Below are 72089 nucleotides of genomic sequence, written 5' to 3'. Positions count from 1 at the left end.
GCCTTGTGGTATCCAGGCACCGTTTCTTTCTGTTCAGATCTGGGAACCATCTTTTCCTGTTTTTTATTGACAAATGTGAAGTTTCTGGACAATTTCATATCTCTTACCACAAGCAAATGGTAGCAATGCTGTTGTAATGCTGGTTCTTTATATGTGGGAAACAAAAGGTCTTCTTGCCTCTGCAGTTGTTCAATACCATTTATTTAATGCTGGTTATATCATTACTTTAAATACTGTGTTATCTATTGTGCTGCCCGTGAATGTTGGCTTCCAGTGACTTAGAAAGTGTTTCTGTGCTTTGTTGGAGAAGCCCACAAATGTAAGTCTTATCCCATCTATGCAGGAAAATTAGAACAATTATTTATTCACGATGATGTTAAATTTACCATCCAGAGCTTTATAGCTTAAATATAGAACAAAACGTTTTCCAACCATATCTTCTCTTGAACTCTTTTGTCCTTAATGTATTCTTAGAATGTTCTCTCTTTCAGTGTCACCTGTACCCTTGCCTTCCACACAGTGTCGCCAGTGAGAAGGACGGGCAAGAGGCCAGTGATTGAAATGAGAAGAGTGGTCCCATTGTGCAAGGATTGTCACCCTTACCTGGCATAGTCTCAGACAGACCTGAGAGCACATCACAGTTCCAATCAGAGATAAGAGCAGACATGGACCCATTGGCTTGTAGTGCATTGGTCTTGAAGTCTATCAGCCAGACAGGTGTGGCCTGGTCTGGGGCACTGACCAATATATGGCATGGAGCCTTCAGAGGGGGTGGGAGACTGCTCTGGGTACCAGAGGTGTGGGATACACAAGCCAAAGGATGCCTTCTGCCATGCCCACCACTCATGAGTTCTAGAGATGAAGGTGGCACCCTGATTGGAACCTTGACAAGTGAGAGGCCACACATGCTGCTTGAGTCAAGGGTCAGCAGTAAAATAGAGTCCTGAACTCATCCTGTGTCTAACCTGAGTGAGAGTCACATCAAGTCAGTCTGTCACCACCATGCTGGTGGCCCAATTTCACGTGATCCCGTAAAAGAACTACACTAGTCAGCAGAGTGAGCCACTTGTCTGGCCCCCACCCTGGAACTGGGGTCTGGCCAGGATCACTAGCGACAATCCCACAGCACAAGTCCCAGAGCTACTCCGAGCTTCTGATGCCCGTTTGTGTGTGGAATAGAACATCAAAAAGTGCTCTGATGGAGAGAAACAAAGACCAGGCCCACACAGGTCTCGATCTGCTCTCAGAGCACCCTTCCTGGGGGGCTCTGCTGGTCCCAGCTGGTCCCAAGCACTGGAAGGGTCTCAGATATTGTGGAGGAAGTCACTCCAACCTGCGCAGGGGCCCTGTTTGCTCAGGTATTAGAGTGTTCTGGTCCCTCCATCCACTACTTATTCTGCTTAGCAAGACAATCAAAAGATCCAAAATATATGATAAAAAGACTCACTTGCTATACCAAATCTCATCCATTTGCCCCTACAAATGCATTTACACCCCTTTTCATACGCTCTGTCTTGACTGGTAAGTATTACATCTTCAGGGTTTCTGTGCCTTCTCACCTCCAGCTAGGTTTGACCAATGGGGAACCCTGGCCAGAGATGGAGGAAAATAGGTGGAAGATATGGAATTTTTCTCCCCGTTCCTTCCTTCTGAGGTCACTTTGAATGTGTCCATCCACCAAAGGCCACTCTCAGGCAGCCATCTCCACACTCATCTCTCTCCTAGACTCTGGTCACCACCCTCTCAGTGATACCATTTTAGCTGCTTCTAGCCCCAGGATACTGCACTATTCTTAGGGGTGGCCTCCAGCCTCTTTGTAATTAGCCCTTTTAGAATTCACCTATGCTGATACAAATACAATGCTTTGTTAAAAGATACATAAGTTAGAGAGAGAGGGTTGGCAATTGGAGAGGGCTCCTGGTTAGGGCCCTGCTGCCCATGTGAGCTGCCTGCGAGCCTGAGGAATAAGCTAACCTCACACAATTGGCTATCGCGACCCATGCTTTCAGTCTAAGATGAGTGAACTGTTTGCAAGAGAGGACCTGGCAGTCCTCCAGCTGAGCGCAAGGGACATGCCACTCTGCCTGCCTCAGGGGCCTCTATTTCCTGGTCTATGCAGACAACGTGATGGTTTGGCTTAGGCTTGAAGCCAACCATCTGGGTTCCTCCATCTGTAAAATACAGGGGTCTGATTAGGGGATCTCTAAGTCCAGCACTAAGGGCAGGGACCTGGAGAATGTTACAGGAGTGGAAGTGCCTCTCCCCAAGCCCACCCTTAACATTTGTAGGGCCCTGGGCAAGAATACAAATGAAGGTCAATTCAATAGAGCCCTAAATATTTAGAAGTTACAAATAACAGAAACAAACAAATAAAATGAGTCCTATATGTCTACCCTGACAAATATGCCTCATCACAACCAAAGTTTTAAAATATTCATCAAACTATAGTTTAGTGGCAAAATGTCAAAGACGTATGAATTTAATCATGATTGCTCATGTATGAGTGTTGCTTTAACAATATTTGGATGAGTATATATAAATAAAAGCACATATAAATCATAAATAATTTTATATTAATTCCAATTTTTTTGGCCTTTAATTCTGTAAGTACTAGCTGTGTTGTCATCAACACTTCCTCATAATTTGTGTTCTACTTATGAGATCTAAAAGATTTAAAAATAAATATAATCATATTCAAAATGTACAAAATGTTAATGTATTTTATACAAATATAAATTACAGTAAATGCAAAAAATGAAAAAATAAAAATCATTTTCATAAATATTTCAAGTTGTCTTCTAAATATTCATAACTATGAGAATTCAAATGCAAAGTAAAAGTAGTGATATCCAACATTCGAATCAAAAGTATTTAAATCAGGCTGAACTTTTTATTTGGTTGTTTGAAAATAAAATTAAATTTCCTAATATTAAAAGAACACAATTCTAGAGTTCAATATTCAGCTAGTTGCTGATGTAAGATATCAGTAATTGAATTTCACACATGAATATGAATTGTTTAATATTGCAAAATGTTAATCACCAGTTATGTGCCACTATCGAAAAAAACATCAGGCTAATTTGTAAATACCTCCAGAAGCACAAATTAGAACACAAAGAGTAGAAAAAAAAAGACACAGCACTGCTGAGAAACAGTGCTTCATTACACATGGTGTCTGATACATGGTCGGGCATAATAAATTGTAATTATTAGTAGTAAAAATAGTAGTAGTTGTTACTAGTAGTGATTGTTTATTTTTTATTTTGTGGTTCTCTCGTCTGTATCACAGAATTATTTGGGAGCTAATTTTAATAAAGTGAACCTATTCAATTCCTCCTTTATTTGACCAAATTAAGATCTTAAAAATCCAGTTATGAGAGAGTTAATTACTGTTGTCTCAAGAACTGTCTCGATTTTACTTAGAAAGAAGAGTTTTTTGTTGTTAGAATCTAACTGATTCTACTTAGCAAAAAGTTATCTTTGATTCTAGTATGTTTTCAGCCAGATTACCCTCATAACCTGAACACAGAATTTTGGCTTCTAATTTCAAGGAGAGAAATGTAACTGCAAAGCAAAGATATATGCAAAGCCTGATACTTAATTTATCTTGTTCAAGCCAAACAAGGCTAAGAGTATCATGTACAGAACCTTAAGAAATAATCTTTGCATTCAGTTAATCTATATTAGTTTTCACTTCATTGTCATTTGCTCTTTTAACTTTCTTCACTGGCTTATCAAACAGAAATTGGCAGTGATAACATTTTCTATTTCTTTGATTTTCAAAATGTATCCTTAAAAAAATGGATTGGCTAATAGAGCAAAAGGGATGGAGTTGATCAGAATTCTTTTTCAAGACAGCTCTTCATACCAACAATTGGCCAGAAGACACCCCAGTGCCTCTTGTAATACGGGAAGATGGGTTCTTTCTCTTCCAGGAAAAAAAGTAGGATTATTAAAGTCCTATTAAAGTAGTAATGAAACCTGGAAATATTACCTTTTAGTACTACTTCAAAGATCATCTCCAACAAAATAACTTATCTTGAAACTGCCAGAAATATCACCTAACTTCTGCATGTAGGGGCACCTATTAGAATTAAGAGGGCACAATGTATAGATATAGTGATGACTGTAAGAGTGTTGGGATGAGATCCTGCTTTTTCCAGCTGTTTGCCTGTTCCTCTTTGCTTCCAAAGATGGAAAGAGGGGGCTAGAGGCCCCAAAGAGAAGGCTCTGTTCTCACTAGTGGAATTGGTTTATCAAGCAGAATTCCCTAAAATTTTCCCAAGACATCTGGCCTGAAGGCCCACAGTCAGATAAAGAAAACCTATATTGATTCCCAGCTGAGCACAGATTATATGAGGCTTCTCTGTTTGCAAAACTATTTCTAAACGTCCAAACAAATGGACAAGTCTCTGAAAAATGGGGCAGTAATCAATGTCTCAATAATGGCAGATCTAGTAGTCCCAAGCATGGTTTATGTGTATTATTCAGCATTTTTGTTATGAATGGCCAGACCCTAAAAGCCCCTGATGGAAAACAAAATGAAGTTAAATAGTGTTGGAACTGGACTGGCTTTCAGCGTTAAATATGTCATTTTTCAGAAGAAACAATTATACAGAGAAGTAGTGACCTGGCACAGCATTGAACCTTGGCAAAGGCCATGATTACAAAGAATTAGAGAGAGTATGTTGTGGTGGGAAGATCACGGGTTATGTGAACAGGAAATCCCTGACTTCACTTCCAGCCTGCCACATCCTAGTTCATGTTGGAGAAGTCTCTTAGCATAACTAAGCCCCTGTTGCCATTTTCACAGTTTTCAGAACGAAGTATTATGCCTGTTTATGGATTAAATAAAATAGTGTATAAAGTTCCAAGTACATAGCAGATGTATTGTGAATATAGATTAACTTTTCTTTCCTCATTCAAGAAGTCTCTGAACTACATACACTTATACAAAATCCCACCGAGGGGAGTGAATTAAGGAGAATGTTAAAAAAAAATCTCTGACCTAGAAAGTCCTTAGTTTCAAAGCAATAGGCAGTAGTGACTCATTACTACGGTCTTCAAAAAGCTGAGGAAGGATGGGGATGAGGGGTTCCTATCAAAGCAAAACATAGAACACAGATGAATAAAAATACACACATACATGTTTTACACACACATATTAAGGTATCTGCGAATATGTGTAACTACATAAGAGTTCAGTCATCACGGATCCAACTCTCTTCTGACTCATAAGCAACATTAAGTAGCTTCCTGTGCTCTCCTGAAATGAGTTCTCTCTCTGCTAACCCCAGCACCCTGCAGCCTGAGAACCTGGTTCTACTTCAGAAGTTGAGTCACTGTTACCTTTATCTTAAAGGCTGTTTCTGCCAACAGATCTCTCCACCCAATTTCAGACGAGAAAGATTCACAAACTCAGAGTGCCCCATTGAAGAAGCAGGACTTTGTTTTCCCTGGTGCAGGTAAATGTCTTCCTATGTTTAAGATTGACCTCCAAAAAAATAGAAAGGTGGTTTTGAGAAGCCATATGATCAAAGAAATTTCATACAAAATTCAAACTAACAGAAAAATATCAACATTTCAACATCTCTCACAGTTGAATTGAACTGCAATTTCTGATGTGTTAAAGGAAGTGGTGATTCATCTCAGTTCATAATGGGCACCCAAAGTGCAAAATTTCTCTTGCTTTAGTTAGTCACAGACTCCAAAGGGATTTCAGAGAAGTGGATTAACAATGTGAGGCTTGAAATTCTTTTGATTCATTTTAGTCCTATCCATTAGAATACATGACCCTTTATTAATTTAATGGATTGCAAATTGAAGGGAAAAATAGTTACTTTATAAATTCATATAGAGTTAAGCATAGACACATTAACAATAAAACCTTGACTTTTCACATGAAGGAAAAAGTGTGGCAAATGTATTCAGTTTCAGTATTTTTTTAAAAAAACACCAAAAAAGAATGTTCTGTTAAAAATGAGACATGTAGCATAGATTGCAGAAAGAAAGGGGAGGGGAAGTATCTTTGATGTGTATGGTTATAAGTGTGTAGTTGTATCTTGTCCACTCTAGCTGTGAAGCCTGCAGTTTGGAGCAGGTTTCAAGCATGTTTGTACAGGTTTAACCTGCCAGTCTTGCTTTGAGCCACGTCATGTGTCTCACAAGGTGGCATGGGAAGCCCGTAAGAACCCACTTGGCACTCATACATGTGTATCCTGGAAATGCTGGAGAGTCAACACCCATGGAGCACACTTGACCAGTGAAGGATGGGGCTGATGGAATGCTTGACATGCAGTTCATAAGGCTCCTCAGAAAGTCCTGCTGAATGGAGAATCCATTGACCATAGCAGCAATGAACATATCCTTACATTGACTTTCCCTCCCTCTCTGGTTGACTTCCTGTATTAGTTATCTACTGCTGTGTTAAAAGTTACCTCAAAACTTAGTGACTTAAAATAACAAAGTTTTGAGCTGGACCTTGAAGATGGCGGAAGAGTAAGACGCGGAGATCGCCTTCCTCCCCACGGATTGCCCCCAAATTTAAAAAAAAAAAAAAAAAACAAAGTTTTGTTCTCACAGTTTCCACAGTCAACAAATCAGAATCCGCTTCAGCTGGCTGTTTCCAGCTCAGGATCTCTCATGAGGATTTAGTTCAAATGTCAGCCAGAGCCGTATCCATCAGAAGGCTCGACTGGGGCTGGAGGATCCACCTCTGAACTTACTCATGTGGTTGTGAGCAGGAGTTTTTCCCAGTGTGGACTGCGGCTCACCTTATGGCAGCTGGCTTTCCCCAGAGCGAGTGATCCAAGAGAGAGGACAAGGGAGAGTGCAAGCAGGAAGCTACAGTGTGTTTTATCACTTAGCTTTAGAAGGGACATATCATCACGTCTGCTGTACGCTGTCAGCAACATAGATCAACTCTGGTGCAATATGGGAGGAGACTCCACAGGAGTGTGAATACCAAGGGGTGGGGAACATTGGGCAGTCTTGGGAGTTGGCTACCATACTTCCTCTACCACTCATTCATGATCCTGGAGTCACTACCAATAAACTACTTGTACAAAAAGCTTTATCTCAAGCTCTGCTCTTGGGTGGAAACTAGGCAGCGAATGATTTTCTCTATGTAGTTTTCTTCAGCGAGGTGGATCTGTATGTACCTGTGTTGATACAGAAAGATTTCCAAAATATATTATTAAGTGCAAAAAGTAAAATGCAGAACTCTTCAGGTATGTGTATATAACTGCAAGAGTATAAAAGAAGCTTGGTAATAGCTGACAGTGGTTATTTGAGGGAGAAGGTGAAAAGAAAAAGGCTGATTAATTTTCATCTTATTATTCTTAGCACTATTTGAATTTTTGAAACACATTTATGTATTCTTTTAAAGAATCACTTTTTGGAGGGTGGTGAGATTGGGAATTTTAAAAATTCTCTGTAAAATTTTATGTATTAAAAGTATAATAGTGCCTTTAAAAAACAATAACTCTAACAGTCAGAAAAGTTAGGTACTATAGAAGGTGTTCAAAATAAGGGTCAATTCAAACAATACAAGGGACCCTGTGCTCAGTCTTTCCAGGCACTGAGTTGTGGTGTTAACCCAATTATTTCACACCAAAAGAGAAATGGGGACGCATTCCCCTTCTGTGAGGAATCCATGCCCAAGGACACAGTACACTTCTTATCCTGCTGGCTTCCCATTCCCTTACCATTATATCAAACCTGGGAATACATGGAAGAATCATCTGGAACCATGCCTCAGGATTTTGTTCTTGTCCTCTGCTATTTTTCATACCTTTAAATTAAAGTAAAATCCTTTCACACAATGGCGCCAAGATTGTGCAATGGTTACTTGGTTCCTATCATTTTCTCAAAGAACAGGTAAAAATTCTTCCCTTGGAAATGACAGGCAACATTGTCTGGCAAAGTAGGTGATAAGGTGAAGAGTGGCTCCCTGCATAGTCAGTATCTTCCTAGCCCAGTCTCTCCAAGTTAAAGCCAGTGAAAAAGGAGCCAAACAACCAGAAGATTCCTGGAAATCATTGACCCTCTCCTGGAATGCCCACCACTCCATATTTAAGCTGTGGTGGATAAGTGCCACCAGATGGTGCCAAACCGCGGTTGGGACCAGGATAGATTTGCATTATGACTTCAGATCTCTATTGCCAACTGGATGCATAAGTCCATCAGGAAGCAAACCACGAAGAACCTCAAATAATGCCACTCTGCATTTTAATCTTGACTTTTAAAAAACCCCACCTATCTAGTTAAAGCAAGACTTTATTATATAACTAAAAGACGTCTCTTAACAGCCCAGATGATCTCTTAATAATAGTCACTTTTGTTACAACCAGGTAAAGAATTTATATTAATTTATTGAAGAATTCAAACAGTCTACTTCATTTGACTACAGATGTAAGGAATGGAGGAGACAGACCAAAAAGCCCACAACATCCAAAATCTCTTTTCTTCAAAGAAAGAAAAAAGCTAATTTTAGAAAATCAACATGTTTCCTGATTACAGGAACATTTATCAGGAAGCAAGTTAATTTCCTAAAATTTAATTGCAAATCTAAGCATCCTTGCCAAGTTTTCCATGTTATCAGTAAGGAACAGGGACATCTGTGGCTAAGGCATCATGTCTTCTGGGTGCTCTGAGCCACGACCACAGTGCTATTTCCCTTCTGACACATATGGACACTAGCAAGCCTCCTTATCCTAGTCAGTATTGGAGCCTGCTAATATCTGGAGTGCTAACTTCGGTCAGTAGATTGGTCGATACCTATTATATGGCACCACCTTCTACTCCTTCAATGTCAATCTCATTAAAGTGATAAAGTTCAACATAAGATGTAAATACAGACAAAAATGTTGAAAGTTCTTTTCACACACTACCTAACTTCCCCTACAAGTTCTTTCCCCTAAAAAATTATGGGTTTCGGGGGGTGGGGGGTAGGAAAATTGGATGAAGATGGTCAAAGGTATAAGATAAGTAAGTTTGGGGATGTAACGTACAGCAGGGTGACTATAGTTAACAATACTGTATTGTGTATTTGAAAGTTGCTAAGAGAGTTGATCTTAAAGTTCTCATCACAAGAAAAAAGTTTGTAACTATATGAAGTGACAGATGTTAACTAACCTTATGGTGGTAATCATTTCACAGTATACACATATATCAAATCATATGTTGTATATCATAGACTTATACAATATTATATGTCAATTATATCTCAATAAAATTGAAAAAAATCAAGAGTCCACCATATTCCACTGAATGGCCCTCTGAGTGAAGCTATGTATCCTCAGGCTGTTGTATATTGCTTGGATTTTCATTTTTTCCTTCTTATGGCAATTCTGAACATATAGTGGATTTAAGAAAGCATAGAATGCAGTGGATAGGCATGAATAAGGCTAAGTAAGTGTCACTAAAAATAGCATTGCCAGCAACCAGTAACTATAAATTTAAATTCTATGCAAATCCAATTCCTTTTGCTATTTCCCCTTAACTCCTGTTAATCAAATTGGACTGAGGTAAATATTAATATTAAAAATATATGTAAATTTATATAAAAATTTTTCTCAGTTTTGTCTTTTGCAGTAAAAAGTCTCAAATCACAGAGAAAGCGATTCTTCCTCTTTTTCTGTCCCCAATCACTCTTTTGGCTGGGAGAGACATTGCATTTTTCATGCCAAACCATGTATATTCCACTCTTGACTCAATTAATTATTTTCATAATCATCATAAAATATAACCATGAAACCCCTGTCCACCACTTCAAGTTTTTCTGTTCTGGAAATAAAAGTAGAAAGAGATTGTTTATGTGAGTTCCCTGTTTGCTCATGATTTAGATTTGCTCTTCGGAAAACCTTCCCAAAGATTCTGTGGTAGCCCAATAAACTGTAGATACCAGCCTCTTAACTGAAAGTTCTTTTAGACATGGAGAATAATTAAAATATTTACATGCAAGTTTTATCTAGAGAAATAAAAAAACTACTATCTGGAGACTGATTTGAGGGCATCAATATAAATATAACTAACAGGAAAAAATAGTTTTTTAGCCACATTCCAAAAGTTTCCCCTTGGGGGAGAATCAGTTTTGGGGTTAATGCTCTGACAGCCTCTTTGGAGTTTCCAAGGCAGTAAGAAGGCGGACACAGGAGATGAATTGAGAGGGATGACAGAGAGCTCTAGAATCTGAAAAAAAAAGATACAAAAGAACTTGTTTACAAAATAGAAATAGACCCACAGACATAGAAGACAAACGTGTGCTTACTAAAGGGGAAGGCGGGAGAGGAGTAAATTAGGAGGATGGGCTTAACAGAGACACACCACTATATATAAAATAGATAACCAACAAGGACCTAGTGTATAGCACAGGGAACTCTACTCAGTATTTTGTAATAACCTATAAGGGAAAAGAGTATGAAAAAGAATATATAAATATTATGTATACATATAATATATACACATACATATATAACTGAATCACTGTGCTGTACGCCTGAAACTAAGATATTGTAAATCAGCTATACTTCACTATAAATAAATACATAAAAATAAAGTTCTACAAACAATAAAAAATTAATCCGATATAATCCCCCCAAAAATAAAAAGTTTGAAAGAAATAGGAAAGACTTTCGGGAGATATTATTTGAGACTTCACGGGGGAACGATGGACAGAGGGAGACCCAAAGGCCGATAATCAAGAGAGATGGAGAAAAATTCAATGTGATCTGTAGTGAAATACGATACTTTACCTGATGCAAGTTCTCCTGTCTTCTCCTCTACAAAATCATTAGTAGATTTACACTGCTCACTCACGCTTTCTAGAGAATTCCTGTAGCAGCAAACTAGACAGGTACTGAATTCAAGGCTGGTGTGAGATGAAAGCAGCTGTCCACAGAAGAGATCACATAGAGGTGAGAAGAGATTTCAATGATACGATTTTCAAGTTGGAGAATCATTTCCTTATCTAAGACTCTGCAACTCTCATAGTTTGTATGGATAGAGCAGAATCTTGGGTTTTCTAAAAACATAAATCTTTATAGTATTTGAAAAAGAATGTTTAGTATGTGCCGTCCTGGGTTTGTCGGGGATCAAGGACTTGAAGACCCGAATATATAAGCATGGTGCCTGAAGTGTCTTAAACCCACAGTATTGTAATGTACGTAAACCAGTTGATTTAAGTGGGTCCGGTTTGGATTTCTGTCCCTTGCAATGAAAAGTCTCCTGTTTTTGATGCAAAGGGCAACTGTGGTTATCATCAGAAGGACAGTCAGGACAAATAGGGCCATAGGGACGAGAGGGAGAACGGATATATTTAAAAGGAAAATATTTGGTAACTGAGGCAACTTGCCGTCCTATCGACTTGGGTCTGATCAGCATCTGAGCTCTAGTTTCAGCACTAGAGAATGGGAGAAACGTTCTATCAAATTTCACTCGTGCCTTGGGTATTGAGGAGCTAGCCAGCTGCCAACTTGCATATGGAGGATTAGCTGGGGAGAAATTTCTTTATGGCTGGGCTTAAGCTGGATGAGGAGGAAAGAAGTGAGTATTCCACATAAAGGTGCACAATGAATCGTTACTGTCACTCGTGGTCTAAACATCTGGGCCTTACTTCTGAGCTAACATTGGCCTTTCTCCCTTGGCCATGCTTCAGCCAGTTTTTGCCACTTAACTGTACGTACGTCCTATTCACGACCCTGGCTGAAACCACCACTTCATCCTTGACCCTGCTGGCCCAATTATTCCTCCCCCGCACCTCCCTGGTGATTGCCTGAAACTGTCATCTACTAGGCTGACCATGCCTCCCTCTTTAACTGTGTTTGTGATTGAAGGTGTAGACTCCTGCCATCTGCTTTCTTCTCCCGCAGGCCAACACAAAGAAGTTTAATCACGGCACTAACTATGGGTTTTCGGAGATTTTTATCCAATTTACTGCTGTGAAAGTCATCAGTGGAGGCTTGTGTGTGGCAATAACAAATGCTTCAGTTCAGGGGAAAGTATAAGGACAGAGAGAAGACACAGCTTGGCTGAGAATGGGAAAGCAGAATTACAGATGATTAATAATATTTATTTTCACACTCCATGAAAAAAAAAAAATCTCTGTTGTCCTTTAGTCTATCTCCTCAAATTAGTGGAAGAGTGCTACTCATGATTCATCAGTGATTCAGGATGAGCTGCCATGCTGATTTCTACTCTTTATCCTCTGGCTCATCAGGGCCCAAGTCAGAGGAGTTTGTTGACCTTAAAAATAAAACAGCCAGTTATTTTACCAGCAAAATGCATTTATTCAGGAAGAGTAGAGGAATTGCAAGTTGGAATGTGCAGGCTATGGCAAAACCATAGGCAAATAAAGGAGAGGAACATTACTTTATATAGAAAAAGGAGGAAGCTGGGAGGAGCTGCTTCCAACAAAAATCCATTGGAGGAAAGTGGGAGTTCAGGGTGACAGTTTCTCATTGGCTGGGCCTGTTGCTGATCTAGGAGACAATCTTCGTTCCTCCTGTTGGAGATGTAGGGTAGGTCTCTTCGTGTTTACCCTCTTCCTATGGCAACGAGGGGTAGTGCCTGAGAGCTCCCTCTTCGGGACTCCACCTTAAATGAGGTTTCCTTTTATGAATTTTCACAGGGTCAGTTAAATAGCAGAATGCTGTTAGTTATTAAAACTTGTTTTGACTCGCAAACTCTTCTCTTTTTTTTTTCTATAACTCCTTCCAATCTGGCCTTCACCTCAACCCTCCAACAAAACAGCTCTTGTCAAGGTCACCAAATGAACTCCACTTTTGAAAATCCAGTGGGAAATTTTCAGGCAGCTAACTTGACTTGTCAGATCCTTTTTCGTCCTGGATATGTTTTCTTCACTTGCCTTCCAGGACACCACACACTCTAATCCCCAGCCACCTCCCCCCTCCCCCTACTAAGTAGATGCTTCCTTCCAGCCTTTTTTCCCTGATTCCTCCTCTTTCCCATTCTTTCAACACTGGTGTACCCTGGGGCTCCGTCTCTGGACCTCTTCTCCTCTACACTCACTGTGTTGGTGATATTTCATCTAGTCTCAGAGCTTTCAGTTCTTTCTATATACAAATGCTTCTTTAATTAATATATCTGACCTGGACTTCCCTCCTTAACCCTCAGCTAATATATACAATCATTTACTTTTACTGGCTCTACTTGGATGCATATTAACTGAATATCACTATTCAACCTCCTCCTCACATAGGCCTCCTCATCTCAGCAAGTAACACAGTCTATCCAGTTGCACACACCAAAAACCTTGAGATCATCCTTGAATCCTCTTTGTCTAATACCTCATATCCAGTTTACCAGCAAATCCTACTGGGTCGACTTCAGATTATTCTCTGCCGATACTACCCTGGTCTCAGACATCAGAATCTTTTGTCCTAAATAGCCTCCTACCTGGTTCCTTGTTTGTACCTTTGCTCTTCTAGAGTTTATTCCAAACATAGCAACTAGAAATATTCTATTGAACACAAAATCAGATTATGTTATGTCCTTCCTCAAAACTCTCCAATATTGGGCTTCCCTGGTGGCACAGTGGTTGAGAGTCCGCCTGCCAATGCAGGGGACACGGGTTCGTGCCCCGGTCTGGGAGGATCCCACATGTAGAGACTGACTGAGTGAATGAATCAATGACAAAAATAAATTGCTATTTCTATTATATAACCTTACCCCTTCCTCCAAAGAGAAAAATTTAGTTAATAATGTTACCCTCTGTAGGCAGTTTTGAATTTAGACACATTTTTCCCCCACTCATTTGTACGCATCATGGTTTTATTGTATATGTTTCAAGACATTTAAGTATTTAAAATAAGCAAAGTTGATGAGGACAAAAAGCTGATGAGAGCTAAGGTCTCCAGGATACTAAATGTAAACAAAAATTTAAATATATAATGATTATAAAAGATTTAGGGGGAAAATCACATTGGGGGGATATAAAATCAAAGCAAACATTTAAAAAATTAAACAGGTAGATATAGATATATTTTTTAAAATCAAAGCCAGATGACAAATTTTCATTCTTGTTATTGATTTGCTATGAAATCTTTAGATTAAATAGTAACTTGGAGCCAAAAAAGGGTTTGTTTAAGCCAAGAAATGCTTTACCTCATCCACATAATGCCAATTGGAAGCGTTCTGAGACTATTACATTCAACAGCCTATGACCAACTTTAACAAAGTGTGATGATATGTCTGAGACATCATTATTCTGCTAAAACATTAATGATATCTAAGCCAAGGCATTGAGCAAAGGAAAAGTTCAGTGTTAAATGGGGAAATTCCACTTAAGTATCACTTAATCAATGGAGACAAGAAACCTTTCTTGGTTATATTAAAATCAGTTTAGGGAATGTATTTTATCAATAATTTACCTGTAAGCAAATTAAATCAATTTGAGATTTTCAAACAGAATTTTGTAAAATATATCCTAGGGATTTTTTTCTTTCATAAAAGGAGTATTTAAGATTATCCTCAAAGGACAAGTTTTCAATAATTTGAGCTTAATCCTGGGAATCCCAGAGGCTGAGATGGTGGAATGTAGGTTTACGCTTGCTAAAAATGAGGAGGAACACTGAGAAGATACCAGATAAACCCGAGGGTAAACCTGCAAATGTCTGGTTTCTTATTTACTGCCAAATCCATCACTTGCTATCTGTGTCTGCCAAACCCAGAGACTTCCAAGAACTAAAAGTATCTGGGAATATGTGAGGCAGTACCCTTCTTCCCCCTATTTACTTCCTTTCTCTCAACCTTGGTCTACCCTCCTGTTAGCTTCTCCTATCTAGCTTGACTCAATCCTTCCAGAAGTACTCTTAGTTAAACAGACACAAGCATTTTATGCAGACACAACACTTCCCCCACACTCACGTGCATACACGCACACACACGCACACCTTATCCTATGCTTATATTAATACATTTCGTACTACAGTATACAGTGCTTCTATAGACAAGAGTACCAATAAACTAGTTTATAGACCCTAAGACCAACATTGGCGGAAGCTGAAAAATGAAATATTACATCCACATCTATTACAATCTTTTTAAGTAAATTTATTTATTTTATTTATCTATTTTTGGCTGCGTTGGGTCTTCGTTGCTGCACGTGGGCTTTCTCCAGTTGCGACAAGCAGGGGCTACTCTTCATTGTGGTGCGCGGGCTTCTCATTGTGGTGGCTTCTCTTGTTGTGGAGCATGGGCTCTAGGCGCGTGGGCTTCAGTAGTTGTGGCATGTGGTCTCAGTAGTTGTGGCTCACAGGTTCTAGAGCACAGGCTCAGTAGTTGTGGCGCACGGGCTTAGTTGCTCCGCGGCATGTAGGATCTTCCCGGACCAGGGCTCGAACCCGTGTCCCCTGCCTTGGCAGGCGGATTCTTAACTGCTGCACCACCAGGGAAGTCCCAATTACAATTTTATTTGTCAATTATACCTCAAAAAAGCTAAGAAAAATAAAATACATAATTTTCAGATTGAGAAATAAAGAAATAAGTTAACAGGATTTATTTTATTTTATTTTTAATTGGTGTACAGTTTCTTTACAATATTGTGTTAATTTCTACTGTACAGCAAAGTGAATCAGCTATACGTATACATATAACCCCTCTTTTTTGGATTTCCTCCTCATTTAGGTCACCACAGGGCACTGAGTAGAGTTCCCTGTGCTATACAGTAGGTTCTCATTAGTTATCTATTTTATACATAGTATCAGTAGTGTATATATGTCAATCCCAATCTCCCAATTCATCCCATCTCCCCCTTCCCCCTTGGTATCCGTATGTTTATTCTCTACATCTGTGTCTCTATTTCTGCTTTGTAAATAAGAACAGGATTTTTAATTACATGTAATTCATTGATGTTAAATATTGAAGAAATGTTATTATATGTTAGGCTATAAAGATAAGTGTTAGGCTATAATTTGCTTGAGAATATTATTTGTTGAAATTATTTTTTTCTGGAGGGCTTAAATTTCCTTTATCTTATTATCTTGGTTAACAGGATTTTTTTTCCTGCTTTCTCCTTTCCTTCTACAGTCTCCTGGAGACTGTAGAAATGGATGTTTTACTCAATCTATTTATACATATATTAGGAGCTTTTTAGCAAATAGTTTGTGAAAGAAAGGAGAGAATCACAGAGGGGAAGTTTACATGAGAGTTTTTGTTTCTCTAAGGCAAAGGGTAGGTTCTAAGCTCAGCACAGGTTGAGGTTCCCCAGGTCACAGGCGTTGCTGGGCTATGAGAACTGTACCCCAAATGAACATCCTCACCCTTCAAAGAAAGTGTAGACAGATATTTTCACATCTAACCACCAGGCTCATTTCTCATCTCAGGATTCTGTAAAATTCCCTGCATTTTAATTGCTCAAATTAAAGGGTTAGAAAACCAGTCATAATAATAATTTTTAAAAAGTTTCCCACAAAATCATCATCGATTCCTAATTTTTCATTCATCAGTATGTCTTGTCCAAGTCTCCTAAATTCTAGCACTGTTCTTGATACATGAATTAATTAATGTACAGCCAAAGTGGATTGTGTATGTCAATTTCTTTCATCTAAATGGCTTCTGTTCTTTTGAAACTCTTTACAAAAACTCTTTGGAGTGTTTTACACACAGTGGCCAGTTTTGAAAGACCTTTTCTAAAAAACAAAACTACTCTTTAGAGGAAGCATAAATGAAATAGCCATCAAAATTCGCTATGCCCCTGCGAAAGGTTGAATTCAGAGAGTTAAGTGAAGTACTTCATCCAGAGCGCCGCTATGATGTGGATGAAATGAAATGAAAGCAATCTTTATGCGAGAAAAATATCTAGCCCCCAAGAAATCTTATAAATGCTTACTAGTTCAGTCTTTAAACTATGAGTCATGAGCCACGATTAGTGAAGTATTCCTCTTTAGCTTTCAGTAACCATGAAGGTAGTTTTTATAAAAGTGGTTTTTACCCTGCCCATAGTGATAACTAGAAAAGATAAACTCCTACACAAGGTAATGGCGAGGGCAGCGTGAGAGGAGGTTCCGATCTGTGTGGGAAGCTGTAGGTGGTCAGGGACGACTCAAGAGTCCAAGATCAGCCTCCTAGTCATCTAGCTTTAGCAGTTCCCAGCTACTTTTTAGTTGCTTGGTTGGTCTGTTTTCTCTCTCTCTCTCTCTCCCTCACATTCAACACATATGTTCGAAAAACAGCTTACAGTTCTCATTAAAACACTTGAGTTTGCATGAACTTGCATCAGCGAATGGAATAAATTATTAAGAGCTTATTCACACATTTTATCATTCAAGCCATGTGTTCCTGTAAATATCTTATTGAGTTGTTCCATTTAAAAATAAAGATGCTGTGTCATTCAATGTATTAAATTCAGCTTTTCATCTGAAATTCTCCAAGGCCTTGAGTTATAGTGTCATAGTTTTTTGCCAAGGAAATAATTTCTATCTTTGCATCATTCAATTTAAGATATTGTGGCTCAAAATTACCTTAGCAGAGAATGCACCCTCCCACAGAAACACTTACTGGACAGGAACTGATATTCGGAACGTTTTTCTTTTTCTTCTTCTTCTTAAAAGAATTAGCACATAGCACAGGGAGATCAGCTCAGTGCTTTGTGACCAGATAGAAGGGTGGGATTGGGAGGGTGGGAGGGAGGGAGATGCAAGAGGGAAGAGATATGGCGATATAAGTATATGTATATTTGATTCACTTCGTTATAAAGCAGATACTAACACACTATTGTAAAGCAATTATACTCCAATAAAAACGTTAAAAAAAAGAATTAGCTTTGAAATCTTTATTTAAAATGTTAATTAACTTTTATTCTATCAAAAACCGAACGATCTCAAACTTGCGTATTTTGTGTGTTTTGTGTAAATGTATTTATATGTGTAAGTATCTGTGGCTTTATATATATTTTGTGTATGTGTACACACACATAGAAAGGTAAATGAAATAAAAAATAAAACAGAAGTCATAGTAGAACATTACATTTTCACAACTCTTCTGTTATTTTTACAATCCTACCACCACCAGAAAAGGTCTCTGGTGGGCACTGAAAATCTAGCAGATGGAGATGACTACATGCACCCGTAGTTTCCCTAGGGCTTTGAAATGATCGTGAGGCCAGGCCTGTCTGTCATTCAAGGAGCCCTTCTGCTCTGCATTAATACGGGGCAGTTAAACTGAGTGCAATGCTTACTTCCCGGGTCTCAACGCCTATCACCACAACCTGAGGAGGTAAGAAGGTACTTCCTCTTTATCCACAATTTTGGCACAAGTTTCTTTGACCAAATTTCCAGAAATTAGCTCAAATCATCCACCCAGTTATATCTGAGAGCCCAAGGGAACCATATCACATACCCTCCAGGATAAAGATCTCAGGCTTTCAGATTCCAGAAGACTTGACTTACAGTCACTCAGCTGCCATGGCTGAGAGACCCTCACAGGCTTACGGTCCTTTGAGACAGCCCTCCAGCATGACTCTGCTGGTGTTCCCTAGGTGGCCTCGGAAGGGTGCTGCCGTCCCTAATTATCATCGCGCAACTAAGACCAGGATGTGATTTTTACCAGAATTTCCTGAAGAGTTAAAGATAACAGACACAAACTCCAAAAGCAGTTTACAACTGTTACTAGAGACCCAAACATGACCCTTTATAACACTGGGTAGCCTGTGGTTGAGGATAGCATAACCCCGGACTGATAGGAAGCTTCAGACATCCACACTCAGGATCCAGGCTCTGTTGAAGGGAAATGTTCTCTTCTGCCCAAGCTGATTGACAGAGTGCTTGCTATGTTCTCATTACTTTATATGCACCACCTTCAATCCTCACAACACCATGGTGATATAACCGCCACCATAACAATCTTCTTTACAGCCGACGAAAATAAGGCCCAAAGAGGTTAAAAGTCATGCTGCTGAAGGTCACAAAGCCACGATTTGAAAAACCAGAAGTGTCTGACTCCCTCACTTCAGAGATCAAGAGGCAACTAAAACTCCGGTAGTGTTCAGACAGCTGACCTCAAATATGATTTAGTAAAATTCTGACAGGTTACTGGGTGAAGGCGATGGCGGGCACTTGGCTATGAGGAGGGATCCAGGAGAGGGAGAGAAACACCCCACACTCTGGATGGGCTTGGAGGAAGCACTGACTCTGAAAGAGAACCTACTACTTCGGCCCTCAGATCTTTGCAGGGTTAAGGTTTATGACTCTGAATCCAGAGAAAAAGACCTTCCTCCAAACAGCTGAGCCGCACCTGCCTCACATTGTGGCAGGAATCCCAACACATCCTAACACTGCACCCCCGATGTCGTGAGCAGCAGTAGGGAGCAGAGAGAGAGAGAGAATATTATTTCTATTGTCCTTAAGAACACTTCCTATTCTAAAGAATAGGAATATGCTTACGGGTAAGCATCAGGTAAGCCATAGTCCATCTGCTGGCTGGGACTATAAAGGTGAATATGTCAGAAGTTAGAAGTTACACTGCTATCTTGCAGAGACGTAGAAAGTGATGTGTATGCTGTAGAGCCTAAAGCTAGACCCTGGGGACCCAAAAACCAAGGCTGAGGATATGGTGCGTGAACTCCATGAGAAGATGGTCACCACTGGAGAGAACAGAGGCCAGAGGTGAACAAGAAATAGTGGGTCTCCACCAGGTGGGCCGTCGGGAGTCAAGCAGTAAGACCCAGGCAATTTACTCATCAGTGAGACAGGCGAGAATGCACATCCTCACCTCCTCAAAAATATGCGTGACAATTTGTAGTTATGCTCACTTGGTATAATTAAACTCACTGCAGATGGTATAATTCTCTGCATTGTCATGTGGATTATACGACTACTCTGAATATACAGCCATCTTAGTGGCCCATTACTTCGTTTCCTCTGCTCTCTCAAATTTTTCATGCAACAGCTTCATCTTCAAGTCTTAGCACTGTTACCGTCAAGATTCTGCAAGCACAAGCAGCAATTATAGTGACAACAATTCTTGTAGAATTTATGAAGTGTGTGCTCAAGTTAAAGCCTGAGCTGAGAAAATGGAATGCCTTTACAAGATTTTATTGCAGAAATCTCTATCCTAACAACATGATACTATCTTCAAGGTGATTAATGTAAGGCCAAGATAGCACACTTCCTCCCCAGTCAGGGTATAAAGATGATTACTGACGATGTCCAAATATTCCTAAACAACGTATTTTGTCTCTACCCTCTAAGTATAACTGAACTTGACTTCATAATCCCAAACTCTCAGACTAAGAGTAGAAGAGCATCTTTCAAACAGAGCTTCCAGAGTTGTACAGGCATCACCAGCCAACCAGCAATCCTGTCTAAAGAAGAGTGTCCATACGCTGACACTATAATCTGCCTTACTTAAAATGACCTTCCCCTGGAAGTTATGTTTTACTAAATTTTCCAGACTCTGACCCAATACAATTTAGTGCTTTTGTTCAACCACACTCATGCATGATCTCAAGTCATCGTTTCATTTGTCAAGATTACTAACAAATGGCAAATGGATGAAATCATACTGAGAGAATTTCTCCAGGTCAGAGATAGACTGTGATTCTCGTTTCATTCACATATAATTTCTTATAAGTAAACAGTTATGTCATTGATCCCTTCCAAATATTTTCAACTCTATTGTAACTGCTACATTCATGTTTACCTTGATTCCTCTTCTTTTTGGCCAGCTTAATTTTGCTGTCTAGCTGTAACCATCAAAGTGAAGAGTCAAAAAGAATTTTCAGTCCAGGATAAAACCTTTAATCTCCAACACGTCTATTCCATGACTGTGATGACGTGGACCCAGAGAAAAGCGCTGGGAATTGGATGATTTCAGTTGGGGCCTTTGACCTTTTCCACCTCACACCAAGCAAGCTTAAAGCCTCACCTTACTCTCCCCCTGGGGTTTTCCTAACAGTGGGCAGTAGCATACTGTTTAGCTCTGTACAACTTTCCACTTATAGATACAGACCCTTTTTAGGAAGCAAAGAACCAAGTAAGAAATTTTAGTATCTCATCTCAAGGGGTTCTGGGTACAATAATTTTTCTTACTCCTGACCCTCATGGCTGATTCCAAGATGTGACAACTGACTCTGACCCAGCTCCTTATCTGAATGCTTTGGCTTGTTTATTTCTTGGTTCTCATTCCTGAATTTCTCCAATAACTTAATATCCTGATTCATTGGTTTGACTGAGTTTTTGTACTAATTGGCAAGTCAGACCTCCCAGCCTCCCACAGAAAGCCCCTGATGCCCACAACTTACCCATACAGCAGTCTAGCAGTACCAGTGCTGCCTGGTAGTACTAATACTGTCTAGCAGTGCTGTCAGCTGACGCTGAATCTATGCTGAGGCATTTCCATGAAAGTTCTAGCAACTACTAAAACAGTTGCTTTCTGATTGCCACTTGTTTTGGAGCTACTTGCCCATTTAAGGACATTATGTACATTTATTTTTAAAAAAGTTGTCTTCTACTTTTTTTTTTTTTTTTTTTTTTTTGCCCCATTCAAGCTCTTAGCCTGGGTACATTCTTGAGGGATGACTTTGGCAATACGTCCAGTAGAGAGTAGAGACAGCCCCCATCCGAAGATGTGAATGAGTCTCACACTCCCAGGCTACTTCTACTTATCATGCAACAAGTGGAGACGTGGGTTTTTTGGAAGATTTTTAGGAGGTACTTTGTAAGAAAAGCCATCAGGGTGAGAAAAGAGCCCAGCTTTTCCAAGAAGCACGGCCACAGATGTCTTTGTGAGCGAGCAAGGACAATACGGCAGGCAGCTGCTGGATCCTCTGGCTGCCTGTGAGCAGGCAGGGGCAGGTCCCCGGAATCACTCCCTCACAGGGGTAGCCAAGCGTGCCTTTTCGAGAGGCAGGAAGTGAGAAGCGTGGGTGGGCAGGGCGTTCGACAGAATTTTGAGGAGTGGTTTCAGAATGAGGCAAGAAGGGCTCCAGATCGGCTTGATGGATTATAGAGCGAAGGATAGGAGATTGTGCCGTTTTGTTTATTTTTCTCACAAGTGGTGCTGTGAGATACCCTTTAATGTTTTTCAAAAGACAAAAGTAGGGCTTCCCTGGTGGCCCAGTGGTTGGGAGTACGCCTGCCGATGCACGTGGGTTCGTGCCTCGGTCCGGGAGGACCCACCTGCCGGGGAGCGGCCGGGCCCGTGAGCCATGGCTGCTGAGCCTGCGTGTCCGGAGCCTGTGCTCCGCAGCCGGAGAGGTCACAACAGTGAGAGGCCCGTGTGAAAAAAAAGAAGACAAAAATAAAACCAGAATTAAATTTTACTGTTTGATGGTTATTGTACATTTTTTAGTGTCTCATAGGGCAGTCTATCACTTAGTATTTGCCGTGTAGCAAATCACTCTAAAACTGAGTGATGTAATAACACAACTAATTATTTAGCTTGCAATTCTGTGGACTGCCAGTTTGGCCTGGGCTCAGACAGCCAGTTCTTGTCTCAATGGGACTCATATATGTTTGCAGGCAGCAGCTGGTCAAGAAAGGCGATTACACTTTGGCGGGTTGCTGGCAACTAACTAGGCAGGAGGTGGGGGGCATCTGGGATACACGTCTCTCCTCTTGTTGGGAGAAACTGAAAAGTCGCATTGCTTCTGCCAGCACTAGGGTAGAGTCTGTTTCTTTGCTGCCTGAATCTGGGCTGGCCTTGTAGCTTGCTTTGCTGATTGAATGTGTAGGAAGCCAAGTTGTATCATTTCTGAGCCGTGTTTGCTTCTGCTCTCTTTTTTTAGAAGCCTACCAGGTTACCAGTGAAACAATGATGAAATGTCATTCAACTCTGAATTGCAATATGGGGGTGAACACACGGTTCGAACCTGGCTACTTCAGGTAGAGAATCAAACTTACCTGATATTGTGTTGCTTCAATAACTTAAGGAAAACTCAATATCTCTCACATGAAGTTGCGAAGCTGTCATCAGTTTTCACCCAACATCCACGAAGCACTAAGTTTCCTGAGAAATGACAAACAGCTAAGTGGGTAACCTTCTTGCTTGGAGTATTGCAGACTTAACTGCTCTCCTTCACTAATTGATCCCAGATTCTTTATGGAGGTGGCGATTACTGTGTGACTTGTAATCAAGCAAGCTTTGAATTATGGGCATAAGGTCTTTCACCATTAACTGGACAAATTCACAGAGAGCGTGCATCTCTGAGACCCTAAGGAGAAGACGGCATCTTGTAAACTATACCAGTGACACAAGAAGGGATGGAAGTCTCAGAGGCTGAAAAAAACCAGCAGGCAGAACAGAGGTTTCTGGAGGTGGTTCATGATCTCAGAGACACACAGTCCACGTAGAATGACCTCACTTCCCAAGAACAAGTGATTCAGAGCACAGTGAAAGGATTCTCATGGCTTCGGTTCCCATTCCAATTGGAAGGCAACCTGTGGTCAAAGAATGTCGCCTGCCATGTCAGTAAACAAAGGATGTTGGGGCCATCTAGCCCTCAGCCACTGCAGCTGCCCTGACTGCACCCTGAGGGGAGCAACATAGAGGATGGAGAGTCAATCCCAGAAAATGCAGTGGACCTTGAGAGCTGCAAATAACGCCACAGCTTCTAAAGTCAGGCCCAACAAACAAGAACCTGGTGGTGGAAATAATCAGGTTCCCCTATACTAATCAGCAAACATCCCAACCGCAACTTACTGTCCAAGTCCACACCTTCCTGTCAGCCTGGACCTCAGACTGTGGCTACATTTACAAAGTTGACTTCATCAGCCTGAGATGGGTCACAAACAGGAGGGCTGCTTACCCCCGGTAATTCACAAACCCTGCCATGAATGGGCAGCTGAAAGGCTGCCTCCTTGGTAATGTTCTGTTTCTTGAACTGGGTGTTGGTTACACAGGTATATTCAGGTTTTAAAAATTCATCAAGCTGTATACTCATATTAATATTTCTATATATTAATACATCAATAAAAAATTTAAAAGAAAAAAATGACTACTCCCTAGATGCTTCCAACACTGGGATTTGGACATATCTCTGACTTTGCTTGTAACTGTGAGATGATATTTTCCAGAGAAACAAATATTCCTTTTTCCCATTATCTTGGTCACAACCCTAGGAATAAAAAAAGAAATCATGCAGACACTTCCCCAGCAAAGCCTGGCGAAGGCAGGGGAAGTGCAGTGACACTGACCAGGGAAGAAATAGATAAGTTTTCCTGCTGGACTGTGAATAGAAGCCCTACGAGGAACAAAAGGAGTCTGGACTTCCTTGAAACAGAGGGTGACATAGATTTCATTTGGGTGTCACCAGAAAAACTCCATGATCGCTTATTGTGAGAAGAGCAGTCACAGAGACAAAACTTTTACATTTTGGAGGATGGGTTATAAAACACCCCAGTTCTCCACCTGTGAGTCTTTCAGCTGTTGTGTCTCTTTCTGCTTTTAAACTATTACCGCCCTCACATAGGACACTTCACATTTGACCCTGTGTTCACAGTACATGTGGAAGGTTTCCCCCGGAGCAAGTAATTCTCTGCCACATCAGCTGGGTGTCCATGAATTCAGCTCAATTCTGGTAGGGCGGAGGGATTGAAATGGAGAAGTAAACGGGTAGAGAAAAACCAGAAACAGCGAAGGCTTTTAAGTTTAGCTTTGAATCTACTTCTCACCCCAACTGACCTCAGAAATTCTTGATTTATTTGTGTAACAGTCATAAAATCACTCTGTGGGGTAGTGTGAAAAATATGTCTCTGCCACTCATAAACCAGTGTCTGAATCTTAGCTATGCTAATTACCGGCTGAGAAAAGGTGGCTCAGATGGGTCCTTCAGTTCTCGGCAGGGTTGAATTGGACACCTGCACCTACTCTTGTTCCGTTCTCCTCTCTTGTTGGCTGACGCCTGTGTTGAATCAGGTGTCAAATATTTTGAATATTACCTCTGCTTCTCTGAGCTTCCTTTTCCTCATGGATAACAGGGGGCGAGTGACACCTTATTTGCTAGTTACTGAAAAGAAAAAAATGAGACAATGCAGTGCTTCTCAGACTTTAGTGTTCATTAATGAGATCCCCTCTTATAGCTACCTGGAGATCTTGTTAAAATGCAGAATTTGATTCAGTAAGTTTGGGTTGGGGCCTGAGATTCTGCCTTTATTACACCTTCTTACAAGTTTTTTGCTGGTCCAAAGACCTCACTTCAAGTAGCAAGGAGATAATGTTTGTAAAGCAACTGGTACATAATAGACGATCAGAAATTACGGCTAGTCATTATTTTCAATTATTATCATCAAACTCATAAATGTAAATCGCTTCCATTTATATTTAATTACCATGCAACACAATAATCACTAGTTATTAAGTTATGTGCTAACTTTTCTTATAAACTTGGCTTAATTTCAGCAATGGTCTCTGTCCATATGTGTTTATTCTTTATATTACATGGTTCATTTATACACGATTTTAAAAACCACAGAGAGAATGACACGAAAGTCACTTCAACTTATAATGTTTTTATTCTCTCTCTCTCCATTTTAGTATATAAAGAAGAAACTATAATTTATTAAACTGCAAGAGATATTCCTAGTTTCACCCAATCAGAAAATATTATTGTCACTAGTAATACTTGTGAGCTTCATCCAGTAACAAAATATTATGCTCAATAATGATACCAATTATTATGTGTATGGAGAAGAAATAAACCAAATAATAATAATAATTTGGTGCACCGAGTTATCTGAAAATGGTGTTGCCTTTTGAAATCACAGCCTTATATCAGAAGTTCTTTCTCCATTTTTCCTCTTTCCTTAATATAGTTGCATACTCTTAAACTTTGCCTAAGTCCTATGTTTGACTTTTGTAATTAAAAAATTAAAGGAAAAATATTTATTATTTTGGGCCCTTGTTTACTCTTAACTTTCCACAACGCTAACATCTTTGTAAAATAGAGAAAATTTCCTTCAGAGTGAAGTACTTTCCCTTACTGTCAAACATTTTTACAGAACAACGAAGGACATGATGAGAACAGTTTTTCCTAAGGCCTAGTTACTCCTTGGCAGTAAATTCGGCATTCAAGTGTACAACTGTTAATTGTGCCGGGAGTCCAACTCTTCTCAGTCTTTAATACTTTGGTTTAAGAGCTGAACGAGTTAATATAATTCCGTGAGTAGAATCCACTCAGAGCAGACACGTGGTGGAACAATGTGAACGTTAAATTTTTGTGAATTTTTTTTTCTCAACTGTACAAGGGAACTTAAAAAGCATAAAGCCAGTCAAAATGGAAATGTGTTGTTTGCTATTTAGGGTGTTACCAAATTATAGAATCTTTGACCTGGATGGGATTTTCAGGCATCATCTGTCCCAGTCTCATTTTTAGGAAAAGGAACTGAAATCTCCAAGGGTTAAATGAGTCTGATTTGTAGTGAGGTTGTTAGAATGAATGCCATGGGAGAATAATGCATTGGTTTAAATTAAACTTCTATAAACAGATCTCAGCATTTTGCTCCTTGGTGTACAAAATTATTTCCAATACAAGCTTCAAAATTATCTTGTGAGTTTCAGAGTGCTGGAGGGAAAGTTTTACATTTGTTATGTAACCTTCTGTGTCCTTTGCGATAAAACACTGAGGGCCCCTCCCAAACTTTAGCACAGTAAATGGCTTTTCCTTAAAATATCCATAAAGCTAATCATTTTAGTAACTGTTCCTACAGTTTTAAAGTTCCTGTCTATTCCCAAGTGTGCAAACCCCGCAATGCTGTAGATTTGGAGTTAAGATCTGAAGATCACATGAAGACCATTGGCTGTAAATGAAGGTCATAGAAGGTAGAAATCACAGCTTAAGATCAGAAGTGATTTTTCTGTTTTAGATTTTCAACTGAAAACAAGAAAATGCTGTAAGAAATAGGTCTCTTCAAGTAGGATGTGTAGGCCTTCTAATACCCAAACTCAGTTTGGGCACAGATGGAGAATGTATAAATGATTCAGTGTTGGTCTTATAAAATTTGGTCCAAGATGCCTGACTTCTAAGTTAATGCTCTTTGGGTGGTAATTCCTGTAAAGATAGGAATGATCAAAAGCAAATTTAATGTTGAAAACAGATATGGTTCCTGAATTTGGATGAGAAAGTATATTCATGCATATTGAAAACAGGAAGGAATACAGTTGTGGTGAGGGTAAAAGTCTAAGAGGTTGAGTGTCAGAGTTCTCCTGGGATGTCTCTACACTGTCAACACCTGGGGTTGCCTTTTAAAGATCACCATGTCTCTGGGCCTGGCATATAGTGATAACTAGACTTTGCTGTCAAACAGCTGCATTTCTGATTTATCTACAGACATGATTCATATCCATTCTCTCATTCTCTTTAGAAATAAGATTTTTGCCCCTTCTCCCTCCCTACTGTTTGCCTGATATATCGTTTTTTGTTTTTTGTTTTTTTGCCATATGCGGGCCTCTCACTGCTGTGGCCTCTCCCGCTCCGGACGCACAGGCCCAGCAGCCATGGCCCACGGGCCCAGCCACTCCGCGGCATGCGGGATCCTCCCGGACCGGGGCACAAACCCACGTCCCCTGCATCGGCAGGCAGACTCCCCACCACTGTGCCACCAGGGAAGCCCTGATATATCCTCTTTTATGGTAGAATTTTTCAGAAAAAAAAATCAGATCTAGTCAGGAAAAGGTGATATTGCAATGGTTTACATTATATGCTATTTAGCCCTTTGTTATATACACTGGAGTTTTTTTTAAAAAAGCATGCACACACGTGCACACACACACACACACACACACACACACAGTAATGAGGAAGAACTCAGTGAAAATGTGTAGAACTACTTAATTCCTTAACATTTTTTCCCATTGGGAAAAAAAAGAATGGACAAAAAAATCAAATTTAACCATTATACCTTGAGTACAACTGTTCCCAGATTTTTATGAAGGGGTAGTCAGTTTTGCAAAATGATGACAAAAATGATCTGTTCTCTATGTTGATTTTCATCCAGGTGAAATTTTATCACATAGTGAAGTCAGTTCTACTCCTGGTTGTTATGGGAGTTTGAGAGAAAAAAATGCCATTTTTTTTTATGAAGTAGAAAACCCAAATTAATACTAAGGTTTATTCTTCATAAACTAGGCTAGGAGACAGTAGAGCAGAAGTCACAATATTACTGTCCCGGTTGGATAGCCATCCAGCTGAGGCTCCTGGCACAACTCTCTCCGTCCTTTAAGTAATATTACAGGTGATGTCCTGAAGTTTTAATGGAAATACACTCTCTAGTTTGAATCTCTCACGGAAACAATGAGGACCAAAATTTGGCAAGAGGTCATGGCCTCCCTCTTGAAGGACTCTGGAGGATTATCAAATATGTCTTATCTGCAGGAAGCTGTCACCCAACAGACGGAATCTAGTTTGAACAACTCCTGAGGACCCTGTGTTTTAATGGGACAAACATTGCTAGGTTCGTTTTACCACATTTCTTTTAAAACCTTATGATGATGAAGACTTTGAAAGTGAATTTCTCAACTGTAGTACCTACATGATTGTCTCCATTCAACCTCCACTCTTACTCATGATTCGGAATCTGGGATGTTGAGAGACTGGGAGGAAAAGGAGCCTGAGTTAGGGGTAGAGAGGGAGAGGAGAGGGCCTGGAATCATGCCAGAAAGGAAGCCTGTGGAAGCACTTTGCCTGTCTTCCTCAGAATGCCTGCGGACTGCCTGCTCATGGGGCACAGCTGAGGTCCATGGGAGCCTGATTACCAAGCGACACGTTCAGCTCATCTTTAGAGACAGGTTGGATTTGCCCTATCCCAAGCCTAAAGCTGGGAAACTTCCTTACCTTAGCCTCTTTAATACTCTTAATATTACTTCCAGACAAAGGAAGAAATACCGAATATGACTCTCTTTTTCCCAAACTCTTCACCAGTTTTGTTTTCTCTGTTTTCCCCCTTTTCCCTCAGACACTTGCACCCTCAAGCCATGTGAAATTAATTTTGGAGCAGTCACTTTAGGTACTAGTCTTCACGTTTCATTAAATTTTTTTCAACTCATTTCCTTATTTTCCCCTGAAGGTAAATCACTAAACAAAATGCTCTTTTGTGAACAGTAAAAATCATCTGGTCGGCAGATAGTCAGCTTTTGCTTGCCATTGATGTTACGTGGCTTAGATGTGTACTAGAAGCAATGCAGTGCTTTACGGACCAGTAATGCCTTTATTTCATGACGGTGTTCTAGAGAGAGTCCAGCTTCCCTTTTACAGTCAGAATGATGGGTGGTAGAGATAAGAAGATCTGTCCTTGAGTTTTAGAGACTCTCCCTTCTCCAACATTTCATGAGGTAAATGAAAATGATGTCTTGTTCCATTTTCCACTGACCATCCCCCCGTCCTTCCCATAGTTTTTAATGGAAATAATCTTCTTGCTTAATTGTCAATAAACTCTGAAAGAAATGTCTATGCTCTGTCCAGGTCAAATATGTTTACTTTAATAACTCAGATTAAAGACATTGTTTACTTCTAAGTTTCTGTTGAGATTTTTTTTAGGTTGATTGTATGTACAGACTACATTGCATTATAGGCTTTTCTTCTTGTGGAAAATTTTTGAAAACACAGAAATAAAGTGATAAAAATATAACAAACAGTCATGATTTCACCACTCAGTATTGATATTTATAACATTTTTGTCATAAAAAGATAATGTTGAAGTTCTCTTTGGAATCCACTGACTTTCCAAAATGTGTTTGTGGAAGTGGAATTGTAGAAGTGGGATCTTCTCATGGTGTCAGTCTATTTTTCTGAAGTACAATGCCTGTTGTGATAAGAGCTGAAATGTACCAAACAGTCAAACTCCAGTACAGTCTGTCTTCTCCAGCATATTGCCCACATGCTGTTGGCAGTTTACTCTCACCATGTCTACCAGAAAAATTAATACTCCAATATAATCAAATGGTGTAAATAACCCCTAATGATTACTATTGGGTTCTTCATCCACAACGATTTCATTTCTGAACTTGTAAAAAAATTTTTTATTACTTTGGAGAGGTTTGCCACTGCTAAAAATTCTATGGACTATGTTCTCGTATAATGAGAAAAACATACATGATTCCTATCCTATAATGCCAGTGAAGCAATATAGAGGCCATAAATACAATTTCCCCTCTAAGAAGACATTCAGCAACTCCTTTTTAAAAAGGGAGTGGGCTTATTTCTAAATTACTTTAAAGAATGAGTGTTTAAATGTTAACCTGGCTGCTAGCTCTCTCAGGGAAAGAAATAGGAAGATGAAACAGAGGAACATTCCTAGAAATGAGTGTGTGACCTATGTAGTCTTTACAGTAAATTATACTAATTCTACATTTATGTTTATGTGTTGTGGCCCTATTGAGCTGATATAACTTTTCCATTAAGTGGGCAGGTGGATTTCCTGTAGTACCCCCAAGTGCCTGAAGAGGTATATTGTTTTCTTGTTTCCATTACAGCATAGAGACTAAGAGGGAATCCTCTGTGGTATTTTCACATAGGTTGTGAATCTTTCATCTGTAGGTTGTATTTGTATCCAAGAGGTGAATATTAGTAGCCTCTTGGTGGCAGAGTGACTTTCTTAAAAAAAAAGGGGTTTCCCTGTGCATGGGGGGATTAACCTTTCAAAATATATGTTTCTACTTCAACCACTTACTTACTGTTTGATTCAAAGGCTGTCATAAAGACAACCTCTCCACGTCTTTATTAGACCTCATAGTACACTTACCTAGATCTGAGAGGAACTTTCAGTATAGAGCATGGTGAGTAACGTATTCTCCTGCCTTTACTTTCATTTCGCTTACTTACCAGAGTTTGCCGTAACTTAATTTCTTTTTAAAATGCCTAGAGTTTTCATATTAAAATGGCATGTGTGATTGGTTTTTGGATTTGGTAATATTAGCAATTAAGATCTGTTTTTTTGTATTCCAGGTGGGAAATGAGATAGAATGTATAAAATGTAATAATGTGTGATGTTCTCCTTTAAAATTTTCATAGCTTTCACCATTTAGCCCCTTTGTCCATGTCAGATAAGAGATTTTGAAATGACACATTTAACTATGTGATGTTATCCTATTTACTGTTTCTAACAATTCTCTAAATAATAACCAAATCGAAGCACTCATATGAATAATTTTACTATGATTGTCCTCTTAGGCAATATTGCAGGGCTCAACAATCTTGATAAAGCAACGAGCCATGCAAGGATCCAGGCAATGTGTGTCGCTGTAGTGGATAGCTATCATTGTATTATAGAATCATGTTGATGGGAAGCATAAAAAATTCTAAAAGAATGTATTTCTAAATATAAAGTCACTGGGTTGATTTATTTAAATTGTCAAATCTTCCAGAGGAGATTGGAAAATAAACTTCCCTGGGTGCAATTTAACTATAAGCAATCAGATTGACACCCAAGGAAGGTTCATTTTAAAAGCCAGCAGTGGACAAAGGGAGACGAGATGGCTGTGGGCACAGTGATGATTCTTTTCATTAATCTAGCAACATTAAGTTTCTGGCTTAGCCACAAAATTTTCTGTTGTAAAATACTACGGGGCTTCGTTATTCTTGGGAATCTCAGGCAATGCCCTGTTGCAGAAACTCTGAAAGCCCTTTTTTAAATGGCAAAGCATCCAAGGACCTGCTCCCACAGCACAAGGCCTTAACACGATGGGTGACAAGCAAGTATCTGTAGAATGGGTCAATGTTAACACAGACAATTTTCAGAAATGTTCTCCTCAAATTCTTGAGGCTAATTTTTTTGAATTGGAATTGTAATATATTTTTAAAATCCAGAAAATAACGGGAAACAAATTCTCTCATTTTCTCCTTTCCTTTTCACTCTGTATCTTTGTCTCTCTCTGTCTCTTTCCTGTCTTTCTGTCTCTCTCTCCCTCTCTCTGTCTCCCTCTCCGCTGGCTTCCCTCGTTCTCCACTAAGTCTACATTTTAATTAGTACATCATTGGCTTCCAGTATAATTATTCCATTGAAATTTGCAGTTACTGTACAATTTCCCAGTTTTAATGAGATAAATGAGGCATGAATGAGGAAGAAATAATCATTCTTAAACATGGGAAATGTAGTATTAAACTCAATTCCTCCAGTTAAAGGAACCTGAAACACAGGTGTGAGAGGGGCCTGTGGAACAACAGAAGAGACAGGCACCATCCTGTATGCTTCATCAATCAAGGTCCCTTACTCCTTGACCATCTTCTTCCACTGGGGTTAAGCATCTTTACCTAGATAGTGAGGGGGGAGGGGGAGGAGGGAATGAAGATGCTTACTAAGTTCTTTGTCAACCGAATACTTCCTGCAGAGAATAAAACCTTAGGCCTTGTTTTAACTGTTAACTTTAAAAAATTGCTCTCTAATGTTTTATGCTTAAGTGCTTTAGCTATCAATTTGTAAACTTCGTTTCCTCGTTAAGATTAGATAATGAAGAGGTCTCAGAGGAAAACCTGTTAGTCACGGTTGTTCTCCCATCTGTTTGGAGTTGTGACAGTTTAGATATTTCAAACATTGTTTTCATGAAGGAAGAAGGATTTAAAATAAAAGAAACATATTTTACACACATATGTCCTCAAGTCTTTAAGAAAGATGAGAGAATTTAAAAAATGTCTTTCTACTGAAATTGCACCGAGCATGAGTAAACAATCAATTTTATTTGAAAACACTGCCAAGATGAAATATCCCCAAGGTTTTAAAATAAAAACAACATATGGGTGAAAATTATTCTAGTGGCTGCAAAGCACAGTCCCAACAAATGGATCCCTTGATTGATCTAAGAATGTAAAAAACTCTGGATGACAGAGAAAGAGTCACAGTGGGGCAGTTAGTACACAGTTAATAGATTATTATGGTAAGTAATCAAAGTTAATTATTCTATACTTCTGCCAATCTGACACACAAATTCTGAGAGAAATATATTAAGTGGCGTAATTCATAAAATACATTCAAAAGTGAATTACTCCTTTCACAGTTTTAAAATACATCTTAAATTACAAAGATGGTGAAATGTTTCCTTTTGATGAGAATAAATATTGATAGATTATGTCCAGATGACAGATTGCATGCTTATGAGGTATATCAGTACATTCTTCAGTAGGTTGCCATATTCACCTTTTTTCCTTCAGTTTTGAAGAATATGTTATCACTTTTCACAAACTCTTTACTAGGAGAAGCTGTTCAAAAGTGTTCTGGGAAGAAAGCTTACATTTTTTTCAACTATAAAAGGCAAAACAACTGTAGATATTAAAATAAGCAAAAAACTGTTGAGCCTGAAAAATAGGAAAATGTGCTTCCTCTTTGAATTTTTCTTGTAGAGAGGAACATAAAACATTGGAACAGTATCAAAACAATCAAATTTGATTTATAGTTGAAAAAAGTGAGTAGGAAGATTCTCAACCTTGAAGTGTTTCATGTAGACAAATTTAATCCTCCCTAAATGTGTGTCAAAAAATAAGATAAATTTCTAATTAGAGATTATTCTGTTGCTTTTTTAAAAATAAGAAAAAATATCAAAAAATAAAACCATGAACATTAGATAAGACTAAAGCAGAGACTATGTAATTAGTCTGAAAGGATCTTGAATTTCACGTGTAGAAACAAAAGGATGGATTCTGTATCTGAAATCCAGTGTCCAGAGGTCAGGTCTCATCTCAACTTTTCCTTACCAACAGAAAGCATTTATTAAAATCTCAGGACTGAGCTCATTAACTATTCATTTTTATTATACTAAACAGTCATTTATTTTCATTTGAGTCATATTGAGATAGCACAGTTCTTTATATATATGTATATATATATATATAAATATATATGTTTGTTAATCTGGTGATAATCACCTGGATGTAGTCATGGATATTTAGATTTATCACAATTCCTTGATGTTAATAATAAAAATCTTATATTATTATAATAATAACATGGTAATTAATGTTAAGTACTTATAATAATAATAACATATTATTATCATTTTGAAAGTACACAGACTCGGACATGGCTTCTATTGCTAAAAATTTGGTGCAGGTCAGAATACACTCATCTGAAGTATATTCCCATAAAACAACACCTCCTTAATATCCCAGTTTCATGACTATCAACAAAACAATCAACATCCATAAATAATAACATACATAAAATACTCATGTCCCATAAAAATCATTTTCTCTACAGGTTTTCCAATGAGTTTTGAATGTTAAACAGTATTTAAATTCTACAATATTTATTTAGAACTTACTATTCATCGGACAACTCCGGGCATATCTCCTTGTAGTGGAGGCAAACTGGCAGTGCTTTCAAATGCAATCTCTCATTCAATCTTTATGTTTTTCCCTTTGAAGATAGGAAGTATTATTGTTACTTCACAGATGAGGATATTGGGGCTCTGAGAGTTTAATTAATTTGCCAAAAGTCACAAAGCTTGTTGAGTATAAGAGATAGATTGGGACTCACATCTTTTGACACTTACTTAATCCAATCATTCTTTGTAATATGCATGTTAAAAAAGGTGAATTTCTAAATTGGGGGACCTCAGGGGAGTCCTTCAATAGAAATCCACAGAAAGAGACTAATTCCCCAGATAGAGCTGGATGAAGGCCCAGAGCAAGCACATGTTTGTCTTGCTGCAGAATGAAAGGCCATGCTATGGACAACAGGACCCTCTCTATGAGGTAAGAATTGGCCATTGGTCATATTTCAGTAAGCCTCTAAGACGTTGTGTCACAAGAGATATTGCGATACATATAACACTGGGATGACCAATTTCACAGCACCTAAATGTTGGAAAAGTTCTTAGCCATTATAATGTCCAATCTCTTCAAATCTGTGAGATGATGATAAACAACTTATCCAGGGATGAGCAAGTTTAGCGACAGCCCTGGTAACAGAATCTTGGTCTCTTGACTCCTGATTCAGGAACTTTTCCAATTTCAGTCCCCAAATGTTAGTTTTTCATAAAGTAGTGCAGGTGTCCTGAAGTGCTTGAACAATAGAGTACCTGTGGTGGTAAAGAATTTGACTCTATTGCTATAAAACAAAAAGACTTCTTAGAAGGAAATAGATGATGAAAGTCCCCTGACTGGGCAACTTTCTCAGAAATATGAAATGGAAAAAAAAAAAAAAAAAACACAGCTCTTCTTTTAGGTATCTCTTTCTTTTGGTTTAGCCAAACAATGTGTAGCCAAAAGTCTCTTTCCTATTCTCCATCTCCATTGAGCCATTACTGTAAATGAGGGTGATGTGTAATTTTCCTCTCTTCCAATTTCTTCCACAACTGTAATCAAAGGGCCTTAAGTACCTGTTTAGATATAGGGATCTTTTTTTTTGCCAGAGAAAATAAATGAATGAAAACCTAGAACAAATGCTTATTTTTTTTGAATGGCATTATCGTATTCTTAAAAAACCCTGGGCATTTACCTTATTTATCATAGAAATTATCTGAAATATTCCAGTGGAATTTAACCCTGTTTCTAGGCTAAGTGAATTCCTTTTTCTTTTTTAATTTTTTTGACTATAAAATTATTTTGATAGGGAGCTCTGGGGATAAAACTTCTTGAACATACAGACAGGTTTAAAGAGTGATTTAGACTAAACTAAGGTATTATTAGGAAAGCTTATTCAAGATTTTGTCTTAAACATGTTAAAGTTCCATGTACAACTTACTGCTGGCATAATTAATATCCTTCAATTCATTCATTCAACATGTCTGGCGCATTTAGCATATTACAGACACTGCACCAGGTACCGGGGATTCAGTTGTGAGCAAAAAAGATGTAAAAATCACAGAATTTACAGTCTGGTGGAGAAGAATGGCCTTAAGCAAATACTCACACACCAAAATAGAAATTACAATTATGATAAATGCTACAAAGGGGAGATACATACAGTTGTAAGAACGGATATTAAAAGAATGTGTAGAAGATAAGTCAGGAAAGATTTACTTTGAGGAGAAGAGCAATCTAAGGGGGAGCAGCTTCAAAGGTTACAGCAGAAGGGAGCGTGGTACCTTCAGGGAACTGACAAAAAGGCTAATGGGTGATAAGAAAAGTGGTTGGAAGGTGCTTGTGGGTCAATGGCAGAGAGAGGGGAGCATTTTCAGTTATCGTAATGACTGGAGGCCGGTGATGTCAATACCAGAAGAGTTGCCACACGGCAAAGAACCATCACTTCCTTATGTGACTTCCTTAACCATCACTTCCAATAGTGACTGGTTTGAGACAAGCAGAGCCCTTTAGTTACGATAAGGACTTTGGTCACTGTAATGGAAAACCATGATGGTGGTTTCTTTGGGGGGTGGAGAGAGGGGAGATGACAAGATCAAATATGTGTTTTGAAAAGAACACTATGTCTACCATGTGAAGAGCCAACTGAAGGGAGCCAATACCAGGAAGAGGCAGGCCAGTTAGGATGCTACTTTAGTGGTCCAGGTAAAAAGCAATGGTATTGTCAGTGGTTTGCAAGCATTGCAAAGAAGCTATACAATACTTGAAGTTATTTCTTACCAGCCAATGTAATAGAACATTAAGCATAAAGAAAAGTTTGTCTGGCCCTTTATCTCCCCAATTCGTTCTTGAGTTTTATACAAGTCACTTAATTCTACTTTAAGGAGAACCAAACACAGAGAACAATAGCACCCGTGTCTCCTTCCCACCATAAGGGTTAACCCAGTAGTGATCCTGGTCATCATTCCCAGTGCTGACAGTAAATATCTGGCAAAAATCATCATGGAATTTTAGAATTCAAGGGACATTAGAGATAATGCAATCAGGCCTTGATTCTGCCAAAGAGGGCTGAAATCTAGAGACAATAATTAAAATGCTTAAAATTTTACATCTAGTTAATTTAGGAATTGGGACCAGAAAAAAACTAATAAAAACGAAAGAACTTCTAGTTTCTAATCTAGTGCTTTTTTTCCTATTTCTTTCTTACTGATAATCACAAGGATCTCAAAACTTATGCATGATTATCTACATATTGGCAACAAATAAGCTCACGCTTTGGAAGTTACAAACGGCTATGAAAAATAGACTTGATAGTTGCTGAAAGTCAACAGAAATATATTTTAAGAGCATTGTTTTTTGTTTGTTCACTTTGCTTTTTTAAAAAAAATTGAATTTGAAAGCCTTGAGGCAGGACATTCATTTACTTGTTCTCCACAGGCCCTCCCACCACCTAATGTGGCCAATTTATCTTAGCTTCCTGATACGCTGCAGGCACTTTCCCGCTCCTGACTGAAAGCTCTGCTCTTTTTCCAAACTCCACTTAACCAGCTCAGCATGCATTAACCATTCTGTCTATTCTCTCTGTAAACTGGCACTCAAGGCACACCTAATACTCGCAGCTAAAGACATTCTCTTATTTCTGCCTCCAAAAGTTAAGTGGTACGTTTACCAAAGGTCAGTCTTATTTTTTCCCCCAAGCTATGTGGGACAATTTTAATTTTTTTGCAATTACATAATTTAAATAAAATTTGTATAAGCTGATGTTTCATGAGTACAAAAAATGTAAAAGAATTGTTCTGTACAAGCTAATGTGAGTACCTTGGAAACATCCAACACAGGTGAGTTGCCCAATTTAAATTGGATGTGGGTGAGGCAAATTTAAAAGACTGGAAAAATATAAGCATCAAAAAGCATTCTATTTTCAGACAGCTTTGTAAATGTCTTACAAGTCTAATTCCCTTGTAAACAAAACAAAAACTAGAATTCATGGAGGATTTGCTGTGGGCCAGAAAGGCTCTGTGGAACACCATCAGTTGATCCCTGCTGGGAAAAGAGGGCTTGGTGACTGAGGTGCACTTGTGTATTTTAAGTTATAATAACTTATTATGATAGTAGTGTGTTATTCTTCATGAGTCCCAGTTTTAACCAATTTTTTGATCAACTGACTACTTGTAGGTCTCTTATGTGATGGTAAGAAAGCATTTGTGTATTAGACACCAATACATCATTCCTTTAAAAATCAATATAAGTGATTTCATATATGTAAGTTTGCGGGTATAAGTTTGTATGTTTTCAGCATATTATAAAATCTTTATTATTTATCATATATATTTAGATATAAGGATAATAATTTTCATAATGGTTTAGTACTTACCTAGGACATTTCATCCTAAATGCATTGGACCTGGTTAACATTTTATTTTGAATTTAGTTAAGGTAGACTCTGGAATGAAACAGATTTTCCGGGTAAGTATTATGAGTTCTAAATCGTATGCCCCAGAGGGCAGAGCATTTTATATAGATAAAAATCACTTGTCAGCCTCAGCCGACAGCCTTCTTTCTGTTTTAAGTAAAACTTTCATGCCTTTGATTGCTCATTTATTTTGACACATTCCAATGCTATAGCATAGACTTGACCAACATAACAATGTTATACAATTGTAGAAGAATTCTTTGGCCATTTTTAATGTGAGATTTTCAAGGTCTGTAAAAACCATTTCTGTACAGTTGACCATGACTGGTAATGCTCACACCCTAGTCCTTGAACCTGACTTTAAAAATCCAAGTGTATTAAAAGCTTGTCACCACAAATGGCAAAAAGCTCATAAAACTTGGTTTACTTCCAAAAGTAAGTTTATCCTCTAAAGTTGGGTTATTTTGGAACTGTGGATTGTGTAAACTTCTGCTTAAACAATCACAGAGTTTATGATCTCCACTGATGTACTGAAATCCATCCAAGAATCCAGGACATCTTTTGGTTAAGTTAAACAGAAAGCAACAGCTGCTTCTTGAGCAGTAAGAAACTCCTTAAAAAGAGGAGGAACTGGTGGGGGAGAAGAAGAGGAAGAAGAAAGTAACCAAACAATGGAAACAAAAAATGTGTTTGCTTTTAGCTGAGAGGATGCTGTCAGCCAGTTAGGTACTCTAACTTCCATGGTCTTTAATTGTAAATCTTTTGGTTCCCAGAAATTATATGTGGTTTATACTAGCCTTCCTCCAGGAAAACAAAAGTATAAAACAACTTAAGTAAAATTTTAAGCCCTCTTGTTGTCAAATTTCCTTGATATAAAAGGTAAAAATAAAACAATGTAAATAATCCATTAAAAACATCAGAGCAACTGATGCTGGCCATAGTTAGGTCCTATAATCCTCAAACTCTTAATTGTCAGTATCAGTTATTTTTCATTTTCACATCTCTCCTTTTATACAGTTAGGTATCCTTCTTAATTCTACTGTGAAAATATTTGGTCCTCACTGTGAGATAAGTACCAGGTAGGATCCTGGAGATATGAAAATAAGAAACACCTGGATTTGAGCCTCTAAGGCTTAGCATCCTACTTTCTCAATAGGATGTGAATTCTTTGAAAGCAAGCACCTCTTTCTTTCCTCAGAATCTTAGAAGCAGAGAATTTTAGAGTCAAAAGGAACCTTAAAAGATATCATCGGGCTTCCCTGGTGGCACAGTGGTTGAGAGTCTGTCTGCCGATGCAGGGGACACGGGTTCGTGCCCCGGTCCGGGAAGATCCCACATGCCGCGGAGCGCCTGGGCCCGTGGGCCATGGCCGCTGAGCCTGTGCGTCCGGAGCCTGTGCTCCGCAACGGGAGAGGCCACAACAGTGAGAGGCCCGCGTACCGCAAAAAAAGATACCATCTACACCAACCCCCATACACCAAGCTCTCCCGGTACGAGCCCCTCTTACCCACCATGAGTCAAGGTGATGAAACGATCAGTTATTTACCTCCTTCCTCCTCAGACTCTGTCAAAATGACACCCGTAAACAAGTATAGCACACTAACTACAGGCAAACACTACTGTATAAATTTTACATATATCGACATATTTAAGCCTCATTATGGCCCTAATGAGGCAGGTACTATTATTATCCCCATCTTACCAGAGAGGAAACAGAGACACAGGAAGACTGTAATCTCTCAGTGGGTCACTAGAGGAGCCGGGACTGCACTTGGGCAGTCTTGCTTCCCAGCCTGTTCTTAATCACTATGCTACTCTGCTTCTATCCATACAAAGAAAACATATTTTAAAAGTTTACAAACGAGGGAAGGAAGACAGCTCTATTTTTCACCCTATATTTTAAACCACTGATATTACTTAGCCTTACTGTCTTCACCTTATTTCCTGAACTTTAACCTGACAACTTAGGCCTTTTCCAAAAATTTTGAAAAGAACATGCCATGAATTCTAGAAGTAATTTCAGAAGAGAGATGTCAGTACTTAATTCACAGTAGCTTTGTTGGCAGAGAGCAGTCATATTACGGTCACACTTCCTATCAAGGATGATAGGGTACAAAGGTTCAGTGGCTCGTGGACCACATAGTGAACATATCTGGGAGAAATAATGGCTTCTCGGATGACCCTGCAGGGTAGAGACCAATATCACAGATATGAGAGAAAGATCTGTTGACTTCTACCTAGAAGTTAATAGAAATAAGAGTAGAGCAGGCAGACACCATGATCAGCAGTACAAACTAGGCTAGTTTATATTGCAAGTACTTCAGGAAAAACTGAGAAATTCACCTTGAATAGGCAAAGGTTAAGAGGCGTCAGGTACCCTATCTTTCCTTTATCTTTCTACTATTTGATATTCAGATACTATTCATTTTAATGAAAGTTCACCCTGTTCTATGTCTGACTTGGTTGTCCCATTTGGGATCTGCCTCAAACATTTTAAATGTTTAGCAAAGCAAAAATACTTAAATTACACATTTTGCAAGAAATGAATGAACCTCAATCAAGCTGCAGTAGGCTGTGATGTCCTGCTATAGATGTGCGGGTTCTGACCACAGTGTCTCCTGGTTTGGTGTAGCAGGTGTTTTGCTCCTGCCTGTTTCATGTCTCCACACTAGCCAATTAAATTTCAGGAAGTCCATTACCTCCCTTCCAGGCTGATTCTGTGAAAAATTAAAGGAGCAAGAACTTCAGTAGAATTCTTTATCTTATGGTTTAACGTCACCCTGACTTACAGTTCGTAGAGATAAAGTGCAGAGAGGCACACATATGTTTACTAAGTCTTATGAGACTCCTAAAGTGGTTCATTTTCTCTATGACTAAAAAAAACTGAGGCACCGACATTGAGAAAGGCCCTGTGTCTTCAATGTTGGCTTGATTTCTTTGCTTCTACTTGAAAGAGAAGCCCTTTAATTGCTCAGTGTCTTTTTCTGATTGTCTTCTTTGTTTCTCTTCTCATGGAAAAACACCCCCCATCAGGGGAAATGTATAAGCTATTGGAAATTATGATTATTCCTGTGATATTGACTTTTCTGATTGTCATTAGTTGATATTTCGACTTCCTGGGTAGAAGAATAACAAGTGTAAAATTCCAGCCTATGAAAAGGCTATTTAGAAGGAAATACAATGTTCGGTAAAGTACACCTTTGAGACAGTACCTATTCCATCTGTTTCTAGTGCCTCGGAGGTATTATCTGTGAATTTTAAACTATAACATTTGGTTTGTTGGTTTGTTTGTTGTTTTTATTTTTTCATTGTGGTATAAACTATAACATTTTAAGTTTGGAAATTTCCCTCTCCACATGCTGTTTTCGGGGATTTTTTACCATCAGAGTTCAAATAATACAATGTCCTTGCCTAAGAAATATGTTTTTATGAGGTTTCATTTATAATGTAAACATTTCATATATAACTTTTTAAATATTTTAACATTAGATCTCATCTTATTTCAAACTTGAAATTTCACCTGTATAACGTTCAATTGTGGAACAACAATAGAAAGTCATGGACTAGGGGTCAAATGGCTTGACATCTAATCTTAGATGAGGCATTAGTTAGTCAAATCATTTGTCCTCTATGGGCTTCTGTTTCCTCTCTTGTAAAATGATGATGTCATAATTCTCAGTATTCTCCAAGGTCTCAAATTCTATGATTCTCTAATACTCCAGGACTCCATATGTCATTTCAGGTCTGCTAGGAAATTAACATTTTTTAAAAAGTAATTTTAGGAATAATGAAACCATTGAAGATATTTTTTAAAACTTACTGCAATTTTATTTTATAAATGAATTGTTTTAAAAACCTCATCTTCCAGAAATTACAGAGTGCACACTTAATTGCAAGTCATGCTTTGTCAGGTAGCACCTCACTTGCATGCCTTTTCAAAGCACCTGCAGAATTGTATGGTATTTCCAGAGTGCCACATGAAGAAACTGGGCAATTTTGCAATTTTATATAGCTAAAAGATAGTTGTACTAGTTGGTGGTCTAATTCCTACAACAGTCCTGAAAGGCATTTGCTTTCATCTAGCAACTGGCTACCATGGTGGTAATGGATGACTTTTAAACAGCTGTCACAAGCTGAAAAAAAACAAAATAAAAAAGCCACCCTCCTACACTATGTAAAGACAGCCTGCCAATAGCTAAAACAAATCCTTCTTGGAGCAATTTAACAAAAAAACTTTTTTTTGTTGTTGTTACTATTAAAAAGAAACTCATAAAACTCAAACAAACTGGCTTCATGTTTCCCACACACTTGAACAGCCTAACTTTTCTTATGGGATCACAGCAATTAGTGGTTTCCAGATGCATTTCAAATGTGTTAACTGCCTGCAGGAATTGGCTTTTAAAACATACCCACGTCTTCAAATGCTTCAATCTCAAGAATCTACTATAATCCCCATGAGGGACTATGATGTCTGTGTAATGTTTGACCACAGTTTGGTGCTTAAGTTGCAATTAATATTAAATAGGGGAAAAAATTGGGAAATGAAAAAAATTCTGTCTTACACGCCTTTTAAAATTTCCTCCTTTTTTAATGATCACATTAGCAGTTCCCTTGTTATCCTGAAAATCATGGAAATAATCACTAACTTCTATTGGAGAAAAAGCTGGAATAAATGAGATTCTGAGAAGAAAGTTCTTGGTGTCACTGCGTTGTTAGGCACTCCTGGAAAATTCATTCCTGGACTGTGGCTAATTGAACTACAAACATGTCAGTCTGACAGCATTAACAGTTTATGACTCGTGCGTTGGAATGTCCAGCTTTCTTCACTTGCTCCTGGACAATTTCTCCCTGTCATGAGACTCTTCCTTAACTGGGAGACTGAGTCCTTATGTTTACACCCAGTATTTTACCTTTGATTGAAACTAGACAGAAGGCAAGTTCACGGTCTGTCTTCTCGTAACTGTCAGTGCTGAAAACAAGACATGAGAATAAAAACATGGCTTTTGGGAAAAATGCATTTAACAAGTGGTTTCTCCTCCATTGACTGACGTTGTTATCTTCCCTTGAGATACGGCCAAGTCTCATGTTCTTTATATTTTTTCCTTTTAGTTTCCACGTGGACGACTCTTAAATAAAAATGAGAAACATGAAGACAAATTAGTCATGCTCACCAATCAGTCAGAAGATTCTGAAAGGTAATTACAGACACATTATTTAGAGGATACATGCCTCTAACAGTAATATTCTAGTAGGAGCACTTCAGTTTCCAGACAAAGGTTTTCAGTCTATTAAGAGTAGACGAGAACTTATCTGGATACAACTATAAAGAGTTGATAAGAAATATATGGTGGATAACAGTGTGGACTATTTGAACACATTTTTTTTCGCTGCTCTTCAAGGGGCAAGAATCATAGCAAGTTACGGAAGTTATTTGATTTTTTTTTTTAAGTATTTGATAAATTTCCCTTGACAAGTTTGGATCTTCAGATAATTTCTCCTCAATAGCACACATTTTCACCTAGGAAACAACTCTATATCTTTTTTTTTTTTTTTTTAATTTAATTTATTTTTAAAATTTATTTTCATTGCTGCGCGCAGACTTTCTCTAGTTGTGGTGAGAAGGGTCTACTCTTCTTTGCGGTGCACAGGTTTCTCATTGCGGTGGCTTCTCTTGTTGTGGAGCATGGGCTCTAGGTGTGCAGTCTCAGTAGTTGTGGCACACTGGCTTAGTTGCTCTGTGGCATGTGGGATCTTCCCAGACCAGGGCTTGAACCCGTGTCCCCTACATTGGCAGGCGGATTCTTAACCACTGTGCCACCAGGGAAGTCCCAACTCTATTTCATTAATAGGGTGAAAAGTAGCTATATCTTCTCTCCTGAGTTCTTAAATCCTCAGCTCAGGTATAGGATGAGAAATTTACTAAGTCCCTTAACAAAAAATCCCTTCTTCAGTCACTTTCTACATTCTATCGACCATTTGTGGCTTTTCTCAAGCTTCACTCTATTCATTGACCCATGTAGTTATTTCTTTGACTTCTTATTTGGCACCTTTTTTTTGTGCAAGATATTGGGCCAGCTGCTTCTAGACAATGAATCAGATCCTGTCCTTTTCCTCTAGCTGCTTGCAGTTTAGAAGTGAAAAGCCACACACACACCTAAGTATAATAAATGTTGAATGTTTCGTGTCATAAAAGAGGCACAGATAATCTGCCCTGAGACATCAGAGGAAGGTGAGAATCCTAGTTGTGAGCATCAAGAGATGTGTGAAGAAGGATTTGTTTGACCTAGGTTCTGGCAAAAAGAAAATAGGGGGACAGATGGAAAAAAAGAAAAAGGAAAGTGTATTCCAGGCTGAAGGCAGAATGTATACAAAAAAGTTGTGTAGGTAAGTTGAGGACTTGTGTTGGTTCCAGTGAGCTTTTTGGTTTGACTTCCACATCTGGCATGTAATACAAAACTCATCTTGAGTGAGAGACTAAATAGTTGAGGACTTATTGTACACGCCAATGTTTCTCTGTGTATAAAGACAAAATTTCTTTCAAGTGAAAGATAATTTAAAGAAATAATTACCCTCAGGTTCTCAAGTCGGTGTTGCTCAAACTTGGGTTCTCATAACCTGTGGATCTGGAGACATATTCTCAGGGTTCTTGGTCTGTGAAAAACTTTTCATTAAAAGAAGCCCATAGGTACTTCCACTGTGAGAATCACGACTGTGCACAAGGGAAGCCAATAAGAATTCTGAACAAGGATTGACAATAGGCTAACCTGGCCACAGTGTCTGAAATTGGCAAAGGGGGGAGGTGACTAGAAGCTTGAATAAATATAGAATTGCTGGTTTATCCCATTCCTCTCAACCGGTTACATTCAGTATCAATAACAAGCATTTTAGCCTTTAATTGTATAAATTTAGCCTTTAATTGTATAAATTTATACAATTTATAAATTGTATAAATTTAGCATTTTATTATGCATCACAGTTTATTATTCTATAATTGTGCTGTATGTATAAGTCTTGTCTCGTTGATGAGATTTTATCTACCTCAAGGGAAAGAACTCAGCATACAACGGTATAACCCACTTTAGCAGCAGGCCTATAATAAACATTGATCAGTTTCATATAAATTATTATAAAATGTGTAAGCAAAATAGAAATTCAGCTCACAGGAGTAGTTTGAGGATTAACCGATTATACTGACAACCTCTAAGATACTATAGATATTATAGAAGCGTAGAAGACAACATATGATGTTGAACGATTTCTAGGAAAGATGATACCCCACATTTGCCAAATATGGACCTTTGGTAGCAAAGGTCCATATTTGGCAAATTTTACCAGTTTAAAAAAAAAAGAATGAAAGAGAGGAAAGGAAAGAGAAGAAGGGAGGAAAGAAGGAAGGAAGAAAAGCAGGCAAACAAACTATTGTTTCTGTGTTTTGAAGTTATGTATAGTCTAGCTTTTCCTTCAGTATAACCACAATGCAAAGAAGTAGGGATTACCTCCCCATCCCATCCCACCCCACACACCATTTTCTTCCAGGTGGAGAATTACAAGGACTCTGTAAGCTCCTGAGTCCCATTCTATTGCCCCCTCTCCTCAGCAACCCAAATTAATGTTTAGAGTCTCTCCATTTACCCATGATGAAAATTACTCAGAAGTTAGTAGTTAACATATTTTTTTCTACAGTAGTAAAACTTTTGTATTTCTAAGAGAATGAGACAGGTAGGTCCTTTACAGTAACTTAAAATGCTCAGGAGATGGTTTTCAGGTTAACCTTTTAGGTGTATATGACTTGGAGTCCAGAAGAAGGATGGTGGATGAGGCAGATGCTGCAGTCCATACCCCCCTCTCAAGGGAGGTGAGAAAGAGAGAAGAAAGCAGGGAGATGAGAGGCCACAGAGTAGGAACTGAATAGTGAGTGCTGGTCATCTTTCCCTCTTCCTCTCCTGAACTGACCCCTTTCTACTTGAACCATTTTAGGTTCTGCAGGGTAAAATCTGCCACTTCTTGAAGGTGATACACTGATATCACGGTCGTCATACCAAACTTCTTTCTAAAGTAAAGGGGCAGAGGAAACAACTTTGATCCCAGTGAGAAACTATCAAAGTAAAAACAGTATTTTATGGTTTTTATTTTTCCTGTTAACAAAATCTCGAAGCATATTGTTTAAAAAGCAGCCCCACTCAATATATCATGATCCTGGGGTCATCCTTGCTTTGATGTACTCTTACAAGACCAGCTCCTCATTTAAATTTTCCTAAAGCAGAATTTTTTCCCTGTCCTAACATCTATTTTAAGAAATTTATTTTTAATAAATTATGTGTTCAGAAAATTATAATTATTACCTAGCAAGGAAAACTATTATGATTCATTATAGCCTCAAGTAGAGGTAATCACAGTAGAATAAAATGAATGTCAAATTCCCATGACGTGCCTCCTTTACTTGGCATTAAACTCACTCACATTAGCACTTGTTCAACCTACGTATTGAACGTGGTCAAATACAATCGCTGTTATTCATTGCTTTCTGGGAACAATACACTGGTTTCAGATGCCCTTAAGGAGCTCCTGTGTCTTTCCCCACATTCAAAGCGTTTAAATGTCTTGATGCAAAACACTGGTGGACTTTAAGAAAATTAAACAACAGGTTTTTGTTTTTTGGTTTTTCTTCCCATACATGAAGAGTACACTACCCTCCAGATGCAGTATTTGGCAGCCAAAAAGCTGCTGGCTATTAAACATCCCTTAAAACTTCATTTTTTGCTCATAAAGGGAGGAACAGTGTAGGGACGTTTATGGGGTGATAGGAAAATATTTTGGTTGGAGTAAGACTGTGTGGTAAGCGAAAGCTAAAATGATCATTTTTATGATATCATAAGCATTTTTACAATTCTTTTGGCCTCTTCATTTTTAACCTACTTCTTACCTGACCCTAAATTAAACTATTCTGGGAGGGCCATTTATACAGTTGCTGTCCACATGGTGAAGAGAGAAGTGAATGGTGTCATCTACTTTCTCAGACTGGCATACGTATTTTCTAACCATTCACATTGTTTTGTCAGATAAAAGAGAAATTAATTTTGAAGTGCTAAGTGTTTTTAATTACTCACAGAACATCACAGATCCTCATCTATATTTTCTCATAAATTTTGTTAATTCTTAGTCATGCTTTAAACAGTTTCAATATTTAAACTTATGAGACAAATTTGTCAGTTTTTCAGAAATTACAGTTCTTCAAACTAATAAACATCGAAGTTACATTGGGTTTCTGGACAAAAGTCTAATTAAGTCTCTTCTCTTTCCAAAATAAGAAAGTAGCATCTCAAGCATGTGTTTATGTGTAATATATTACATAACATTAACTTTTATTGGATGGATACATTCACAGAGATATAAGACAGGGGGCTTTTAGAAAACTTGTGTTTTCAGCCAGACTCCATAAAGCACATTTCAGAAAAGCTTTTTCCGTACAAACAACACCCATGGGATAGACTTTCCATTTTCTAAGGCCCAGCTTAAACAAAATGCCAGAGAAGGTATCTATGGTATATCTTTTGTCTGTCTGTTTTTAATACTTTATGCCCACATAAACTCTTTGTTTGATTCAATGCGACAATAACTTGTAAAGTTACTACCATGTGCTAGGAAGTGTTTGGGGAAATATTGTTGGAAAGAATACCAAATTAGAATTCTCCAAAGGAGCTACTTATCATTTAATCTCGGAAGAACTGGCACTACCTCTCAGCATGAAATTTGTGTATCTGGAGACTGGATCTGCCAGCTTTTACCTCAATGGAAACATCTTTGGCATTAACTGGGAAGGCACAGAGGTCACTTGGAGGTCTAACTAGGCCCCAGGCAGGCTGCAGACAGCATGCAGCCAGCTGAAGGAGTTATAAGTCTGTTCTTTCTGTGTGTGGCAGTTCTTGAGTTGCCCTTTTTTTTGCAGAAGGCTTCAGAGTTTAAGCTAATGACATGTCCTCCAGCATGGTAATTAAATACACAGACCCTTCTAAGGCAGTACATTTAGTTTCGTGGCTTGAATTTGATGTGGTTCAAGGCCAATTAACATGATGGAAATATTGCATTAGCAAAATTCCAGTTTTCAGGGCAATTTGGAAATAACAAGTTCACAACTCTCTTTATGCTGCTCTGACAGGAAGTTATATCAAAACACTAAGTGAGGAAATAATGCGGAAAAATGAAGGGACTTGAGTTTGGAAAATTCAATTTGGTTCTGGTTTGGATCTTTCTCTTTTATTCCTTCATATAAATTGAAATTTTAAGTTTAATGCCCTCAGTGAATTGGGTTTTTTCATTGCTGATAGGCATCTACTTTGAATACTATATATGTCTCTGATCAAACATAGGTTTACTTTAGAAAGTAGGGAGGTTATGTTCAGCATTTGTTTGAAATCAATTTTTATTCCCTGTTTTTAGTCATTTATATCATTTGCTAATTTTTATATTGACACAGTGCTCACTTTATATTCTGAACATATTGCTCTGTTAGAAAGGATTGTAATTACTTAAATCACACATCACCTCACTTTCCAAGGAAACTGCACTAGGGAATCATTTTTCCGTTTCACATCTAGGAAATATTTCTAAGCTGGAGACATCTACTTTCCAAATACAATGACTTTCATTGTTCTAACCATGTGAGTTCCATTATTCTCCTTATATTACCAGCTCAGTATTTTCAATTATCACAGAAAATATCAGCACATTAAAAAGTGAAATAAAATTTATTTTAAGACTCCAATCATTCGGATGATTTGCCTTTTTAAAAGTTTTTATTTTACTCTGTACTATATCACACTTTATTTATTTTAGAATATAAACAGGAGGGGAAATGTAAATATTAGCAACGAAACTTAGATGAGTTTCACACCCTATACTGTTGTTATTATCAGTACTTGAATATGACACTCTTGAGGTGTTACTGTTCAAAATCAGATTTACATTTATTTAATATCTTATACAGCTTGGACAGTCTTTTCACATTTATATCTAAATTTAGAGTAGATTACAAGCTACACAGAAAAGTGAACTTCAATGTGTGATTCTTGGTTATTTCCAGTTGCTTCTGTGTCTTACCTGCTGAAAGGTTAGTTGATCTCTATAGGAAAAGAGCTGATCACAGTGAGTAGCACATGGTAAAGTCTCTGAAATGTTTGTTGAATGAGTAAGTGGAGACTAATTTAGCTGATAAGTTTGCTCTGCCCCTCTGCTAAACAGAACATTTTTCTGATCATTACAAATGAACCAGCCAACATGCCGCCATCTTATTCTCCTTGTCTCTTTCTTTTTTGAAAATAGTTTCTATTTTCTAATTATAACAGTAAAACGTGAGTTATAAGTCAGTTCTTTCTGTGTGTGGCAACTCTAAGAGTTGCTATATTTATGTAGAAGCCTTTAGTGTTTGCAAATACAGATGAAAAGGAAGAAAAGAAAACTCAGGTTTAGTCCTAACACCCAAAATAACTACTGATAGAATTTTTCAGATCTCTCTCTACCTCTTTTTATCTTTTTCTTTAAAAACAGGACTATAGAGAAAAGGTTGCTTTAGAAAATTTTTAAGTAGGTATATTATAAATATTTCCCCAAGTAAATATTCATCTCGATCATATCTGGTTATATAGCCATATCAATATTGATTTAACTGATGCCCTGTTTGAGACATATAGGTTGTATTCAATCTTTTACTATTAGGAACAACACCGCAACAGATATACTTGTATTTAAATCTTTGTGCACATTCACCTTTGTTTTCTTAGGGTAAATTCCCAAAAGTGGAGTGAAAGTACAGAAAAATTTTAAACTTTTGATATGTACTTAACAATGCTCTCAAGCAGAATAACCCCAGTTTACCTTCCCTCCAGAAACAGAGTAATTTTTCTACATCGTTATTATTGCTCCAAATATTATTCACTGTTGAACCAAGTACTTCACTCTGGTCAAAATTTCTTTCCTAAGAATACTATCCCTTACTGGAGTTAAAGTTGCTCTGCCACTTCAGTTGGTCAGCTTTCTAGAAGTCCTTCTCACCAAGTGAGACAACCTACCCATACTATTTTCTCTACAGTCAACCCCATGAGTTACTTTTTTTCTAACATCCTCACTTCTTGAGCTCTCTTTCGTTCTCTCCAGTCTGGATTGTTACTCTTTGGCCAACAGTGCAGTCTTTCCTAGAACCTTCTTTACCACCTCAGAATTTCTAATCGTTGGTCTTTTCTGGCTGTTCAGTTTTTCTAGTGAGGGTCTTTCCAATCTGTAGTCTTGAGATATATGAACAGCTGTACTATTTAGAGCAAAAGTGAGGGACGAGATCTCAGACTACTACAGTTTACTATGTAGATTTCCATGCAACCTCTCAACCCCACACCAGACCTCTTCGGTGCCTTCTGTCTCTGAATCCAGAGGCTTTGGGTTTCATCTTTCCAAAAGAATCAGCCTCTGGCCATGCCTGGGGTATTAAGACAGCTGCCTGGGAATAAAGACGCAGACAGAGAGAACGGACTTGAGGACACGGGGAGGGGGAAGGGTAAGCTGGGACGAAGTAAGAGAGTGGCATGGACATATATACACTACCAAATGTAAGATAGATAGCTAGTGGGAAGCAGCCGCATAGCACAGGGAGATCAGCTCGGTGCTTTGTGACCACCTAGAGGGGTGGGATAGGGAGGGTGGGAGGGAGATGCAAGAGGGAGGGTATGGGTTTTGCTTTGTAAGCCACATTCAAAATCGTGTTCATTAAATAACCTAGTTAAGCCCATTTACATTTGTTGATATGATCGGCATGTTTGTTCTCAATTCTGTCATATTATTTGATGTTAATATTAATGTTAGATTTACTATGTTTCTCTCTACTTGATCCGGCTTCTTTGCTTATTTTTAGTACTTGTTTTTGCATTTAGAAAAGCTTATATTTTTATTCTAGTAGTTGCCTAACTCTATGCTAATAACTCAAACTTCCCTTGATCTTTTTTTCCCCCTTAATTAGGTTTCTCCTATCTGGTTTGTTAGATTTAAGTGATACTCTTTGACTCCTATCTATAATCTATGCAGCTATGAACTTATGCTAATTTTTACTTTTTCCCTTCTCCTACAACTTTTTAAATTACTTTTATTTTGTCAGAACCCATATGTAGATGATGCTTTTTCATGCTTGTTCTCCCTTTTTTTTAGTCTTGGGTATACTCTTAGATCTACTATTTTAATACTCATCAGCAGTCTTTTTGCCAAAGTTTTCTTTAGTTTTAATACATGTAAAACAGCTTAACTGGATACAAGATTCTTTACTCATACTTTCCTAAAATTATTATTTTTTATTTTTATTTTTTTGCGGTACGCGGGACGCGCAGGCTCAGCGGCCATGGCTCACGGGCCCAGCCGCTCCACGGCATGCGGGATCTTCCTGGACCGGGACACGAACCCGTGTCCCCTGCATCGGCAGGCGGACTCTCAACCACTGTGCCACCAGGGAAGCCCCTAAAATTATTTTTTAAATGCTGTGTCATTTTTGTCTTGCTTCTTATGTTTCAGTCAAGAAACTTTGTAAGTTTCTTGGTAATTTTTACCCCAGATGACGGATTCTTAAAAACTAAATAGTTTTACTAGACTCTGTCTTGTAATTTCGAAGGCATATGGGGGTGGGGGGGGCACTTTCAACAATAAAATTAAGATCTCGTTTTTTACTTTGATTATAGTTTTAATGGTTGTTCTATTTCATTGTTTTATTTTTCTTATTCAGCAAAATCAAATGTGTATTGGATATTTTTTTCTGTTCTATATCAAGCACTTCCTTTCTGATCCTATTTATTTCTTCATTTTATTTTTGTTCCTCTACTCAAAATCTCTTATGAGACTCTTAACTAAATCTCTTCTTCCTTGGATACTTTGTAATTTTACCTTCACCCATGAGATGATTTTTATCTTTTTTTCAATTTTTCTTTCCTGAATTTGGTCGTATCTCATCTTAAATTGTGCTTTTGCTCACTTCTGTCCTGGGTTTTCTTGAATTTATGATTTAAGGTTTTCTTTTATATCTAAAAATGTTTATTTAGAGATGTTTAAAGCTTGTTGGAGTTTTATTACAGTTTTCCTGTGCATCATGTTTGGTTTTTTAGAGAATATTTTGATCAGCTAAAATCTGTTGATTCTCAATTTCTGTTTTTCTTCTTGTAGTTTATAGGGTTGTCAACTGTCCATTTTATAATCAGTTTCCTAGACTGGAAATAATAGATGTCTCGATGTAAACTTGGTGAGAATGTCTTACTAGGTTTCCTAGTTCAAGAGGACCCTCCTCTGATGGTAAAGATAAATGCTTTTTCTTTGGTGGTTGGTGTGTTCAAGGTTAATGTATCTTCTGATTTTGTTTTTATAGGTAGGGTTCAATTCCACAGCCTGGTTTATTACATCTCTTCATCACCAGACTCCACAGGAGGCTTCCTCCTTCCAAGTCTCATACTCTCCTTCACAGTGGTGCCCACCCAAAGCTGCCACTGTCAGGGGACAATTCTGCATGGGTCTTTCATGTTCATGCATGTCTTACAAGCAGAGACACTGAGTGCCTTTGTTCTGGGTTGCCTTCCCAAGACATTTATTTTTTAAAATTCTTAGAAGACAAAAGTAATGTCTTCTCTGGACTGAAGGGCACAATTGCTTACAGTTTTGGAATATAGTGTCCCCCTTCATAGCAGGGGCAGTCGTATTTACTGTCCAGTATAAAATATTCATTTTACTAAGATCAGGGCTCCTCCTCTGTAATGCAATAAACTTGGTCACAAGTGCTACCTGGCTACCTTTGCACCTCGCTACAAGAACTAGGCTTGAGGAACTAGCCCAGCTTATCAAAAACACCAATACCTGGCTACTGCTATTTCTGTGAGCAATAAAGTCCTTTGTCTCTGATATATAAGTCTCATCTCTTCTGTCAGTATCCATGAAACACTGATGGGCTAAATTGTTAGCCTGAAAGGAGAAAGTCTCAGCCTCTTCACAGTTCTTGATGGCAGCCTTTTGATCTTTGAGTCCCCAGAAGCCAGTTCTCAGACATGTTCTGAGTGTTTTCTCATTCAGAAGGGAACTTTCACCTCCTTTTTTTTTTTTTCAAAATTCTGATATATTCCTTTTGAAAATATATTATGAATATTTTCAAACATATACAAAAGCAGAGAGAATATTATGGTGAAGCCCTTAATCATCACAGCAGTTTTTATACTATTCAATACATAGGCAGTCTTATTTCATCTATATCCACACCTATCCCCCAACTTTGAATTATTTTGAAAAAAATCGAAGATGTCATTTCATCTGTGGATATTTCAGTATTTCTGAAAGATAAGTATTTCTTTTAAAAAACATACCCACAATATCGTTATTACAACTAACATATTTAACAACAATTCCTTAAAATCACAAAATATCCAGTGTTAAGACTTTTCCCAATTGACTTGTTTCTATTTACAGTTTATTGAACTAGGATCAAACATTTGATAATTCTAGCTAATTATCTTTTGTTCTACAGCTTCTTCTTCTCTTTTTTCTTGCAGTTTTGTTGTTGCTGTTTTGTTTTGTTTTGCTGTTGTTGTCTCTTGAAGAAAGTGGGTAATTTACAGAGTTTGCCAACAGCAATCACATTGATCATATAATACACGTTCCTCTGTCCACTGTATTTACTATAAATTGCTCCTTAGATCTAAAGGCTTGGTCAGAATCAGATTTTATTTATTCATTTGGCAAGACTGCTTTATAGGTGATGTTGTATACTTCTACCTGAAAATACTTAATGTTTGCTCATCTCTTTTTTGGATTACTATCAGCCTCTGATAATTGCTTAGATCCATTCATTTATTATTATGATTATAAAATAGCAATAGAGCATTCTACCATTTCTTCTTTATTATGTAGAATAATTCTATTAAAAAATTTCCCCAAAACTATATGACTATTCTGAGATACAGATTATATAGGAGAGGCAATATAAATAACTTGATTCTGTCATGTACCTGTTTTTGAAATAATGGGGACATTTTTTTCTCAGGGAGATTTTTTTGATGTTCATCACCACTAGACCACAATGGGTTTGCTCCTCTTTTCAACTCATTCTTCACCAGACCCTGTTCTGGCATGGTTCCCAAATCTAGCTTTGTTGGTTTGAGATTGAAATTTGTAGTACTCTCTGTCTCTTATTGCTATGGACTGAATTGTGTTCTCCCCAAATTCATATGTTGAATCCCTAAACCGATATGACAGTATTTGGAGATAGGGCCTTTAGGGGATAATTAAGGTTAAATGAGGTCATAAGGGTGGGGTCCTGGTGCAATAGGATTAGTGTCCTTATGGGAAGAGACATCAGAGAGCTGCCTTGAGCTCTCTCTCTCCACACACACACATGCAAAAAAAGAAGAGATCATGAGAGCACACAGTAAGATGGCACAATCTGCAAGCCAAGAGAAGAGGCCTCAGAATAAAACCTACTTTGCTGGCATCTTGATCTTGAACTTCCCAGCCTCCAGAACTGTGAGAAATAAATTTCTGTTGTTGAAGCCACCCAGTCTGCAGTATGTTTTTATGGAAGTTTGAGCAGGCTAAGACTCTTATTTATGCTACAGATCCCTATTGTGGATTTTATTTGCCCTTCTTGTTGATCTGTAAGCATTTTGGAGGATGTGTGGAGGAATTTGGATTAGGCAACTGCTGAAATGTAACAGGAATCTAGAAGCCCAGGCAATATATTGAGAAATAATCCCCTAAAGAAACACATGCACTTTTATTATCAAAGGTATGATTACCAAACCTGGTTCAATTTAAGATTATTAGAAATGTTCCAGAGTACAAGGATTTATTTCATCTCTATATAGTGGTAATCTTTCTTTTCTTTATCGTATGGTATAATTTATTAGAGGATAATGAGACCCCTTCTCATCAATGGCTCAGAGAAACTCCTACCTATTCTTTTGAGCAAAGCTGATAGAAGTTCTTATTTACTGACAAGTAAAGAGCATCCACTATATCAGTGACACCATTTAAAAACAGTCTTGTGGTGGAAAGTGTGGTTTCTTGAATCAGACTGCCTGAGTTCAAATCACACTTTTTAGGTAAATTACTTAATCTCTCTAAAAATCATCGTTTTCTCATCTTCCTGATGGCAATAATAATAGTCATGAGGATTAAATAAGATAATACATATAGAGCTTCTGACACATAGTAAGTATTCAGTCATCCTACAGATGCATTTAAAACAACCAACTTAGCTTATGGTTAGAAAATGTTTCACCTTAAAAATATTTCAGTTGTCAATAATTCTCTCTATACTTAGAAGCAGTCATGTAAAGTTAGGTAGAAGCCTATATAATGTCCCCAAATGTGTCACTGACTTGTTTCTTACAATAAGAAATATAAGAAGCATTGAGGACAGTTCTTGGCCCATAGTAAACTTCAATAAATATTTGTTGATGAGTGAATTAAAATCACATAGTAAAATTATGTACCTAATATTTATCTCACCCCATCTGGGATCAAAGGATAGAGGACCTTGATTCTTCTGCAATTATTTTATAGAGCTTCAGAGACACACATGTATACATGTGAGACTTTCCATAACTTTACTGATCTGAATTTACAAGGCAATATTCTTTCTGTGTATAATGCTGCTTGGGTTTATATAAGCATCACTTATGCCCATTGTAACATCTTTTTTTCTGACACCAAATGAGTGACTTTTTCCACAACCAATTCTCCAACACCAACTGTGTGTCCAACAATTCAATTCAATTCTGACACTAGCTACTTGGAGTTAGACCCCACAGATTAAGGGCTCAGTCCCACAAGACTGGCCTCACTTTGAATTCCAGTCACAGGGGCCACCTATACTTCTGACTGACAGGTTATAAATTTGGGGGATCCTATAACCCTCTCCTCAGGTTCTATAATTCACTAGAATATTAATACCTTAACTCAGTGTTAGAGCAGTTAAATAGAACATTTAAAAATCACCAGACTTATGAAATAGTCTAGAGAGATTTAAAGAAGTAGAGCATCTATATAGAATTAGTTGCTTAATTCATTTAATAAATTAATAAATCATTAACATTTAATAAATCATGTACAGAGGTCCCCAACTTATGATGGTTTGGCTTATGATTTATTTAATTTATGGTGGTGCAAAAGTGATATGCACTCAGTAGAAACTATATATCAAATTTTGAGTTTTGATCTTTTCCCTGGCTGGTGATATGCATACCATACTCTTTCATGATGCTGGGTGGTGGCAGTAGACAGAGTTCCCAGTCAACCGTGTGATCACGAAGATAAACAACCAATACACCTACTACCATTCTGTCCCCATACAACCATTCTGTCTTTCACTTTCAGTAAAGTATTCAATAAAATAGACTTTGTGTTAGACGTTAGATAATTTCGCCCAACTGTAGGGTAGTATGAGGCTAAGCCTTGATATTGGGTAGGTTGGGTGTATTAAATGCATTTTCGACTTATGATGGGTTTATTGAGATGTAGCCCCATCTCATAAATCAAGGAATATCTGCATTAGTGTATCCTGGTTTCTACGAAACTAGAATAGATTTAATATTAATGAAATCTTTGATTTTCCTGAGACTTGTTAATTCCTCTCTATGATTTAGAAGTTCCTGCACTTAAAGCTGTCAAAGCTTAATGTCTTCTTTATGTTCTCAGTTATACATCATTGATCACTGTTTTTTTACTGATCTTAAGGTTATTTTTCTCTGTGCCTCTGAAGAATTCCCTGAACTTTCACGGTCCCTTTATCTTTTCTCTTCAATTGTGGGTATTTAACAACACCAACAAACAAACGGCAAAAAACATAAAACAAAACAAAAAAACCCAGACCACATGTAAAGTAGTCTCACTAATGTGACTCTCCATGACTGTTCTTTTCCAATGAGAAGATTTTCCTCTACCTGACCACCTTTTTCTGCTCTTAGCTCCTTGCCCTTTGGAGTCGATACTTAAATTTGTTTCTATTTTGAAGCAAAATGTCAAGAGGCAACCCCCATTAATATAAAATTAGATAGCTCTGTACCCTCAGGGGCTTAGTACAAGATCCAGGTTATATATAAGTCTAACATTTCAACACCTTTAAGTAAACTTTTATTTTAAAAGTCAGAACACTAAGTAATGTGTCTATGATAAAATGCATCTGACAGTAATGAATACTTTGTAGACTTCTCATTTCTCAAACTACCCAAATTTGCTCCTCCCTCAGTCTTCTGTCTCAGTAAAGGGCAACTAGCATCTCTGCCCAGGTTATTGAGTAGCCTTCTAAGTAGTCTCCATGCGTTTTCCCTTGCGTCCCTGCAGGCTACTGTAAACCCAGCAACCAGAGTGATCTTTCCAAAATATGTCACATCATATTACTCTTTTGCTCAAAACCCTCATCTCCTCAGAGTAAAAGTCAAGATTTTGTTAATACCTACAAGCCCTCCATGAGCTAGCTCCCTTTTACCTCTAGTATTATTGACTACAACCTCCCCTCCAGCTCTGTCTACTCCAGGCATACCTTCCTCCTTGGGTTCGTTGGACACACCAGGCAAGCTCTAGCCTTCGAGTTTTGACACAGCAGTGAGTGGAATGCTGTTTCCCCAGTAAGCCACAGGCTCACTCCTACACCTCCCGCAAGGCTTTGCTCAAATGTCACCTTCTCAGTGGGCCTTGCCTTTGATTACCCTACATAAAGTTGGAATCCCTACTTCCCCTACTTCTGACACTCCATAGTTCTGATCCCACTTCCCTTCCCTTGTTATCTGTAACACCTCTACCTGTGAAAATGGTGACTAGACAAAGAAGTACTGCAAATGGGAAAGGGAAAAGGCATCTGCAAAGAAAAGTCAGTCACGAGCCAAGACTAACAGTTACAGAAGAGAACAAGCAAATAAAAACAAATATATTGAAATATGATCAACATCATTGGTAATTAGGAAAATACAAATTAAAACAACCGTAGAATACTCATTGTTGGCAAAGATATTAATACACATAGAGCTGACGTCAGTTGCAGGAAAATAAAAATTCTTATATATAGCTGATAGAAATGAAAATTGCTATAACCAATTTAGAAAGTAATCTAGAAGCATTGTTAAAAGTTTAAATGTTTATACCCTTTGGCTAACAATCTAAATCTATTCTATGTAAATAAAGCACCAGTATGTAAGAATAAATCTAGACAAATATTTCTTTTATGACGTTAACTAAAACGACATCAAAAAGAAAAAACTGTTAGAAACAACTTGGTATTCCATCATAGGGAAATAGTTAAATAAATTTGGCCCATTTATAATTTTCAATATTATTCGGCCATTAAAAATAATTGGTTAGATTTATATGTATGAACCTGGAGGAATGTTCAGAAAAATGCAAAATAACCAAATAATTAGCAGGGTAATGTATAATATGACTATATTTTACTTTTTCAGAAAAGGAAGAAAAATTATCATATAATCATATAAATATACACATATTTGTGTGAGTATAGAGAAGAATATGGAATTGGTGCAAATACTAATTATCACAGTAAGGTGGAACTGAGGGAAGAATAAGTTTATTATTTTTTAATCTTCTCTAGTGTTGGCTTGTTAAAGTGAGTGTACTTTTATAGTGTACAATACAGAAAAAAATAAAACAGGCTTTTATTTGAAAATACATAGTCTAATGCTTTAATAAATGCAGAATAAGTGTATGAATCATATCAGAGGACCTAGGTTTCTATCTCAGTTCTCACAAAAAGGTGACATTTAAAATTAATTGTATGATTCCAACATTGAATTGATCTAGGGTAATTCCTTTAATTTACACATGAAGAAAATGAGATTACCATGCACAAGGCAGGTTCTCAGTATAAGGCCACTGAATAAATGAATGGATGCATTAATTACTAGACAAAGAACGAGCTAAGTACTTGCTCAAATCACAGCTAGTTAGTGGCAGAGGTACCTCTGGAATACAGATCTTCCGATTCCAGGTGCAGGGCTCTTTCCCTTGACATAGGCTCGGGAAAGCAACATGGAGAAAAATGTGTGTATGGCCCAAAGCAGTGATAAACTCTGGCTGTAAATTTGCCTAAGGCAAAAATCATGATGCACAGAGTAAAGGACCATAATTACCTTTTCCTCTTAGAAAGCTTATTACTTTTTGTTTGGGATTTTTTGTTTTTGTTTTTGTGTTTTGCTTTTTGAAACATACAAAATAATGCTTAGAAATGAATTTTAAACACATGAGACACAAAACAATGTCTAACAACCAGATGTTCTAGGCTGGAGCCTGCTGCTCTGTCAGAAGCAGGCCAGTGACTACACACCATCTTGCATGGAACAGCCCCGTGCTTTCGATGCTGAGTCCTACTCTGGTCCTTCCAAGCATTAACTAAAGTACCAATATGGCTACCCAGTTGTCCCCTTTTGTGGAACATTTGATTAGCATGTTTTCTGGACTTTCCTCACACCCCAAACTTCCTCTCTTGCCCCCTACTCACTCAGGCACGTCAGAAGCATTCACTGACGAAGCCTAGAGTCCATTCATAAATTAACTCTAGTTATTGCAGCCACCAAATTTCCCCCTTGACCTTCAACTCCTACTCTTTTCCCCAACAGACAGTTCTGCTTTTACTAACATTCAGAGCGTCTTACCAAAAAGTGACCTTTACTTTCACTCTCACCTAGCAGATCCAAAGAGCCAGTTTCGCTTTTCAATACTTCCCTCCGGATTTAGTTCCACCTAAGGTACATTATTTTCCAGTACAGTTCTGTTTTTCCTCTTAATAGAGCCTGAGCAGAGGACTTGAAATGGCCAGCTGGGCTGAGGGTTCCAGAAATATGCTGGATGAAAAGGAACAAAAAGCTCTCCGCGGGAATAAAAACAAACAAACAAAAATCTGTTGAGGAAAATATAATCAACATGCCTGTTAGCTGGTAGTAATTCCCTGATCATTAAATCAGCCACACACAGTAAGTGTCAGCCACAGTTCTGTTTGAACTAGATTGTTCTGTCATAGGAAAAGGATGTTTTCTAATCAGCAGTGGTTACCTAAAGCACCAGAGGAGCTGGGAGCCTGCTAGTTAGGACGTGTGTTCAGGGGTCCCTTTCTGCATCCAGAGACTGCTGGTGACCCGACAGCTGCCAACTGCCAAAATTTTGTGTAAAGATGAAAAACGTTGTTCAGAGGTGTGGAAAACCCCCCTGAGCCTAGCAAATTCTAACTAGGTACAGTTTTGAGAAATTGGGTCTAAATAAAGACAGTTGAGGCCCCTACTATGAGGTTTTTGAGAAATCTTGGACTCAAAAGTGTCCTCTTCTTAAGTTAAGATTATGCAGAGGGAATTTGTAATTTTTATAGTGTCCTATTCATCACAATCTTTCTGCAGTTATCCCAGTAAACCCACTGTTTAGCACTCTCAGGTGTGGTTGGTGTCACCTATTTGGGTGAGAACAAAAGCAAGAGGAATTTCCTGTAGCGTGTCTGTGTCCATTTGGGGGCGTTAAAGAACCAGTCGCAGGTGGTTGCCATGTCTCAACATACAAACAGAAGAAATGTCAAATGCCACCCCAGTGTTGCCAGGTATGGGCTTTGCCTCTGACGATGGTTTTTGACAGCGGACACAGTTTCCAGGGCGCTGCCAGCCCAGAGAGTGCCTTTGTGTAATTGAGAAACAGGTGCTCTTCTTTCTGGGTGTATGCAGCCCCACACGAGAGCTCCTGGCTTGGCCAGAGAAGCATAGGTGAGATCCCAGCCTTCCACAGCACCAGCCAGGTGCTCTGACACAACAACCCACAAAACTGTCCTCAGTGAGCTACCCTGACAAGTTACCTGCCCTGTCACCTCAGAAGGATTAAGTAAGCTTCCTTAGCTTCCTTTCTTATCTGAGGGTATCAGAGGGATGCTTCAACTCCAGATATTGTGTCTTGGGGTTGACATGACCCGTTTCCTCTTCTCTGGGACGTTATTCCCCAGCCATTGTAGCTAGGTGCACACAAGTAGTTCCAGTTCTGTGGGGGGGAAATTTGGAAGATAATAATCAGTTCAGTTATTAGTTTAGTTTCACATCTCTCAGCTAGTCATGGGTTGAAATCTTCAATCAATGATTCCCAGTTGCCACTTCCTTTTCTAATCCATTGACCTTGACTCATGGCCAAGACACCTGGAGTCCTTGTTTTCCCTGCCCAGGCAGGGGTATTTCCAAGCTACATGAATAGCAAGACTCCTTTCTTATAGGCCCCATGCCCGACTTCTTTTACTTTTAAATGAAAATTGCTGTCAAAGTAACAATGAGCTTCATCGATATATCTTTAAGCTCAGTAGTCTACCGATATTACAGATACTTTACTGAACTTTTCCTGGCTCTCACATTCCTCACTTACAGCGTCCCTAAGGTGGTGCCAGCCCCCATCTCCTCGAACACTTCTCGGCTTTCCTTTTCTCCTGATTTTCCTCTAGATTTTCTTGTTCGGTTTTGGGGTTGTTTTTTGTTTTTTTGTTTTTTTTTTTGGTTTGAACTCTCTCTTTTCTCTTGTCCTTGCACAGTGCTTTCAACTGAGCCAGCCATGTTGCATCTGGGTTCTCCCAAGTTTTTTATTTGTTTTGTTGCTAGTTTCACTAAACTTCCTCCTAAGTTTTTTCCAACTTTCTATCTCTAGCCATCATAGAAGGTCTATACCCTTTCCAAAACACCTCTTTAAAAACATTACATGTTAAAGATAATCTTTTTCTTAGTAAGCTCCATAATTATTATTATTTTTTTTTTAATTTAAATACCTCAGAGCTGTATGAGTATTTTATGAGGAAAAACTCTAGGGTCACAGCGCCAACTGCAGTCACTTTTGAGAGGAAGGGTTCTTCTCATAATGTATCCCATGATTTTGTTAACACTCTCTTTGAACCTACTCATGTTTTCCAAGCAGATATACTAAACTCTTGATAAGCTTCAGGCAGTGAATCTTCTTGATCAGCATAGCTGGCCCTCACTGGATCTTCTGAGCCATGTTCATTAATGAACTTGACAGCAAATTCACTACAGTTTGTTTGGAGGCAGGAAAATGTTATAGCGGCCGTTTGTAAGAAATCCTGTAAGCTCCACAAGCGGAGGCATTTTTTTTTTTTCTTTTCAGCTCATTGAGATAATGTGCCAACCACTAGGAAGAGTGTCTGCCGTATAATAGATGTTCAATAGTTATTTGCTGAAGGGATAGATGATAAAATCCAGTCATTTTTTATTCTACTTTTTTACCTCTGTAGCACTGTGAGGATGATTCATAAGGAAAAAATCTTCAATGCCTTCATTGCCACGTAAACCTCTTTGTAACTAAAAATTTAGGCCGCAGATATCAAACTCATATGTTTCGGGTTATATTTTCTCTGAATGTGATTCTCTACAAGGAAGGTCATGTACTACTTTTCAGCCCATTCCTTTAAGTTTTTGTATCTTTCCTGTAGTCCATTCCTTTTGCTTTAACATTTTGGTTTGCAAAGTCTATTAAAATGTCATTCAGTGCTACTGTTTACCTTTCCTTTCCTGTAGTTTACAAAAAAAAAAAAAAAAAGAAATCTTTCCTAGCCCAGATCCCTAAGAGAAACCAGATCGCTATGCTCACCCAGAAATCTGTCTATTATCTTACTCCCTTCAGTTCTTTTCTAGAATCTATTTTTAAAACATGACAAAACGTTTTTATATGCATTCAATTTTTAAAATTGCCTTTGCCTATAATCTTAGTGGAGAGATTTTATGTGTGTATTTAATCAATCAAGCAAGATTTGTCCTTACAGAAACTTTTCTTTCCACTGCTTAAATTACTTTCATGTTAATAAATCTGTATCATAAATTCTACTTCTCACTGATAAGGTCTTTGAATTTCTTACATGGCTATTCATAATTAAAATAGTATTAGCAAGCCTTATTTCTGCGTTGGCTAATAAATATTGAGGGAAAATCCTAAATTTGTCCTCAAATTCCTTCAGAATTCTTGGGTGAATCCCACTATTTTGGTTTTCTGTTTATTTGTTTTAATATTTATTTATTTACTTACTTATTTGGCTGCGGGGTCTTAGTTGTGGCATGCGGGAGCTTAAGTTGCCATGTGTGGAATCTTCCTTGCGGCGGGCGGGCTCTTTTAGTTGCCGTATGTGGGATCTAGTTCCCCGAACAGAGATCGAACCTGGGCCCCCTGCATTGGGAGCACGGAGTCTAAACCACTGGACCACCAGGGAAGTCCCGCACAATTTTAGTTATGTTTAGCTTTATAGCTAGGCTTAGAATAGATCTTATGTGTACTTAAGCTTGGCCCTAGATGTTAAGGGACACTCAAAATCTTTAACAGTTAAGTCAAAAATCAAGTTTCTTAACTCTGAACAGCCATCTACTTGATGAGCACAACTTTTACATTGTACTGATAACTTTCTAACTGGCTTAAGTTCATTAAGCCTAATACTTTGAGCCAAGTCTGTTCATATTTGTTCTTGAATGTTTTAAATTGAATTTCTATGCTACTCATGGATCTCTTTACTGAAGGAAAGGCCTTTAATACTCTGATGATATATTAATCAGAAAAAAAGTACAATACTTTATATACCCCTAGTCCCAATTTACAAAAATATATATGTGCATAGAAAGGAAAAAAGTAAATTTACCACGATTTTATTCTATATTAAAGTTGTATTACTATTATATTAATTATAAAAGTCTTTATTACTGAAAATGCTACTAGATATACATACTTACATTTGATATGAATGTATATTTTTAAGTAATTATTAATTCTTTTCATCTTCACTTTTTAATGACTAAGTCTGACCAATTCTTTAGTTTTCCAAACTTCACTGGAATTCTGAATTTAATTGTGTTGTGATCTCCATTGCACAATCAAACACACGCAATTACTTCCTGAACAAGTTCCTAATTTTTAGCTCTTAAAAACCGAACATCGTATGTGGCCCTTTCTTTTCTTACTGTCTTTTTTTTTTTTAAAAAGTACTTATATAGAAAAATGAACTGTTTATTAAAAAGATCTGTTTCTACCAGTATTAGAACTGGTGATCTCTTCTAATTCTTTACCTTTGGCAATCTACACAAAAGCTGTGCTCAATGAAATGCAATGAGAAGAGCTCACCTTGGGCAAGTTACTTCATCTCTGTGAACCTCAGTTTCCTCACCTGTAAGACAGGGGAAGCAGTTCCTACCTCAAGGAGGCTTTCTATGGAGTGAATGCGATAAAGCATATACAGTGCTTAGTGCAGTGTCTGGCTCAGTAGACGCTGCCATCGCTGTGAGTAGCCTGGCCAGGGGACTGTGTGTTTGTACATATTTCAACAAGTGTCAGGTGAGTAAAGGTGAATGTCGTTTTTTTAGTAGAATGCTACTGTTTCCCATCTATCCTGTCATCGCTCATCAGAACAATGTCACCTCACCCACCTGCTGGTCTTGTTTTCACTACAGAATGCTACCTGGCCTTTGGAGATGATTTTTTTTTTTTTTTCACTTGATCTCAAAAGTGCCAGTTAAATGTGAGATTTGCTTTTTCTGCCAAGTATTCTAACTTACCGTGTTTTAGGAACGCCTCCTCTAGTCTTGGTGTAGTTGCATTTATACAAATACCTGAATTGCTTTTATGTCAATCTTGTAAAGATGTCTGAAGAACAAAAAACAATTTATACCAAATAACTGTTTCACTTTGCTGGTTTCCCGCATAATCATGACCCTTGATAATTTCCTTCCAAATTCAATGATTTGATGTTTTATAACAAAGAGAAACCAGTGTTGTTTTTTTCCATTTCACTCAAGAATAAATGATCCATTCTCTCTACTCAGAAATACACAAGGTCAACAATAGTTTTATTTTATAGTTTTTGAATCTAAAAATAATGCTGTGATAAAAATCCATTTTATTTACTTATTTATTATTTTATTTTTGTCTGCCTCAGGTCTTAGTTGAGGCATGCGGGATCTTTCTAGTCGTGGTGTGTGGTGCAAGGGCTTCTGTAGTTGTGGCACACAGGCTCCAGAGCATGTGGGCTCTGTAGTTGCAGCACATGGGCTCACTAGTTGTGGTGCGCAATCTCAGTAGTTGTGACATGCAGGCTTAGTTGTGCCGCAGCATGTGGGATCTTAGTTCCCCGACCAGGGATCAAACCCGCATCCCCTGAATTGGAAGGCGGATTCTTAACCACTGGACCACCAGGGAAGTCCCTAAAAATCCATTTTAAACCCCTGTGCTATTCCTTGATGCCAAAAGTCATACCATTGTGTTTAAAAAAAAAAGTAATTAATGAAAGAAAAACACTCCCTTTATGTGCATTTCTTTCTTTTGGAATCTCACCCAAAATCCTGAGGACATAAGCTCTTGAAGGTTAATGGACTTTATTACACAAAGAAGTTTTAAAGAAATATTTGTTGAATTAAATGAGAAAAAAAGTCTTCCTGAGCTTGGGTTTTTTCTTTTTCTATTGTGCATGGAGTTTAGCACTAACCCACATTTCCAAAGGCAGGCTTCTCTAATCTGAGGATTTCAACAATTTTTAATATGTTTATTATGAGAAGTCCACAGGGAGGTGAAATGCCAGACATTACAGAGCAAAGATGAAGACATTCAAAGTTTGGGAGTTTTGTTTATTTATTTTGTGTTTTTTCCTACCTGGGCTTTAAATATCATGGTGGAAATAAGCTCGTTTCATTTTTGGAATCCTTGGGTTAGAACAGATTATCAAAGTAATTGGATTCACACACATGCTCTTCCTCCACATTCTTTTAGAAAAGCAAAACCCCAAATCATCTTTGCTTTGTTTCGGTTTGCACTAACTCCACAAATCTCCAAGAAGATTTATAGGCCTGCATCTTAGTTTCTGCAATATAATGAAATGCTAATTTCATTTTCATAAGATGATTTCTACATTGAGTATAAGGTAAAGTGTCAAACCGATTTTATTTTTTTAGGTTTACTATTTATGCACTTTTTTATTTTAAAATAATTTCAAACTCCCAAGAATTTCTAAGTGTATCAAGATCTTTCTTTTTTTTTTTTAACTGAGCCATTCAGAAATAAATTAACACTGGATTATTTCGTGTGCATTTCCTACAACCAAGGACATTCTCCCATGTAACCACAGAAAGAAAAAAATGTTTCCTCTACCCTCTTAGGTTCAGTTTCGGAGGGCCTGCTAATTTAACCAACAAAGGTTGATTAACAGGAGAAAAGGAATAAACATTTATTAATATTTGTATTTTCATGGGATTTCACAGAAAAGAAATTCAAAGAAGAAGTTAGACTCAGGAGCTTCTATACCCTTCTTAGCAAAGGAAATAGTGTTTGGGCTTCAGGAGACAATAAATTGTATGGAAGTAACTAGGAAATATATGGGCTATTTTAGTAAGGTTTGTTTATGCAGACTCATTTTGGTTGCCGGCTTTCGATCTCTGGTGATGAGTTGTTCTTCTCATCCTGGTATAGGAAAAGGGCAAAATTTATGTCACCTTCACAAAAGGAAATTTATGCCCTGCTTTTAGGGAGATCAAGGAGGGCTGATAACTCTTACCATACTTGTTGATTCTTCAACTCAAAATAATCTTCATATCAAAGTGGCATATTTTGAGTGTGGCAAATTCTGATCCCCTTTGAAATAAAATCAGAAAACGAACATTGTTACAATACTATCATATAATCCTCAAAGCCATTCAAGTTTTTGCCAATTATTCTGTTCGTGTCTTTCCTAGACAAAGAAGGATCCAATCCAGGAACATAGATTGCATGTAGTTTTCATGATTTTTAGCCTCTTTCAATCTGGGACAGTTTCCTAGTCTTGCTTGACTTTCATGACCTAACACTTTATACATTTTTAGCAGGAATACCACAGATGTGAAGATATGTTTTGATGCATCCTATCAGATGGTCAGTTTGGATTTTTCTCATTACAGGTGATTTTATTCTTGATCATTTCATTAAGGTGGAGTCTGCCAATATTCTCCAATGTAAAGTTACTCTTCCATATTTCCTTTAGTATTAGCTAAGTATTGGGGGGGGGGAGATCCTATGAAATGATGTAAAGATGCCATTCCTCATCAAAATTTCAGGCATGAGTTTTAGCATCCATTAATATTTCCTATTTAAATTATTACTATGATGGCTGCCAAATAGTGAATTTCTGATACCATAATTTCTTCTACATTTATTAGTAGGTATTCTAATGTAAAGAAAAAAGATTTCTCCTGTCCCCATTTATGTCTATTTCTAAATTTTTTATCAGTATAAATTAACTAATCCTATTTTATTTAATGAGTTATAATGCATTTATATCATTACTTATTTTGATGTGAAATTGTCCCATGTTTAACCAGTTCTTTAAGTATTTCCTAATTTCTAGCACAAAAAGAAATTCTAGGATCATCAATTTCACAACCATATGAACACTGAAAAAAACAGAGAAAGAAAGAAAGAAAGAAAATGAATATAGACCATTTCAATCTTTAACAAAGTTAACTTACCACTATAGTAGGAAAGCTATTCAGTGTAAGTCTATTACATAAATGTTAAACAACAACTGCAAATTAAAAAAAACTTTATTAAAAGAGAAAGAAAATTTTTATTAAAAGTTTAAAATTCGGTTAAAAAAAGCTACAATTATTACAAATGTACACACCACACACTTCTCTCTCTCTGCTGACCTCAAAATTCAAAATAAATATAACAGAAAATGTGAGCAACATCAGAAACTAGTTTCTACCTGAACTGAATGCAGAGTGCCCTCTAGAGGCATCATTTAATCAATGCAATATTTCCAACTGCAAATGAACCTGTTTATAATATAGCTCTGTACAAAGTTTTCAGAAGCACTTCTCATTCAATACGTAGGTTTACTCTACGCATACTAATAACTCATAATGATTTGATTCAGTGTATTATGTACCACCTCTAACAAAACTAATGCAAGGGATCCAACAAAATGTGGCTCTCACTTTATCAGCTAGACAAGAGAATTGAGACACATGATCACAAGATAAGACATCAAATTGTCATATGTCAGTTTGTGACTTTTGGTGAAGCTATTACCAAATCTGAGATCTCCCAAAAATTTTATGCAGAAGAAATGTCTCCATAATTTATTCCATTATTTCCTCACCATCCATAGACGAATCAGCTGTAGATTCAGCTTGCAAACTGCCTCACTTGGCTCTGTACTTTTATGTACTGCTGCAAACTTCAAAACTGCTGGTGAATTAAAATCGAGAACTGTAGTCACATCTTGAAATGAAACTCCAACACAGATGTGAAAAATTCTCATTTAAACTGATATCGTTTAAATAAGTATTACTTAAAGATCAAGTAAATAGAAAGGTAAACTACTTCTCCTATTATAAAATTTTTATACAGCTCTTAAGTATATGGGGGTCCAAATTACTTAATACTTCAGCTATAGTTATTAAAAGTATCACTTTCTCACCTTCTTTGCAATAATTTTAAATAATTTGAATAAAATTATTTTACCAATGGCTGTTCCTTAAAAAAGTCCTTTCAAATATTTGTCCCAATGAAATTCAGCTATAACAATATAGATTTGAGTTAAGAGAATAGTTTTAAGATAATATTGTTTTATTTGATCATATGTTTTACCTAAATATATAGTCAATATTAAACAGCAATGAGATACTAGGGAAAATATTATAATTAGACTTCCGAAGTTTAGTCTTCCAATGTTCCTAGAGAATGTCACAACTTGGTATTGTGTAAAGAAGAGATACATTTTGATAAATTAAAGGAAAACTATAGTTGACACCAAAATGTGGTTATATCAGATGAGTGTAACCAGATCTAATTTATCTACTTTGCTTTTTTGATATAGATACAATTGTAAAATATATAACTTAATGTTCCTGTTGAAATGCTTATTTCCAAATACAGTGTAGGGGAGGAAAATTCTTGAATGGGCTCTGCAAGAAAAGACAGCTTAATAGGAGAAAATCGCACAAACAAGTTTTTGATGACATGGGAGCCTAAAAGGTTAGGAAATGAAGACCCAAAGAAATGGCAAAACCTAGTATACAATGGTTTTATACTAAATTGATCAAAGAAAGACAATTAGGGAAAAGTAACTGAAACATATGATGAGGCTAAAGGAAGATAAGAATTATTTTAACAAGGTCTGTTTGTACAGATTTTTCTTTGTCTTAATTTCCCATCTTTGATAAGAATGCTTCTTTCTTCCTAGTATAGGGGGACATCTTTCACAAGGGAGTTTTATCTCCTGTTTTCAGGAAGAAAAAGGGGAGATCAGAATGCTTTTTTTTGTATCTGCTGTTTTTCAAGTATTTTTTGTTCAAAATAATCCTTATGCTTAAGTGGCATATTTTGGGCTGGCATTCTCTGCCATCATTCAACATTCACAATAAAATATATAACTTTGCTCTGTGTGTATAGCTAGCTTAATTTTGTTTTCAATAAATCAGCATAAGCATACTTACTCCGCAGAGCAATGTGCAAAAGCTTTAACCACGTGATACAAACGCTAAAATGCCAAGGTTTTCTTGACCTTCAGGTCAAGCTTAACGTAACAGGCTTAACTTATTCACAATGCTGGTTGGGAATTATGTTTCCTATCACCTGAATCTTTAAGAGTATTCACTTTTTATAGTCTCTGCTTCTTCAAAAGAATGGAATTTTAAGTAAATAAAGAACCTTCATGATAGTCTGCCATATTCAAAAGAAATAGTAACAAAAACACCAAGGAATCTATCCCCTATTGACCCATAAAGCTCTCAAGCTATGTCCCTCCTGTATCCCTGTTAGAGGGTGTATTTTGTGTGTTTTCAATCCCATAATAAATAGTAGGGAGAGTAGCAATATTTGCATGACTTCTTCGTCTTTCTGCTGTTCCTCCAACAGGGTCCCTGCTCCCTGGAGTAGAGAAACTCACATCCTAACAAACCTTGGTGTTCCAGGCTCAGTCTATCCAGCAGATCTAAGATCTAAAAACGGTGCCATTTTTCTCTCAATAAAAACTCAGAAAACTTGTTAGGAGAGGAGAGAATCATGCTTACTGCTTGCCCTCGGACAAGATTTTATCCTGACTTATATTTCTTCTCAAGCATCAACCTGACTACAGGTTTGATTCCAGGGAATTTGGAAGGACTCCACAACTCCGAAATCCCTCCAGAACGCTGCTTGCTGATGCCTAAAGCTCTATGGCTTGTAGCAGGAAGTTGTGTGCCCTGTTACAATCTCCTATAGCTGTTAGGACTTTGTCACCTCCTTCTCCCAGAGGCTGACTACTGAGATGAGGAGGGAAGAAATCATATAGATCCCATGGAGAGAACGCATCTAGAGAGAACAGATGAGCAGCCTACATGTGACTTTTTAATACAAGCGCCCCGTCCTTCAGGACTACCTGGCATCCTTGTTGACCTCAGACCTAGTTGTTCTTGACTATCTGTTCTCTTGTCAAACATTTCATAATCACTCTGAGACTCTGGAGTTACAATGATAAGCAAGCCAAACCCGTGCCTGCCTCCAGGAGTTTCTAATCTAATGGAGGATACATGTGAGTAAACATGCAATCAAGTGTAATAAGCTGCCTAATGTAGGAAATACATGTTGCTATGGAAATACATAGTTGGAACCTCTCATGCAATCTAGGGTCTTGTCACGCTCCCATACTTAAGGTGAGAACTGCACAATGGCTAACATTCAGCCAGACAAAAAGGCCAAGGTTTGCATGTATCACAATATCTCCTGTCGAAAGAGTGTGTATTTATAGACGCTGTATCCTGTCTCATCTGTTGCTCTGCCCTTGTGAACAAGAATGTTTTACTGGTGCAGAATAGTTCCAGTAAGATGGCCAAACCTCAGCTCCGCAGGATAGGAAGATGTGGTTTCTACAGAACTATGCTCACCTGTAACCTTTCGCTGTCTGAACAGCACCTGCAGCTGTACCTTATCTCCACTCCAATCTGGCTCCTCTGTCCACGCGTTCCTCCAGGGAGCAGCCACAAGAGGTTTGGCTGGGGTATGTGGCATCAGTTCAGCGACCTGGCACATCACAAAAAGCAGAGAGGAGATAAATAGGGATCCAACCAAGAATGCAGATAGAGGGCAGTAACAGAGTCCATGTTTATAAGAAACATCCCGATCCTCCAGGCTTTTGTTTCAGACATGCAAAGACCATTTTTAGATATTTATTTAAATTATTAAGCCACATAGCCTTGGGTTGAACTCTAGAAATATTCACTCTTGCCCGAGGCCGATGCTACTCTGAAAATTTTGTGAGCAAATCTTTTCTCTTCCATTGTCTCTTTAAGCCACAACTGTTAAAGCTCTCAATTACGAAATAATTAAGACACCATGACTTGTGGATCTAAAGCACACTTACACAGAGTAACTTCTTCATTGAGCAGTTTGTTTCTCCCCCTTATAGCCAGTAGCGCACTCAGACTACTAATCACAATAACAAAAGTAAAACCTAAAAGTCACGGGAAAAGAAAAAGTTCCCATTTTCTTCATTGTTTTGGGTTCGTTATGTAAATATAATAAAATTATTAAAATAAAAATATAATTATTAAGAAAAAATATTAAAAAACAAAAAAACGGACAGATAGAATCCTAGGATAAACGGTGGAAGCAAAGCTATACAGACAAAATCTCACACAGAAGCATACACACTCACAAAAAGAGGAAAAAGGGAAAAAATCATAAATCTTGCCCTCGAAGTCCACCTCCTCAATTTGGGATGACTCGTTGTCTATTCATGTATTCCACAGATGCAGGGTACATCAAGTTGATTGTGGAGCTTTAATCCGCTGCTTCTGAGGCTGCTGGGAGAGATTTCCCTTTCTCTTCTTTGTTCTCACAGCTCCTGGGGCTCAGCTTTGGATTTGGCCCGCCTCTGCATGTAGGTCGCCTGAGGGCGTCTGTTCCCGCTCAGACAGGACGGGGTTAAAGGAGCCGCTGCTTCGGGGGTCTCTGGCTCACTCAGGCTGGGGGGGA

At 37.9% G+C, this 72089-nt stretch overlaps 1 long non-coding RNA gene across 3 annotated transcripts; it reads right to left on the bottom strand.

Annotated features, from left to right (window-relative positions):
• Positions 1 to 42601: 42601 nt before the first annotated feature.
• Positions 42602 to 71604, bottom strand: LOC112399784 (uncharacterized). Of its 3 annotated transcripts, XR_003003311.1 has the most exons (4): positions 71476 to 71604; positions 71000 to 71135; positions 66652 to 66728; positions 66256 to 66557 (listed from the first exon to the last, which is right to left on the bottom strand). It is a non-coding gene; the product is annotated as an uncharacterized LOC112399784 (long non-coding RNA). The 3 variants fall into 3 exon arrangements; XR_003003312.1 differs by lacking the exon at positions 66256 to 66557 and adding an exon at positions 42602 to 43222 and having other exon boundaries at positions 71000 to 71570; XR_003003310.1 differs by having other exon boundaries at positions 71000 to 71570.
• Positions 71605 to 72089: the final 485 nt, after the last annotated feature.

This window comes from Neophocaena asiaeorientalis, unplaced genomic scaffold (assembly GCF_003031525.2).
Source record: "Neophocaena asiaeorientalis asiaeorientalis breed wild unplaced genomic scaffold, Neophocaena_asiaeorientalis_V1.1 scaffold65, whole genome shotgun sequence".
NCBI classification, from domain to species: Eukaryota; Metazoa; Chordata; class Mammalia; order Artiodactyla; family Phocoenidae; genus Neophocaena; species Neophocaena asiaeorientalis.
Note: the sequence above shows the minus strand (reverse complement) of the source record. Positions and strands in the feature narration are given on the sequence as shown.